Source organism: Haliotis rubra, unplaced genomic scaffold (assembly GCF_003918875.1).
Source record: "Haliotis rubra isolate DU_JTF1 unplaced genomic scaffold, ASM391887v1 Scf2051, whole genome shotgun sequence".
Lineage (NCBI taxonomy): Eukaryota > Metazoa > Mollusca > Gastropoda > Lepetellida > Haliotidae > Haliotis > Haliotis rubra.
The window spans coordinates 2,427-71,052 of NW_025766061.1; the positions used below are offsets into that span (position 1 = coordinate 2,427).

A 68,626-nucleotide genomic window follows, 5' to 3' on the forward strand; every position below is an offset into this window, starting at 1 on the left:
ATTTCAGTCATAGCAATATCGAGCAAATTTAATACGACGCGCGTTATTAACGCCCCGTGAACGCCTGAATCCATGACCGTTACCATCCCTTCAACTTTCAGTTAGTGATTCGTTTTCAATGCAAGGTGTTTATATAAATATTAAAGAAATTTGAATGCAAATTGACACCAGCATAAAGTAGAAAAATTCGCCCAGCTTTATAAACATTCGCTGATATACGTTAAACCAGTTCGAACCGTCCAACATAACCAACATCTCCGACGAGCAAACGCGCCTTCATTTATCGTTCACGACCGCCGAAATCATCCATTTCATTTCACCACAATCACCGCACAGCGACGAACAACGCCGAAACCGGAACGCCAAAACCCTTGTTATCCAACCAAAACATTCGTACCGCCGCCAATAAAGTCAATTGCGCCTCTTTTATTCGACAGTCAACGAGTTCTGTTCAATCACGTTATGATGGCGATAAGCAGACACCGCGCCAGTTCTGTGCGCGTTTCAAAATTGGGGTCAGTCACTGGATAATGGAATATTGTTAAAATGGAAAGTAAAATCATATCATTTCCGCTTCTGAACACGCACGAAATCACTTCAATCAGGAACAAAGTCATTTAACGTGCGCATCATTCAACACACCAAGTTCACGTAATTGCTAACTGCGTAATCACTAATACAACGACCGGCCACTCAACCGATACCACGAAATCCGCGAACCGCGCAACTGATCAAATCATTCCGTCATTAACGAGTAATTAACCGCGTAACACGCACGAAATGTAAAATCACTTCAACATCAATTCGTACCACGCAATTACACCGCGTACCGACAACGAAAATGTAAAATCATCAATCACGACGGTACTGCGTACGAATGTAAAATCATTTCCAATACTCAATTCATACTCATCGCACCAACTGCGCAATATCTATTACCGACGTTCAACCAATTCAGTATCGCACCACACCGCAATCATTCAACCGATAACTACCACGTAACCGATGATCAGGCACCACGCACTGGTTAACTGCGCGACGAAATGTTCACTGTGCGTCAACATGTCATTTCGCACCTTTTGCTTAAATTCAAAATGTAGAGTTATTTGGTGATGGTGTCATTTTTTCATCATCAGCAGCTTCTGAATCCTCAAGATGCGGAAACGAATGGCCGTCGCATCATTGTCAAGCGTGATTATTAACAGGAAATTGTTATCGATATGGAGAACACGTTATTGCCGTTTGTGTTGGTAACATGGGTATTTTGCCTGCCAGTACCGTTCACAAAATAGCATTGCTGCAAGCTGGCTTCACGTGGTGCATTCGGTAGACTCCGCTCCATGTGGCGTTGCTACTGGCCAGAAGAATGAAAATAGTCAGACGGCAGCGATAGCCGTACCAGCCGACGCATGCGGCTCAGCCATGAAAGTTCAATAAAGAGCACGCCACGCGAAAGTTCTTCAAGCGTCATAGCCGACGCGCTCGTTAAGAATCAGCTTAGCGAACATTTCGAAAATCTCAACCTGTTTCTCCTCCCAGCCATTTCATGCTGTCATCACGCAAAGCAGCATTACATGGGCGTGCCGTAACAGACACGGCTGTACCTTAAAAATTTGCAGGTCGTCAGTATTGTTTGTTGCCAGCAGGCCGTAATTCAGTAAAGCGTTATACGGCTGAGCCAGGGCAAGGTATGTGGCGTGTAATCGTTATCGGTCATATCCTGAGGTGGCGATACTGGTGTTCGGATGTCGCTTGCGCCCAGACCGTGGGTAGTGTTGAAGTACGACAACCATGACAATAATACCACCTGGCTTTTGGGGAAACATTTAGCGGTATTACATAACATAGCTCCTATTAATCACGACAATTCGTCACCGCATTAAATGGCATCTGTTTGTTAGCTTAACGCCGGTACTCGCAATATTCACAGGCGTCGTGATCCGGTTTAGCCATTCATACTGATGATGACGCGTCGCGATAGTTAGTCGCCTCTGTAGTAGTTGATGTTCTCGATGACCGTTTCATCGACCAGATCACATCCGCTTTGCCGTTTCGACAAGTTATTATTCGGTTACCTTACGCCGCTCGACGGTCCAAAGTCACGTTGGCCAGCACAATCATCTGTTGTTAATGTTAACACGACATACCGTACGCGATACGTTCACGCCGTCGTTCAGCTGATACAGCAAGACGTGCCACTTCATGCAATACTGCTGATCATCCTATTTGAAACAATTACGACGCATTGAATATCAACATAGTCCATAATAGCAACATCACAGATGCCAGTATGCACTTCGTTCGGTATCAACGACATTCTTTTGTTGGGGACACACGTGATAATTCCGTTCATAACAGCGCTTGTTATAAATATCGAGCTGCTGGTTGACAGCGATGTTCTGATACAGCGATCAGAATACAGCTACTGTAATAGACTCCGCAAGATGAGTACCAACGGTTTTACGAGCCATCAAAACAAGAATTAACCGATAAAACATATAATGAAAGCAGTCGAAGCTTCATCGTCATAGCCATTGAGCTCATTAATCACTGTGTTACCGTCAGGTTGCAGATCATTGTTCGATTCCGATATTGCTGAACATCGCTGTCACGGAATTAACCACCATTCATAATCATCATGTCTGACCGGCACAAAGTTCTTTCGCGTCATCTTCATGACGCAGCGGGGTATTATGAAGTATGGTTCAATAATCGATGCCGGATCTACTCCGTGTTCATCGTCGATGCGTCGGTCCATTTCGTGATTTTCGGTGGCATGTTCAATAATATCAACCATCAATTTTGGAATATCCAATATTATTATATATCATCACATCACCAAAAGTTGTGACGTTGATGCCGAAATAACATCCACACGCATCACGACAGTCACTTCACGATATATCCTGGCAATTACAAACTCATTCGTTTTCGATGTTATCAAATCATCGCCGATATATTTCAATAATAGCAGCAGAATGAAAACATGGTGATTATATACGAGGGCAATACAGTTTTATTGAACATGTAATCTACGTTCATAAAACATGATGCCGACCGAATGTCAAACCATAGATGCTACGAAACGGGTCAATATTCTTAACAGCCTGATGCGACATTGCCGATAATAGTTTTTCTTCAGTGCGTAAATAAAATGACAGTTACGGAGAAGATGGTTATTGCGCGAATCCTGGTTATTCGCCGATGGTATCGTCCTCTTAAATCGTCAGAGTCATCGTCCAGACTTGGGGATCGCAACTGTTGCCGGGCCTTCAATAGGTTACCATTTAAGCGATTATCCGCGCCATGACTACCTGCTTAGAATCCTTGTGCTAATCACTATAGCAAAGTCATATAGTTATGTGTATATACGGTTACATCGAAGAATTTTCCACTAATCAAGGGAACCATTCGCAAACCCTACGAGAGTCACATCAATTCTCTTAAAGAATGCAAATATATTGTAGTGTTTTCGTTCGACATTGTAAGAATTCGCTATTTCATGACGCGTTATTATCACAATTAAGAATGTTTTTACACATCAGTTCATTTAGAAATTCTGGTTTTACAATCGTTGAGCGAGGCGGCCGATTTACATCAGCGAGCCCAAACTCTGGATGGGTAGTGAGTGATGCAGACTATTCGAAGATTTATTCCCCGATCTCCGTAATCGATGAATTGACAGATCACGCTTCCGGTATCACCTTTCAGAAGCGCCTTCATCTCCACGTTATTGTCATGTTCTGACGAGCCTTCCTTCGGGGAATCACGACGCCGCCGCACGCATGGTGACGCGCTCGCTTCGTACTTTCCGCAATAGAGTCATTCCGAAGCGTCGATTATTTGATATTGTTGAAGTCAGCGGATGCGATACGCAATGTTGAAGGTATCCCTTTGCCGAAATCTTTGCGATGATCCGCATATAAAACGAGGAAAGTTCATCAGTCATCTTCCGTTCGTCTTCCGCTGGTAAATCGTGAATGTGATTGGCTAGGTTGAACAAAGACACGATATATCGGTGCTTCAGTTGTTCTTCTTCGCCGTCACTACCTGTTGCCTGAAGCGAAATACCATGCAAACGAAATAGATCCGCATGATCGACCAGCCGGTACCATCGCGCTAGTTCAATCTTACTTTTGAAAAATTGATTGACGGATCTAATGATACATGCCGTTACGTAAACATAACGTAAATTCACGATCCGATATATCAATAAAAAGCAGAGGATTAAATCAACTACGTTGAACTCAACATGCTGAATGTTTCCATCTATTTGCAAAAGAACGTCAAAACGCAACGTTATTACTAATGCCCGCGAACGTTGTAAAACGCACTTCATAGAATGCGACGCATTCGTATAAAACCGACATCAATGGTACCACGAGCGGTTGCTTTGAAGCCACTGTAGACGACGAGAATGACAGACGAGCGAGATTTCAACGAATAGCGTCATCGTCGTTCATAGGATACATTTACGGTAGCAGACTTCAAAGCACCAGCATCATCATCTCAGTTCCAGTGATCGACATCAATACGAGTGTTAATCGAGCGTCATCGCAGTTCGACGTTAACGAAGATACCGTTCAACATAACCATTAAACCAAATGGATTCTGCGTACGCTAATAATATGGAAGCCAGAAATATTCAGTTCGTCAACCGATTTGAAGATGACACAAATGCCGCACGTGCGATTGTACCCAGCAAAAACATCGTTCAGGTACGATCACCGGATTACCGATTCGTGGATACTTGATCGACGCCAGCCAGCGTATCCGCCAGATCATCAATATCATCAGCAAAGAGTATCAAAACATTTCAAGACAGTAACCGGCATTACCGCCGTCAGCTGTGCCACACGATGCCATGGTACCGAGCAATGAATATCGATCGAGCGACTTTAACAGTTCCGTGGTTTTACCGTATTCTCGACAGTTCGGTACGGGAAGCTCCAGTATCGTAATTGAAATAAGCTGAACGTCAGTAACACCGAAGAAGCACGTCGTTTTAAGAGTACATAATACCGTTCGTCCAAATATCGCACAACCGACGAGCGTTCAATTTGATTAAAGAATAAGACGCTTTCTGTCTCTTTACATTTCACTTTTGCAGCAATTGGTGAGTGCAGCAATATCAGAATGGCTATCGCACGATATACCAACTTCACCGAAATCTTTCTCAAATCAGTAATGAAAGCAGCAGCTTCGGGGACTAATTGCGGTGGGCATGTCGAGGGTTACGCAAATACGGGTCGCACTTCATTTACGAAAGCGCCGTTTCTCCGCTCGGTTGTTTAGGCAGTCATCATCAAAGTTTGTTTGCCAGAAGTCATAGCATCACCATTGTCGAACGTTCGTTCAGCCCAAATGCAATCTCTGGTCATACAAACCATAAAAAGCTCAAAGAATTCAGTACCGACCAGATTCGAACTGTCGTTGCCGGCTGGTAAGCTCGGTTGCGGGAGACGAGCTCTCCGATGATCGTCATTCCCGGAATAGCCATGACAATATATTCGAAATTCATGCAGATGACACTGCTACGAGGGCGCGCTGAGCTATTAACATTCTCTCCAGAGCGAAAATATGTTATACAATACCGTATTTCGATCCGATGTATCAACACCGCGAATATGAAAAATGCACCTGAACCGTAGTTAATATCATTTGGAACCGCCATTCGATCAAACTTCGTATTGATCATTTCAACAGACAATGGAAAGTCAATAATGCAACATTAAGTATTTCAGCAGTCCGAAGACACAGTATATTTGTGCCAAACTTAATAAGCAACAATGTCAAACATCTTCAAGATACATCCGGTTTGAAATCAATGTCAAACAGTGTCCAGCCATTGGCTCATTTCGTAAAGCCAAATTGCTACCGCGTCATCAACAAAATTTCTGCCCATGCCAGATAACGCATTATATGACCACGAATAATAAAACGTCGTCACCCGGTATTATTGGGTTTTCGGTTTCCATTTAAAATAAGACAAGGGTCAAATATAACAGGTCGAATGCTGATAACGTTATTGTCGAAGGTTCTGTGGTCACAAAACAACACGAGATCGCGTTCAAATGGCAGTAAATAATACTTGTTGCCAACAAAGCATAAAGCCCCGATGCCTTTATTCATCACAAATTCCATCAGGTTTTTGCTTCACCTCGAAACGTTGCTCAACGTCAACACCTGCGTTCGAGTAGCCTTTCAAACAAAGCGTTTTTTAGGCCGACGGGATATCCTGAGCCGACAACTTTCTGAACATGCCACAGTCCGAAGGTGGTTTTAACCAAATAGTTTTTACGAATTCTGAATATGTCATTCTGATGATTGAAAGGGTAATGTTATCGCTCGTGTTCGATCTCGAATAGGCGCAATGGTGAAGGCCATTGCGCCCCCGACTGCCCTCCCGCACATTGCTGGAAGGGGAATCACTCCATGATTCTGCCAGAAAGCGGTCTCAGGTTCTCAAAAGTAAAAGATCCAGTAAAACAAATTTTGCCGCAATTTTCAGCAAAGCCTTCAATACATGCAATGTCAGTGTTAAAGGACGACACATACAAAGTCTTCTAACAGATTCTTACTTCTTCGACTCGACTGCTCTCAGGTCGCCGACAACATGTCAAGCCGCCGGTATCAGCGGCGCTGGCCATCTTCAAATCGGCGGTAACGAGAATGAAAATTCATTCACGTCGGAAGATTATAACGAAGACGAAGAAATAATAGGCAGTCAGCAGTGACAGCAAAGCCGAATGGTACGATTACCACGCTATCGTAGCGATTAAAACAAGACCGGACAGTTTGAACAGTCATGCTTCAAAACAAACAGAAGAACGAGCCGTCACGCGGGACCTCCGGAAGTTCGATCAACATCGGTCGGGCACAATGCGCGAAGCCTGGTTTCGGCGCACCGCCCGACATTGCAGGAATATTAAAGCGTCCCTAATCATCATCTAACATAACAGATCGTAAGCAGTGTCAATAAAAGACGAATCGACATTATTTCGCGTCATTGTAGAACATTAAACATGACTATCACGGTGATTTATGACGACTGAATGACTTTGAATAATTCGCATCAGTTATGCTTCAGATGATTCTTTTCAGCAAGAAGTATTAACTGTGGTCGGAAACAGGCCGATTTTGGTTGATCAATATTACGGAATTCAGCAGACGACGCGACATCGCCGGATTACTTGAACAGACCGAATTAGGTACGACAGTCGATGTTGAAAGCGCCTACATGTAATTAAACTCATCATCATCATCGCTTTAAGATGTAGTCGACCGTGGCAAGACTACGAGTTTCAGAATCAACACACCGACAATCACCGAAATCGTTTTAGCTCAACAGCAGAAATCGGCCCTTTGGCTCGGTCATTATCATAATTTTCATTACTTCACTCCAGCATCTGCTTCACCGCATCAGAATTGCTGCGGATAACCCGGTAATTGCTGCCGAAGACCGGGTTCAAATCAAGTACAACAAGTTGAAGTCCATTTTCAACATTGCCGAAATGCAAGGTGTCAAACTCGAACTTTAAAACGCATTCGAGTGTTTGTATCACCGGTATCGCAAAATCCATTCTGTCCTTCAACAACGAATACTTTCGAAGCAATCAACAGTATAAAAACATGTCACCACTGCTTTGAGTAAAATGAACATCATAGTGTAACAAATGCCACGACAACTATTGTGCATCATGCGACCAATTCATCATTATGTTTAGGTCAGAAATAACACGACAACAATATCATCAATATTCTTCAGCGTTGTTATCTTCATAACGTATCGAAGCGTTTTTCAAACTATCCATTAAGCATAGAAAGATCAATAGTTGATCAGAGCCAATCGAAAGCCATCAATATCAATTCACGGCGGTTGAGTAGCTCAATCGTTGTCGCTTTCGCCGAAGAACGGTTTACCATGCCAAATGGTATTTTCGCAGCTTCGTATCACGCGTTCCAGAAGGGTTAAGACGTGGAAGTTCTTCAAAATCAATAGAAGACCATTCTTGCTTCATCCTCTTCGATGAACCATCAACCAAATTTAACCGGTTGTATTATTGTAATAAACACTGCAACTTCATTGTTTACACGTAGCTCGTTCGTTTATCGTCATTCATTGCCATAATATTCAAGCAGCCAATTATCATTAATACCAATATATATGAACAAGTGATTTCGCAGTATCAGCAATAAATATATGTAGTCATGAGTCCAGTGATATTTTTCTGCCAAATCTTTACATCTCGCATCTTTGTTAATCTTCCCATATATATATAGCGCCCCGGCCATCTGGATTGCTGTTTCGACAACGACACAGTCGAAACGTCGCATCTGGCCTAGTAGTTTATCCATGGGGGCATATCGTACCTGTCAACAACATATGTCCGATTAAAACGATGGTTCCGTTATCACGAATATATACAAAATATCATCGCAGTCCAGTTAGAAAATCGATGACGAATAATGAAAATGGTAGAAATGCCATACCGATCTCGACATTTCCGTCTGTTTCAAACCATTGCGCCGATGAAAGCTCGCCGAAGCGTTTGTCGAACAAGTCCAACAGCCCATATCAAACCGCGATGTAATCAATACCTATTTAAATCGGGTAATATTAACAAGCGTTAAAAATATACAAAGTTTTTGTGAAAAATACAGCAAAATCATGTTAATACACGTTCATAGCAATAACACTCGATCATTGCGACGATCGGTTTTACGCACGCCGCTGCTAATATTCCGTAATATCGCAGTATCACAGCAATGTAAGCCACCGACAATACGGCATGCAACAATGCCGCAGCATGCTCGCATCTTACCCATATCAATCGTTTCAGCACATCACCGCAGTCTTTTATTAACAATTCGCGATTACGCGTAGAGGCAGTTTAGTGGCGTCATAACGTTCATCAACATCATCGCTACCAGTTTCGCCGTTTTCACCGAACAATACTACTCGGTCGAACCGTGGGTTGCGCAGTTAATTTCACATTTCGAGTGCGGGGCCGTTACTACCATATTAACGTAAAGTGTCTCGTCAATAGTGCTCACCGTGCCGATTAATAGTTCAGCATAACAGAAATACCGGTATATCGGTTATAACATATTTTCCATTAATTCAGTTGACCGATTTCCACCAACGGCGAAGGTGACGAACAGTTACAATCAAAGATTGAGTCCATTCTTTCGGTTAACATGTTGTATCATCAATAAAGAAATACCTAGGTTTGTACCAGATTGAATAGTTACATCGCTGCTAAATATATGATCATCATCAAACAACAAAGTCGGGTCAATAGCGTCGCAAACTCATTCGTAGTAGTGGAATAGCATCGACATTTGACACACGCAATCAATCGGTATTGAATAACGGAGTCAATTCAACCTTCGACGACCGTTCGCCATTCGCCAATGAATGTCAAACCTTCATTTTCGCAACGCATTGTCTCTTCAGTTCATTACCGTTCGGTTCATGGGTACACGACAGCCGACCGGCGAGGGCGCGAATCTTCCAGTTTAATCGCCCACAAATCTTCCAGGAACTGCCAAAACAGAAATTAGTTCCACGCAGACCGCCGCGACGGTTTGCCGATATCGTTGCGCCGTTCTACCAGCGTGAATATGACGCCAATAGAGATCAGGCCGCATCCACCCGAAAGTTGTTTCGAATAGCATCGACACAGCTGCATGCCGTTCACGTAAACATGGCTTGCGCATATTTTCTTCTTTATCGAAATAACATAAAATAAAAAACGTTCATTTATGAGTTATTACCAGCGACCCATATCGGTGTCGCGTAAACATCTCAAACACCGAAAGGTTTTCACCAAACCTCACACCCGAAGTTATCAACGTAAATGCCGAGCGAGCGAAAGCCGCGCTCAAATATTCCAGTTATAAGAGGCGGTCTGTAACAGGTTCGACAAAGACAATCCAGCGATCGTTACATATCGACTACGCAATGAGAGGTCAATGATTTATCATCACCACTAAAGTTAAAGCCTGACATACCAGAACCTGTTATCGCAGCTACTATCGTGCTGATGGGTTGCCGAAATCAACTCTTACACCGGACCACGGGTGCCAATGTAAATAGTCGTTGTTGTATTGTTCATTGTTACCCAATCCTACTGCCGTTCTGCGAACCGTATGTCATATCGTAACGCATGCAATTGGCGGTTTTTCAGATGCTTGTTATCGGCGCTGTCTCGAAGAAAGATGTCTTCCATGCTAAATAGCAGTCGTCGCATGCCTTTACGTACAGCGGGTACAGCACCTTGAAGCCAGCGAGCGAAGCGGTTAATCGCTTCGTAAAGCACATTCGTTAAATATCATTTGTCAATATCGTGTTAAAGAATGAAATTCGATTCGATGAACGCTCATCACCACCGCGCCTTTACCCTTTGTAGTGCAACATCACGCATTGCACCGAAGCGTCATTGCTGCTCAGTTTCAATGAATGAGTAGCACGACAGTTCGATGTTACGTTTATATCGTTCGTCAGTCGACGATACGCAATTCGGGTCAGCATGCGTAGAAATTCAGCAACAATACTGGCGTATTGGTGTCATTTTCAGACAGTGAACCGATAATGGTTCGGCAATCGCTAAATTGGTTGTACTTCATGCAATATCGTGCACGACAACAGCGAACAATGGCAGCGACGCTAATAACGGTTTGATAATACTACATATTTGGTAATCGAAGCATACCGTTCGCAATATATGTTTGCGTTCCGTGAGCGATTGCATAAACATTTCGTTGCAGACGTTTAACGCATATATCTCGATCGCAACAAAACCGAAATCACAAAATACTTCATGACAATGTTCAGAAAACTGTTGATATCGGCCTCGAAATCAATCATCAATAATAAGCACAACCGCCATCCGCGTACTTTGTAATCGGGCAAAGTAAGCCGATCAGCAGTAACTTCACGAGAGCGTTGTTAAGAAACTTGCTCACATACCACAAATCATCGTCCTCCAAAATTTCAGTAAAAGTTGGTTGCACTAAAAGCGTTAACGTTGCTTGAGTCACAGTTTCGCTCAGTTGCTAAAAGACCGCAAAATCGACAGACAGATAAAAGCGTGAAGCGAGAGTTCATGCTCATTATCACAAAGAACATTCCGTTTCGTGAGCCGTCAGAGCACGGCGCATCGATGATTATCGACCATTATCTGCTTCGACTCCGAATCGTTAATAGCATTCGACTCGAATCATACTACTGACCCGAATCATCATAATGAGTTTCAACAGTGTCTCGTCTTCATATTTCGAATTCCTTTAGAAAGTTGATTAACATAATAAGAGCATACTTTATCTAAATACTGTGAAAAATATTCCTTTCGATTGGTCATTTTCGAATTACTTAAACAGATAAACCACACGAAAGCCTACCGTAACTCTTTTGCTACCGTAGTACTCTGCTCAACCGTAATTCCTCATTCAGCGCCGCTTACAGCTTTGGCGTTGCGTTAAAGACATACCATATCAATATGGCGAACAGCAGTCATGATTCAGACGGTTGAGCAATACGTACCGTCGCTCATTATGCAACAGAGCTCGCGATATATATGAATTTACGCATGCCTTATGGTCAAACTTTTCGTAAGTGACAGTTTCAGAAGTCTGATCAATCCGCCCGACGACGTTATCGCAGGCGCGTTAACGTTTGACGAACAATATCATCGTTAGCGCATGCCCGGGCATTAAGTGCAGAGTTACTTGCCGCTGGGGAATAAAGGATATCTGTTAATTAATTTGGCGGTGGACAAATATCGAGAGATGGCCCATGTGGGGAATTGTTCATGCAAATGAGACACTTCGACACAACTTCACCGCCCAACATTTTTAGTTCTCAGATCAACCAAAGAAATCGAAGTGTTGTACATCCGCAAAATACGTTAATTATTTCGTATTATTACTTCCTCGCTAATAGGTTCCAGTTGGTGGCAAAGCTCGCGAATTCGATGTTCAGCAGGATGTCGGGGTAGATGCGTAACAATCAAAACCAATTATTTTCCGCGGCGAATTGGCGATGGCGAATGTCACTGCATCTTACCCTGAACCGGCCACGGTATATCCATATATTGTCGCGGACTACATTATTATCAGTCGGGATTCGCTTAACATCCGCACGTAAAATCGACGCAAGCGGCCAAAAATACTTAAATGGGTGTCGTTTTCATTTAAATGCGTCTGTTGATGAAAGCTCTTATGTTGTTGTTGATCGAGTAATCTCTTTGCGCCGAAACACTTTAATAAATGTAGATGAAGAAAGATAACCATCACCTCGATGTGCCAGTATTGACATTCAATACGACATTTTCGCGGAAAAGTATTATCGACCACGTTAGCCGATCGGCTTCAGTATTGCGTTGCCGCTCTAGTGAAAGAGTTTATCGGGCCCATAATATTCCAGCTATATGGCGGTCGTCGGTTCGACCGCGATCGTAGCATCCGGCACGATGACAACAACGTCAGCAGCTGATCACGCCAGTCGCCCATGAGTTGGCCTGAAAGCCAGCGAAGATCGGTCGATTTCGGTCCCGACTCACGGGTTCGTTCGCATAATAAAGTTTATTAAGACTTCAATACGGTTATATGTGTTGAAGTCAGTTGTCAGACCACAGAACGGCAGTTCAACAACAGCAATACAGCCGAAGCTGACTGGCATTACGTAATAATATACGCCACATAACTGGTGTTTCGCCGTGTCATATATGGATCGAACCATACTGCGCTATTTGATTCCGTTTATTCTTCGTTGATTCTATTTCAGAAATGCCGTCGCGCCAGATCGTTAGTCCCCGAATATACAGTCATTTTCGACGCACCAATACATGCGCCGAAAATGAGCCCCAGTGAATGTGATTGAGCAGGGTTCAAATCTAGACTTACCTAGGTTTTAACATCGCAAGGAGTAGAAAATATTGCACCAGGACGGCGAGACAGATCACTTCGAAGCGTATTCCAGCTGATTGTCGTCACCATGATCACCGGTAGTCAGAAATGCCAGCGGAATAATAAACATTCGACTATTCGGTAGCAGTCAGCCGGGGGCCATGAAGTTGTCAGGTTCTCTTCCGTAAGCCTTTCATCATTAACACGCCGTCATCGAATAAGCCCAGCGCCGAGTTTCATTATTGTTATTGAAGCCGTATTTTTACCGGTCTCAACTTCAGCCCGAGTTAAAGAATATTCCTTCCTCAGAACGGAACTGTACTGAAGTCCGAAACAGTCCTAAGTCTTTCAGTTTCTCGACCCTTGCCAGAGTTTGACCAAATTTCGAGAAAATGATTTCCTTCAAAATGAACTAAAATCGATATCGATAGTAGTATCGACGAGTTTGCGGATAGATTAAGTTAGTTTAGTTTCTTTACGCAGTTGAAAGTTGTAACAAATCCTTCGAAATTCCGAGCAAAACCGCCTGTTCTCGAGAAATCGCCTGATCTGATATAAATAGTGGGCCTTCATTAAGCAATTGCGCACCAGTACCACCGGTTGAAACACATTGAAGGTCGCTCAGACGCGAACCAAAGTCGATAGGAACATTTCGTCACCGTCAGCCGCCGTCAATCACCGGTTGCCGCAACGTTTCGCCAACACGCAATCGGATTTCGCACCAGCACTGACAGCATCAAATATAAATAGGCGAACAGAGCCCAGGGTAATTCGAACAGCCAGACAAGGGAACACGACGGAAGATCATCAGCACGATATCGATCGCCTAATAGCGGGGAACCTTCCACGCATCTTCACTTCGTTATGCGAACGTTCGGTTTGCGCCATCAACCGGCGATAATGGAGTAATCGTTTGCTCCTCACGATGAGAAAGCGGTACCGCGCATCACCGCAGATGGCAGAACAAGAATGGCACGACGTGTCAGCGTTACCAGACTGGCGTGTTATGAAAGATATTCCATGTAGCATCGCGTTGCGTGAACAGCCAAAACCGCAGTTCCTGTTCAGAACCTGTTCGATATCGATCAACAGACCGGTCGTCACAACATTGTCGGAACGTTATTGTTATTTGTCACCCAAGCTTCATACCGCCGAAGGACTTCCTTACAGAAATAACGGCGTCAATACGCAGCGGCCGTTTCAGTCCGACTCACTGATCATCTTTGAGATGAACAGAGGAGATCAACGACGAATCTTCGTGAGTGAATTCATAATTATCAACGATAAGCGCACAGATGCTGGCATAGCTACGTCGCCGCGCGGTTCACACCAGATACGAAGTCGAGCTCGAAGTACTGCAAACGTTCACGTAATGTCTGAAATTTTCGATGTCAACATATTGCACACAAAAACAGCGGGCTGATCCGTGCTTGATAGCGTCTACAGTGCTCATTCACTCTGACTGTACGATGTTGCTCGTTGTTTGCCGCCGGGTATCAATTGTGAACACCAGCGGTAGAGCCTTCAATTACTAGCATATATTGGTCGCGTCGGTTCGATGTCCATTATCATCTTTTCAAAAGCCACGACAAACAATACTTCGAAGTCATGACGCAGCCATTACCGAACATGAATCTAAGATTCGTTTAGAGTTGAGCGCATCGCAGGCAGACTTGTTATTTACGCAACACACGTGTATTATCACCGTTTAGCGTAAGAGTTCAAACAGTAAACAGCGTAGGCAATCACCTGGCAACAAAGCTTCAAAGATACAAGTTCTTTAAAAACATTACGTTCCGTCGCTTCGACCGTATGTCGTCAGTTGGCAATGAAGTTGAATTCCGACTCAATGTTTGGCCGCGTTTCTCGATGAATGATCACCATCCCAAATATTAAAGCCCATTGAGTAGTAGTAAAGAAACAGCGACTCGCACACCATCTGTTAGCCGAGCGACAGCGTGCGTTAAGATTTTTGATGCGATGCTAACATGGTGTTATGTTTGGGGATTACACTTTCAGTAAAGTTAGTTGCATTCTAGATCTCGAATTATTCTCGTCAAAGGTTTGTCGCCAGCCGCCTGTGTCCGACCTGCGCCGGCGACAGCGCCCGACCTGGCGGGCATGGGTTCGAATCCCGATTTGGGATCAACCCAAACGTTCTAACCGCAATTTCAATAAGCGCAATCCCAAAATATAACATATGCATTGAGTTGGGATCACTTTCGTCGGAATTGCAGTATTTTACATTATTCGTCCAGATTTGTCATCGATCGCCACCACCGCCATTAAGCACAAATAATTGTTACGCCGGCAAGTCACCAGTGGGCTTTGATATCAGAATGACTGAATCGAATTGAAGTTAACTTCCATAAAAATGTTCATTAAACGACCGTGAACGAGCATAAAACAAAACCCACATAGCACCGCGCCGAATGGGTTAATACGGTTAAACCGATGGCGACGAAACGCGTTCGGCCGGTCGCAATAACGAATAGCCAGTTAAAGAACTAAAGAATACGACAAAAGTCATTGGCTCGAGAGTTTATTTCATTCGTTAGTCGAATAATTGCACCATTCGGGAAGCTGGCTGGTTCGGTTCGAAGAGCTGTTCAATGTTTTACATCCGGAGTGGGGTATGAAAGTACCCGGGCGTGGCGAGATAAGATGCATTTATCATTTATCGCTGAATCAGTAACTCAGTGAAAGCCAGCCGAGGCCATATCATACGGTAAGCAGCGGCATCATAGCGGGTATCGATAGCGGGTAGAGTCATAGCGGGTATCATTGTGTGGTACAGCGTTGGCTCGTCGACATTCGGCGCACAGTATTTTTACCCGCAGCAAGCGGCGTAAAATCATATCAATACCGGTTCAAAACGTGCCATGGCGATGAGCGAGCGAGCGAAAGCGAGCTTCAGTTTTACTGCCCAAATCAGCAATATTCCAGCTATTTCGAAAATGGGTCGCCTGCATAATATATCAGATTCAGCAATTGTAGACCACTTATTAGTCGCCTCACGACAAAGTTGGCTGGGTTTCCCGACGGTATCGTCCACATCTAAAACCATGTTTCCAGTGATTTCAACATGAAAAAATACGAAATATAAAATTAAAGCCAGTGCGTTAACTAGTAAGCCAGGCGTCGAAAGAAGTTTTTCTCGACCAGTATGTAAGAAAGATAAGAACGGGTCGTTAAAGTCTTTAACGAAAGCACAACGCAGCTCGCGCGGCATGTTGCAGTCATTGCATACCGAGGCCAGCGACCGTTACGACAGTTTGTCAGCTGCAAGGCCTGGAGAGCCCGCCAGATTCATTTGCGCAGACGCAGAAAAGTATTGTCGAGGCAGCAGTTAAAGTTCTGCCGAAAGGCGGCATTTCGGTTTCGCGATCAGTGCTCGACAGTCTTACGTAAGGCGACATACCAGCCGTCAAGCCTGTATGATGTACGCTTAGTCAATGGTATTATCGCCATTTACGCGAGGATGGTATCAACACAGGATGCACCCTCGCCACGTGCATCCCTGTGTTACCTACCATCCTCGCGTAGAGTGGCGTGTATGCCATCGTGACTAGAAACGTACATCGTACAGGTAGATGACAGCAATAATAAGTGAAATCGCCCATTCCATAAGACTGTCAGAACTTGGTCTCACGAAACCAGAGTTGTTTTCATCTGTCGCCATTACCGCCTTCAGCTTTAAGGGCTTAGCTTCTAGACACCTCAACACTCATCCCGACAAAGGGATGTCCTTTTCACTGCGTCTGTAAATGGGAATCAAGTTCTCTTTCCGACGGAGCTCCACAGGTACAATAATACATGTGTCGTTGTTTCTTGGAGACGAATGACGCATATCATGTGAGATCCGGCTAACCTCACCTGTGCATGGTTGCCAAGCAATGCCTGCACTACTCTGTATACAGGCTGCGTTGTGCTCATTCGATGTGGAACGCAACATGATCAGACCTGTTCTTGTCTTCTTACATACCAGTCCAGGAAAAACATGACATAAGTGAAACACTCTTGCGGGATGATAGGTAAACACCGCCTGAAGGAAAACGCCCCCTTGGACACATTGATGATTGCTGCACACAACGAATTAATTTTATATTTATATTTTTCATGTTAAATCACACACATTTCGCCAAACATAGTTTTCTATATGATATGGACAATCAGTTGTCTGTACATCGGGACCCATTGCCATAACTTCTTGAATATTGATCGTCAGGAACCCATGCTTGTCGTAAGAGACGACTAACGGGATCGGGTGGTCAGGCTCGCTGACTTGGATTTGACATACGTCATCGGTTCCCAATTGCGCAGATCGATGCTCATGCTGTTGATCTCTGGATTGTCTTGTACAGACTCGATTATTATTTACAGACCGCCGAAATATAGCTGGAATATTGCTGATTGCGACGTAAAACTAAACTCACTCACTCACTCACTCACTCATCGCCATAACTGTATACGTTTTAGTTAGTGAGTGAGTATGGTTTTACGCCGCTTTTAGCAGTATTCCAGTAATTTCACGGAGACACCAAAAGGGCTTCACACATTGCACCCGGGTCTTCGACGAGCCAACGCTTTAACCACTATGATACCCCACTATGATATCCCACTATGATACCCCACTATGATACCCCACTATGATACCCCACTGCCCCCGTATACGTTTCAGACTCAGATATAAGCCTCAACTGGCTCATTATAGGTTACTGATTCTTGATAAATGTCATCTCGCCCACCCCATCACCATCTTATGTATCTCTCACACCCAGGTACACTTTCATACCCCCACTCCGGATGCTAAGGGGCTGTGGGGTAGCCTAGTGGTTGAAGCGTTCGCTGGTCACACCGAAGACCCGGATTAGATTCCCAAATGGGTACAATTTGTGAAGTCCATTTCTTGTGTCCCCCGTCGTGATATTGCTGGAATATTGCGGCGGAAACTAAACTCCACTCCGGGTGTAAGGAGCCAAAAATGACTTTAATACATGTCTTTAGTTCTTTTAACACAACAAAGACAGCTAATTCATTTAACTAACACGACCAGCCGGCTTTCCTTACGGGCAACGTTTCGGTCCATACACCCCATCTGATTCACAACCATGGCTTGCTCAACCCGACAGAGCTCGGCGCTACTTTCAGCACGGATTGCTCATGAATATGTAAAAGGTTTTGTTTATATAGATACAGTGTTTAATAGACATTTTATGGAAGTTAACAATTCAATTCAATTCATTCTATTCTCAAAAAGAACCACCCACAGTGGTACCGGAGAAAGGTTTTCGAAAAATAACAATTATTTGTACTTAACATGATGGCGGTTATATTGTACAGATAATTGGCGACATTAAGATATTGTGACTGAAAACAATTATGAATATATAAATCTAGACAGATAAATATAAAATACACAATTCCATTTAGAAAGTGGTTCATCGTTCACATATGTTATATTTGGGATTACACTTTCTTAGTAAAGTACAGATTCTAGTACTTTTGTTGGGTTGAGTCCCATCCGGGATTCGAACCGATACCCTCAGAGTCAGGCACCTAATCGTTAGCACACAAAGTCAGACGCCTAGACCGCTGACTTTGTGTGCTGGCGATTAGGTGCCTGACTCTGAGGGTGTGGGTTCGAATCCTCGATCCCTAGAATCTGTACTTTACTAAGAAAGTGTAATCCCAAATATAAACATATGTTAGATAAATATAACATCCGCATCAGAAAATCTGTACACATGTGTACAATCCCACTCGAAAGGTACTTATCTATTATACAGATGAATTGTGCAAGGTCCTTGATTTCTTTACATTTCTACTCCAATTTTTGTACTTTATTATATTAGGGAACTGTATGTATTTATTTGGGATAAATTTGAATCTGCATTCATAAAAACCTTCACATTTAAACAGTAAGTGGAATTCTTCAGCTATAGCTGACGACATACAGTCAAAGCGACACAGATAATGGACAACAATATTTTTAAAGAACGAAATATATTTGAGAAGCTTTTATTTGCCAAATGCATTGAAGCTTGAGTTGCCTCGCCTACATGACACTGCAGGTGTTTGTTTCCTTACATAAACATGTCAGCTGGTGTGAGGTAATACACATTAATGTATTCACATTAAATGCTCGGAATTGTTTACCTACACGATTGCATATCTAAACAGATCTTAGATTCATGTTTCAGTAAACAAGCACCTGCGTGTTGACTCGAAGTGGTGTGTTTGTCGTGTGAACTTTTGAAAAGATGTCATGGACATGAACCTACGTGGCACGTTAATGTATACTAGTAATTGAGAACCTACCATACAGGTATTCCTGAGGTGAAATATACCCAGCAGCAAAAAACCAAAAAAACAAACAACGTCAGTACGAATCCAAAATTAGATAGGCACTGTAATCAAATCATTACATAAATGGACATAATAAGCGGATCAATTACATATTTTGTGTACAATATCTTGACACATCAATGAATAACTCAGCACAATTTCAAGACATTACGTGAACGTTTGCAGTCCACTCAGACTCTTGACTTCAGTATCTAGTGTGACTAACACGAGCGGCAATAACTGCATCACAGCGTCTATGCATGAAGTGCACTTATCGATTGATGAAGGCAATTGGCACCTGGAACCACACTCTGAGAAAAGGCCTGTTCGGCTGTGTTCGGCCTTGGTATGATGACATTTATTCAGTCTCCTCTGAATTTCATCTCAAAGATGTTCAATTGGGTTTAAATCAGGACTAAGGGCTGGCCACTGCATAATGTTGACACCGTTCTTCTGTAGGAAGTCCCGTGTAACTCTGGCAGTATGGGCCCCCGGACGTTATCATGCTGTAAAATGTTGTTCCGGTGACGTCCGAAATGTGGTATGACGTGGGGTCTGAGAGCTTGGTCGATGCCGCCTCCTCGCCCTGGACCAAGGTTCTGGAACAACACAGGACCCACTCTCTGGTTTAGGCCTATTCCACACCATACCATGATGCTTGCACTTCCCCGTGAGTCTCTTTCCATAACACATTGGTCTGAGTAACGCTGGCCACGTCATTGCCATATTCTTGTTCTGCCATCTGCAGTTGATACGCAGTACCGACTCTCATCTGTGAACAGAACAGTTCTCCATTGCCTGTATCGCCAGTTTTGGTGATGAAGGGCAAACTGTAGACGTTCACGCCGATGACGAGGGGTGAGGAAAGGTCCACGGTAAGGTCTACGTGATTGGAGGTTCCCGCTGTTAAGACGTCGGCATACTGTATCAGTACTGATTGGTCTTCCGTGTGTTCCCACTGTCTGGCGTGCTGTTTCGGATACCTGCATGAATGGATTCTGTTCATGCTGTCGCACAACATGGTGGTCTTGTCGTCTTTTGGTCACCCTTGGTCTGCAAGTACGGGGGCGATCATTTGCGGTGTTGGTGGCCCAGAAACGTTACTGCAGCTTGTAGATGGTCCGAACGTTGACCTGGAAGTGATTGGCAACGGCTTGTGCAGTGTGGCCAGCTTCAAGTCTTCCTATCGGCTGGTTCCTCTGAGCTGTCGTGAGTCGCGGCATACAGCTGACGTTGTAATGTGAATGTTTCAACCAGGTTTGGGGGGGGGGTGCATTTTATAGGGCTGGTTCTTGTGAACTGCACGTGCAGCACGAGTTGCTTGAAAAACATGAAGAACCCTGTACTATCTCCAAGATCAGGCCCCGATTTCTCGAAACAAACTTAAGTTTTTACTCAAATTTCAAACTGAGTTGGACAATTTGAAACAGCTGAATTTTTTAACTCAACTGCATTTTTTAAATAAAAAAGCCCAAACAACTTAAGTAATCTATCCACCAAACTCAAATCGTCTACTATGTTTGAGTTTAGTATCGATTTTAGTTCATTTTGGGAAATGCATTTTCTCAAATTTGAGTCAAAACTCTAACTTAAGTCGAAACTAAGACTTAAGTTTGTTTCGAGAAATCGGGGCCAGGAGACCATTTCCTGGGTTCCGTTCTGAGTTTTGGAAGGAATGTCTTTGCTCAGGTAAAGTTGGAGATGTTGGAGATCAAAAATACATAAACTCGCTTCAATAACAAATAATGAAAACTCTCAATAACGCTGGGCTTATTCAATGACAATGCGTGTTGAAATGATAAAACACAGAGAGGAGCCTGTGCTCACTTGATGACCCCAGCAACATTGCTACAAGGCTGTCGTCAGATGACATTATTCCCGCTGGCGTTTCCTGTTCACCAATTGGGTCATAGGGTGTTGTTACGTAAATGTAAACTTCGTGCCCCAGGGTAGTCTGTCTCATAGTCCCTGAACCACAATATTTTCCCTACTCCTTGCAATGTTAAAACCCTAAATGAAGCAAGTCTAGATTTCCCAAGATTTCCCCCAATAATCCCACAATTCACTGGGGCTCATTTTCAATTTACATGAGTGTATTGGTTACATTCAAAATGATATATATTCAGGGACTAAGCGTTAGTCTTGGCGCAGTGCGGCGTTTCACAAATCGGGCGCAGCGCAGTGAGAGTCGTAGGTCAAATGTAGTATGAGAGTTCCGATCACCGTATTGCTAAGCAGCTTTGTGAGATAGAAACCTGGATTGTAAATGTACACGGCGTATGGTATTACATTAATGCGAATCAACTTCTGTATATATTGCTATTCTGTTGAACTGCCGTTCTGTGAATCTGGTAACTGACTGTACATATGAAAACCGTACTAACAGTAAGTCATAGATAAACTATTATACGAACGAACCCGTGGAGGTCCGGGTTAGAATATTGATCTTCACTAACTCGTGCTTGTCATAAGAGGCGACTAACGGGATCGGGTGGTCAGGCTCGCTGACTTGGTTGATACATGTCATCGGTTCCCGATTGCTCATGCTGTTGATCACTGGATTGTCTGGTCCAGACTCGATTATTTACAGACCGCCGCCATATAGCTGGAATATTGCTGATTGCGGCGTAAAACTAAACTCACTCACTATTATACGAACGGCAACGTAATACCGATTTCTGAAGCCAGTCAATAGTTGCCCCGCCCGCCCTGCATTTTCATTCCAACGTGAAATAATAAAAGTGTCCTTATCCCACTTTTCCCCGCCAGTGTGGAAATGTAAATGTCATGTGAGATGTCAAAATACCTTTATCGGGTGATGTGGATCTTTCTTCATCTACATTTATTAAAAAAGTGTTTCGGAAGCAAAGTTACTCGATCAACAACAACATAAGAGCTTTCATAACAAGGTACATTTTAAATGAAAAACATTTTATTTAAAATATTTTTAGCCCTTGCGTGTTTGCACGTTAAACATACGGATGTCCAAGCAGGGAACAAATCCATTTGTGTAAGTAACAGTCCGAGCCGGCGGCAATAGCCAACGCCTTAAGAAACAGGATATACCCGGTGTATTGAGTTCAGGTTAAGTCCTGGTAGACGTCCGCCCATGCACATCACTAGTGCCAGTGAATGTAGATCCCGAGTACTGCTTGAGGATATCGGGTAAGAACCGAACCCCCAGCAAGCCATGTGCCTTTGGTGTAGGAATAATTAGTTTTGATTGTTACGTTTTGGGATTGCACTCTCCTACCCCGACGTAATGAGACGATGTTCTTGTTATCCACCACTGGTTTTATCAGGAACAAAACTATGTACAGGCTGCCACCTTATAACTGGAATATTGCTGAGAGTAATGTACAAAATAGTAACACTAAAATGTGGCCTACACGGGATGCTGACCTACTGAGAACCCTCAGTTTCTTTGGACGAATCTACGAAGTCACTAAAAATATTGGGGCGGTGGGGTAGCCTTGTGGTCAAAGTGTTCTCTCGACACGCCGAAGACCCGGGTTCGATTCCCCACATGGGTATAATATATGAAGCCTATTTCTGGTGTCCACCGCCGTGAAATTGCTGGAATAATGCTATTTCGAGCGGCTCAAAATCCAACTCACACACTAACAATACTGACATACACTCTTGATGTCGTATTGTTGATGTAACGTTAGCACGCTAGCTGATTATACCACGATAGCGTCGTTATATTGTTGGATTGATAAGACTACAAACACAATCACTTACAGAAAGTTTTATTATAAAACATGCATAAAACCATATAAACATCACGAACTTATGTTACATATCGTGTTACCATGGGCAGTGTGCTACATGTGTATTGCTATAACCATCTAGATCATGACTTCAACTGCCTGTTCATATGTGTCTATGGAACATGGTAATAGCAGCACAACATAAAATATATAAGCAGCACTGAATAGAGGGGAATTATACATTTGAGCAAATTTTCTGGTATAAAAAGAATGATTAAAACTCGTGTAGTTTATCCTATTTAAATAATTCGAAAATGAGTATCAAGGAATATTTTCCTGAAATTATTATTTAAGATAAAGTATGCCTCTGTACATGTTATCAAACTTTCCTAAAGATTCAAATACCAAGGGACAGGGGTTATGATTCAAAGTCAATTATGAGTATGATTCAAGGTCAAGTAAGATTATGATTCAAGGTCAAATATAATTATGATTCAAGGTCAAGTAAGATAATGAGTCAATGTCAATGGTCATACGGTGCTCTGACGTACAAATTTGGAATGATTTCTTGTGATAATGAACATGGATTTCTCGCTTCACATATTTTATCTGTCTGAAGTGATTTTGCAGTCTTGCTTTCTTTGAGCAGAAACAAGTTATTCAAACAACGTTAACGCTTTAATTTACATTCAACCAACTTTACTTTTCAAAGAGTGATTTTGGAGAGGTTTGATGGTTGTGAATATGTAAAAAAGAAAACCTGCAGTTTCATTTAAACCTCTTAAACAGCACTCCTCAATGACAAGTTACTGCCCCAGTCAACCACTGCCCAATTGTTCTAAAGTACGCGGATGGCAGTTGTTGCTTGTAGTTGTGGTGGTTGGTTTTCAAGTTGATATGTAAGTTTCTAAACAATATCATAAATATTTGTAATTTCAGAAGTTATATTACGGTCCAGGATATCCTCTCTCACGATTAAGTAGGTTTCGTAACTGACGTCGGCACTCTGTCGTCCATATTTCATCTAACAAATATTTATACAATCACTCCTATTTTGGAAAACACTAAACATATGAGCGAACCACATTGTACTGATTATCCAATGCGTCATGTATAGAATATTATAAACCGGTATTATGCATCCTTCCTGCCATTGTTCATATTTGTCGAGTACGATGGTGCATAGAGTATGCAGATCTCAAAGGTTGCTTGGTTGCCGAACCCACTAGTATATGGTTCCTCACTGGTGGCTCAGAATTCTCGGAAAAACAAACCTGAAAAGAGAATATATTAGATGAAATATCACATACATACCTTAATTATTGTATTGCTTCGATTTTCTACACGTATTACTATTGTAGATTGCGTATCGATATTGTGACAATAGAAGTGGCAGCGGTCGGCATATGTACAATCAAGCCGAGGATCAATCATTGAATTACGCTCAAGGCTGTCAGTGCCTATAACAGGGACATTCATTGAAACTGAGAGCTTAGCAAATGATATTTGAAACACTTCAGTGCAAAATGCGATGATGTTTACTTTTCTAAAATTAAAAAGGGGCGGTGAGGTGGATAAAACGTTCGCTCGTCACCTCCCAGATCAGGGTTCGATTCCCCATATGGGTACAATGTGTGAAGCCCATTTCTGGTGTCCCCCGCCGTGATATTGCTGGAATATTGCTACAAGCGGTGTAAAACCATACTCACTCACTAACTAAAATATTTTCTTACCCGCTATACATGCTGTCAAAAAGCATGCGACATTTCCTGCTATCATTGCCCTGAGGACTATGGAGGCAAGGTCTTTCTTCCGAGACGGAGCAAGCGCCGATAATGCACCTAGAAGGATGCCCATCGACCCGACGTTGGAAAACCCACATAATGCATACGTTGATATGACCTCTGAGCGTTCCTGGAACGTATGAAACAAAACGTAGGATTAGATAACATGCATGAACCGACAGCTGTACAACAACAACTATTTACATTGTACCCGTGAAGATCCGGGTAAGAGTTGATCTTCAGTAACCCATGCTTGTCGTAAGAGGCGACTAACGGGATCTGGTGGTCAGGCTTGCTGAATTGGTTGACACATGTCATCGTATCTCAGTTGCGTAGGTCGATGCTCATGCTGTTGGTCACTGGATTGTCTCGTCCAGACCTGAGTATTTACAGACCGCCGCCATATTTGGAATATTGCTGTTGTAAAACTCACTCACTCAATATTTACGTTGTCTCAGGTGTGGGTTTGGTAGAAAACCTTTCAGTGGTTTCAGATGTTTACACATTTTCCAAATATAGGTCCACTGGACATGCTCATAAACGACATTTTATTTTATATTATTTCGAATAAGAAGAAAATATACGCAAACCATGTTCCACGTGAACGACGTACAACAATGTGTCTTGCTCAAGTAACTTCAGATGGAATAATGCAGCAAACACGAACCTCCATGAATCCTCTCTTAAGCGTCATATTCCACTGAGTAAGAACAACAGCTTGGTCATCCCAGTACCACTCGTCCTTGTAGCCGTAGGTCTCTGTGTAGTTCAGGAACGTCTGTCTGTTTTGCAACAGTTCCTGGAGAGATTTGTAGGCGATAAACTCGTTCGTGAAGGTCTTCACGCCCACCAGCTCCGCCACACGACGACAGTCAGCTGGTTGTGTACCCATGAACCAGGCAACTGGGTACAGCAGGTAGGAACAAATGAACTGAAAGGAGAAGACAATACATTGCAAGCTTCCAAATGAAGGTTTGACATTCAGTACACAGGGAATAGCTGTGGCCGAACCAGGGCCTGGTCATCGAGGGTTTGAATCCCAATTGACTCTGATTGTCTTCTCGATTGATTACCAAATATGAGCGTGTGTCAAAATGTGTGATGCTATTCCATACTACGACCTTAAGATGGGTTTGCGACACTTTCCAACTGTCTGGCACTATTTAATTATTATTTGTTGTTTGACACTGATAGATACAGATACTGATGTATATTTTAGCCTTTTGATCTTAACTATTGAAATCTATTTCTGAGGCTAGACAAACCTAGGTATTCTTTTGTATTGAATACAACATAACATTTCAACCAAGGCTTCGTTTGCTTTTCCTCCATCTTTGGATTGTATTCTGTTCGTCCCTTTTATTCGCCATTGAACAAAATCAGTGGAATTAACAAGATTAATGGAAAATATGATACGTATAACCAGTCTCTACAGTATTTCTGGTTCTACTGAACTTGAATCCAATGAGTATTAACACGAGTAAAACACGTAACGAAACACTACATTAATATGTAAGTAAACATTAACAAGCTACCTCAAATGTAAATTCTTCTACACCAACCCGGTTTCCAAACCAGGTAAGTGTGGCATTGACGAAGGCGAGGAGAGCGAGAAAGGCTATGACGTTGACGATGATGTTGGCGATGAGACCGATGGACGTTGTGGCACCCTCGGAAGCTGCCTCTATAAGGTTTCGCTGCTGCCTGTGAAATACGAATTGTTGGCAATAAAGACTACGAGTGATGTACTGAAACGATTGATATAGATTTCGGTAAGATATCTGAAGCATACTCAACATTGTTATGTTATACCATGTGTGTGTGTCCAGTGTGAAGCCCATTACTGGTGTCCCCCGCCGTGATATTGCTGGAATATTGCTAAAAGCGGCGTAAAACCAAAACTCAGTCAGTCAGTCAGTCCGTGTGTGTCAAGTGTTATGGATTGTACCTAATAAGGGGCAGTGATGTGCTATATTAAGAACTGCACAATATTTTTCTAAAGAGCTGTATATTTTGTACTGTCATAGTGATACTTATGTACTGATTTAAATAAATTGTAAATTACATCACAGTTTTTATTGTTTGTTGGACTGATTCCCGGTAAACATTTACTTTCAGCTTGGACTTCATCATGTACAATGAGAAGTTTTGGAAACTAGACAGATGTTAAGAAGGTATCAGGATCGGAAGTATGGCATTTCTACCCATTTTCGTATTCATCATCGATTTTCTAACTTCGTTTCGTGATAACAGTATATATTTCATGATAGCAGTTATGTTTTAATGGTTTTATATGTTGTTGACTTAAATTTTGATATACACACAAACTTTATGGATAAACTACTTTTTTATTCGGTAGATGCGACGTTTCGATACAGTATCGTTGTCAAGCAAGTATGAGTAAGGTAGAAAACAGGGGACTATATATATATATAGGAGATATAAAGTGCAGATGTAAAAGAGATTTGGCAAGAAGAAATATCTGGACTCATATTTTATATATTTATTGCTGATACACCTGCAGAAATCACTTGTTTATATATATTAATTATTAATAAATAATTAACAAAAACATCAAGGACGTGAATTGGGATGTACAGTAACAATGTGATGACAAGGGAGTACAGGTAGAAGCCAGTGACAAGGGATACATGTAGAAGCTAATGGGGTTACGGGTGTTTGTACAATAATACAACCAGTTAAGTTTTGTTGATGAGTTCATCGTTACGCAGAGGGGATGAAGTAAAGTGGGTTTCTATTGATCAGTTTTAAGGCTTCAATACTGTCTGTAGCTTCTTTTAAAGGACACGTGGCCACAAGCTGCATAAAGAAAAAAACAAACCATTTTCAGCATGAAGATTAAATGCATTCTATCACTAAACAAGTAATGACAACAGACAAGGGAGGCTACTCCAACCGCCGTGATTGATGTGTGGTCTCAAGCTCGATTGAAGTACACAGTCAACTATTGATCACTTTCTATGCTTTAATGGGATATTGAAAGTTTGAAGAAACATACATTGATTATGAAGGTATTTCAACACTTGAAAAGTGTGTGGGTGTGCTATTACTTCTGGCCACCGAACTAAACATAATATATTATCTCCATTGATTGTGAATTGAATGCGAGACTGTCCCTTTAATAGTTGTCATGAAGGCATTTGACACACTAAGACCTGATGTTCTCCAACCGTCATTTTATACAGCGGGGTGGTGGGGGTGATCTTTGACATTTTAAAGTATTAAGAGGACAGATGTGAGTGAGTGAGCTTAGTTTTACGCCGCCATTTTAGAAACATTTCAGCAATATCACGACGGGGGACACTAGAAATGGACTTCAAACATTGTACCCATGTGTAGATTTGAACCCGAGTCTTCGGCGTGACGAGCGAACGTATCCCACCGCCCAGTTCAGATACAGTCATTCTAATATTGCAGTGGAAACTGGTGGCTATACTGGAATTGAAAGTAATGAAAAATTATGTCTTAATTGTAAACCAAAGGGCCATTCCTATATTTAAGGTTAAAACTGGGTTTGTATGTCTGTATGATTTCAATTGTTGCCAATTCGTGTTGATTTCACAAAACTCTATTAGTCTTACCCACAGTCATTTGCATCTTAAAGCAGTGAGTGAGTGGGTTTAATTCTATGCCGTACTCAGCAATATTCGAGCTACATGGCGTCGGCCTTTAAATAATTCGGTCTGGACCAAACAATCCAGTGATCACCACCATGAGCATCGATCTACGCACCTGAGATACGATGACATGTGTCAGCCAAATCAACGAGTCTGACTTCCAGATCCAGGTAGCCGCCTCTTACGACAAGCATGGGTTGCTGAAGATTATTAATTACGGTTCTCATCACAAAACATAACTGATGCAGGTTATTCAAAAGTCATTCCAGGCGTCACAATACACCGTATTAGTGTCATGACATGTCTACAAGTGACACGGAGTCATGTCGATTCGTCTTTTATTGACACTGCTACAGTCTGTTATGATTAGGTGAGTGAGTTAGGGAGGTTTTATGCCGTTTGCAGCAATATTCCTGCAATATCAAGGCAGGGTGCACCAGGAATAGGCTTCACACATTGTACCCATGTCGGCAATCGAACCCGGGTTTTCCGCGTGGCGAGCGAACGCTTTAACCACCAGGCTACCCCATCGTCTCTGTTTTGATTTTGAAGAAATACACTATTTAACAAGCTAACAAGTCTGTGTTTTGAAATCACTTCTGATCCAGGATCCACGATAAGGATTAATGATACCAGCAATTCGACTGCTGTCACTGCAACTGCTGTGGCACAAACTTACCCTTTCTTCATCTTGTTATAGTCTTCCGACGTGGATGCCGTCCTTTCCGTCTCCGGACACATTAGTTTAGAGATGGCCAAAGCCGCTGGTGCCGACATCACTGACGCTGACAGTAAATGGTTGGGGGGAACCTGAAGGATGAGTCAGGTCCGAAGTAAGAATCCCTTCATACATTGCACCCATATTCGGGAATCGAACCTGAGCGAATGCTTTAACCACAAGGCAACCCTACCACCCCTTTCAATCATAGACATGACATTTTCAAATTCGTAAGAGCTATTTGGTTAAAGCCCATTGTACTATTCGGACTGTATCATGAGCAAGAAGTTTGAAATCACATTGCGTCAAATCTGGAGATGTTCTCCATCAGCCTAAGAAAACGCTGTTTGAAGGCTTTACTCGAACCTGGAGTGTTAACCTCGATTAAACAACGTTTGAGCAAGAGTTGTATGAGGCTCGTTGAAATTTCTCAAAAACCTACATGGTCGGTTGTAATGAAATAAAGACATCAAGGTTTTATGCTGTTGAAATATTGCTCCAATCAGGGGGGATGTTGATTATTAACGTAATTATTTTCACCATTTAGTGCAGATATGTTATTGGTTTGTGAATTTCAAGGATGTATTAATGCGTTATCTTAGCATTCGGCCCGCAATTAGAGATATTTTATTTATTATTTGCCAATACTTAGTTTAACTACAAATAAAACCAAAGCCAATATGTGAATAGATGGACCTTTCAATACCAGATATTTTATTGTTTTGTGAATTTCATGGATGTATTAATGCGTTATCTTAGCATTAGGCCCACAATTAGAGATATTTTATTTATTATTTGCCAATACTTAGTCAATAAAGAGTTTGATCAAGTGCTGGTTCAAAATGAAAATAATATACAGTTAGACATTTTCATAATTCACTTGAACTGCTAAGTACATGGATCAAAATACGAAGTATGTATAACATATTTCACTCTGGAGATTACATGGTGTCTTACCCCAAAGCCTATGTAAGCTCCAAGCACACTGCCCGCAATTGTAGCGAATCCTCCTGTCATCACTGCATGGAGCTCAGATATTGTCATAGTATCCAGGAATGGCTTGATCATCAGAGGAGCTTCCGTCTGAAACACAACCAGGCATTTACTGTAGCTGCTCATAACGGCAGGTTCATGTTCTCCAGATCTGGGTGATATTATAATTCTTTGGAAACTTATGGTTTATATGTAATAAGTTACATTTGGTAAAAAAGACATTGAACAGACAGGCGTTATTAATGGTGAGAGTATCCTGTCCCACGTGTGGCTTCTGTGACAAACAAGCTAGTGAATTGTTTACCTAAACAACCAGGAAACAGATAGTACTCGTAATGGGGAAACTGTATTTGACCCGTAACTGCATGTATCCTCAACATGCCCGCCGCAAAACGTTTTGAAATCGCCTGATGAAACATGGGTTGCATCTTCGTTAAAGGAGCACAAACATTGTGAAACCTAGATCCCAGAAGCTAGAACTGCTCGACCTACTGTTTGAAGATGACTGTTGGAAGTTGGAAGTCATATATCGTGTCACACATTACAGGGTATGCCATTCTGAATAAATATTACCACTCTGAATATATACAAAGAATACAAATATAAAAAAAGAGATAAGAAAGCGTCACTGGTCTCTTTCATTTCCTGTTCACCCTTGTAAATTGGGCACTCGGCAATTTGATGATATCATATTGTGAAAATTGTATATATACTCTTAAAACTTGACATTGCTCTTTTGGAGTTAATTTACTGAGTGCATATAACTGATTCAAACATGACATCGTTGCTCAATTACAGTAAAAGCATCACTTTACAAATTTCCAAAACATGGTTATCCAGAAAGTGTTTGGTAAAACCACAGAGGGCTATTAAATTCACTCGGTCATAGTGTATTGTCAGTATATGGTGTGACCACCATGAGCACCGATAACAGCTTGGCAGCGGTGAAGAAAGAAAGATGCGAATTTTGTCTTGAGGAATGTTTTGATACTCTTGCTGAAGTGATGTGTGCAGTTCTTGAAGTGTCTGAGGTGGCGGATTACGCTAGCGCAAGCGTCGATCAAGAGTATCCCACAGATGTTCAATGGGGGACAAATCCGGTGATCGAGAAGGTCAAGGTAACACCTGAACATTGTTTTGCTGGAGGAAGCCCTGTCAAACACGTGCAACGTGAGGTCGAACATTGTCATGCTCCAAAGATCAACAGTTGACGTTGATGAAGGAAACGACTTGACGTTGAACTGGTCTTCTGGCAATAAGTCTAGATTCCCATAGCCAATTGCGCAGTGTCTGGTCGGAGATTCGACGCAGTCCAGGGATTTGGATTTTTGTGGATGATGCGGCCATGGTGTTTGAACGAAGATGTCTCAACCGGATGTAGCGATCCAGGGCGGCGGTGGTAACTCTAGGTCATTAACACTCCCAGTATTGTTGTGTCGGGTCCATAGGTTTGAGATGGTCTGTCTGGACACGCTGAAGTGCCTTACCACATCATGCTGCGATGCCCATCCCTGTAAACGGCCGATGGCGTTGTGTCGTTGAGCTTCTGTCAGTCTATTCATTCTCTCGTCGTCTACAGTGGCTTAAAGCAATGCATGTGGAGTACCATTGATGTGGTTTTTTAAAGTCTACAGACATAGACTTCCGCTCAGGGTGATACACAATTTCATGATGCACGTGCATTTCCTATAGGGTGCGTTTTAGCGATTCACTACAGGCGTAAGTGTAACGTTACGTTTTGTTCAACGTTTCTTTTTGCAAACATTTTGTCGTCGGCAACCATTCCCCAACATGTTGGGATTCAGCATGGATTGGTTTGTGTCTAATATTTTCCTAAAATTCAAATTGTTCTATGTCAAGTTTTTTTTTGTGAAGAGTATATATGGATCAATGAATTTACGTTATGACACCACGTTAAGCAGCATGCTTTATCATTAGAATCCGTAAATCAATTTTTTCAAAAAGTAAAGATTAAGACAAGAAGCATCCATCCCGATGGGTACCAGCTGAGGTCCAATCCTTGCGGATCTGTTTCGTTTTGCATATTGATTTCCGCTTGGGTTGGCAAAATCAAAACAAAGTGACTTGGCGAAGAAGACTAACTTAAGCCTCGGGTATATCGATAACTTAATGCTGTTCAATTACTTTCAAATAGCCAATCCCATTCCCCTGATTTACCAACCAGGACTTGAAATGGAGATGGCAAGTGAGACTTCCTCATGTGTTTCATATACAGATCCATGCAAAAAGATTCAGCAAAGGGTTCTGTCGCTTCCAATTGCTGCCTGACATCGCACATCATGACTTCAGCAAATATAAAACGTAATCCCAGACACTTTGGAAATGGCTTTCTGAACACGGAAAAAATATACAAACGAAGCACGTACCATGCCGACAAAAATATTTCCAGCAGCATTCAGTGACTCCGCTGGTGTGGTTCCCAGACAGAAGGAGAGAAACCGTCCAAAGACCTTGACAATAGCTTGCATGACGCCCAGGTAGTATGTGATGGAGATGAAGGCGCTGAAGAAGGTGACCACAGGCATGATCTGAAAGCAAATAATTCATATTTGGAATCAAGTCATCTTGAATGAAGTCGTACATATATACTACCCATCCAAAGTTTAGACTCACTAGTGTAAATGTAGCCACTTACTTCACTCAACTGTTGTAAACTAGAATTTCCTAAATGAACTGATGTATTGTAAAACGCATTCGTAACGTTGAAAAGATTATTGTCATGCTTTCAAAAATCATGAAACTCAGTGGAAATTGGCGAATTCTTAACAATTCGCCAATTTACACCAAAACGCAGCTGTCTACATGCACGATGTTTGCACATTCTTTAAGAAAATTGATGCATGATCCTCATGCAATTCATCTGCATGAGGTTTGCAGATGGTTCCCTTTAGTTAGTGGAGAAATTCATCTTCGATGTAACCGTATATACATATATATATATATATATATATATATATATATACATAACATATAGTGAGTGCTTTAAGGGAGTCTAAACTTTTGATGGGTAGTATATTTTCTTATTGCATTTACGAATTATATATGAAATGTCTTTAAATGAGAAAATGGCCTTCTTTAAGAGGTAACCTTTCCAGGTTGCGATCCCAAAGTGGAATCCCTGGACGATTACTCTATTGCATTTAAAAGAGAAACTGGGTTGTTGTACATCAGCGAGAGGGTAACCAAGTTCACTGTGAAGCATCTTCTCCATGGCTGATCGTTTTAATGTAATTTACACTGAAGAAAAGCTATTATCAACAATGTGTACTTGGTCGCATGAAATATTAAAATTAAAATATTGTTGTTTCGTATATCAAGTAAAGGAACAATTATTGAACACATTCCGGTCAACATCATGTTTTATAGACCATGGAAGAAAAATGACATTCGTCCCATGGTTCAATAAAACTGTATTGCCCTCATTAATGGTCGATAACTCATAGAAATACCATATATGTTTTCATTCTCTTGCTTTTCGTGTATTGGAAATATATCAACATTGATTTGATGCTGCCTATCAGAAAAACAGTGGAACTGTAGCATGAAAGTACCAGAAGTTATATATTATCAGTAAAAAGTGACTGTCCGCTTTGGTCGGTACACCTGTGGTGTTGAATTATGAGTACCTATCTATCAGCATAATAATGTCTAACTTTTTTTAATTTGATGTATCCAGAATGCAGTGGATGATATATGTAATAATAATATTACTAGGATATTCCAAAATTGCAATGATAGTTGTTGAAGTATTGTGAACATACTCACAGAAAATGCAAAGAAATGGACTGACGTATTGTCAAAGACGAACTTAGATCCAGCATCGGTGTGGGCCAGGAATTCTGTGATTCGATCGCCAAGCCACTTGAACCCATTATACCCCCACTGCGTCCGCAAGATGATGGCCGCGAAGAAGAACTGCAGTGCCAGTCCCCAGAACACCGGGTGCCAGTCAACCTGAAAATATAATTATAGACATGATGATTATGAATGAGTGAGTTTAATTTCATCCCGTATTTAGCGATATTCCAGCAATATCGAGAATCGAACAATGGTCTACAGCCTGACGAGCGTGATTAAAGCCTAGTGATTGTAGGCATCAATACGAGGCTACCCCCACCGTCCCCATAATGATCATGATGAAATGACACTGCATTATATATTTTATCAAGTTGAAATTCTTGTTTTAATTGCTAGCAGAAGCTCAGATTCGAGTGTGAAATCTCAAAACCGATAGTTGGAAACACTCATGTACCGAGTCCTATACAGTATATATTCTGACAAAAAGCTGATCACTGCTCATCTTTCCAAGAACATGTAATATTATATGTCTTTATAACAAGCACTATTTATGGAGGCAGTGCCAAGATTTATCACGATGTGTGGTCCCAACCAAAAGAATGTCATTTCGACATTGCCAGTACATGGCATAGCGAAAATATGACAAGTTTGACAGAATACACCAATAGCAATGATTCTCCACATCTGTGATGTGTTTGCTTGTATAAAGATGGACTAATGTTTGTGTTTGATGTGATAACACGATCATTCAATGCGTCATGAATTGTTTCGTCATTCTGGAAGTTGGAAAGTCAATAACACTTCCTGTGTATTGCATAGAGTGTACAGTCTTGCACCCTTATCAAGCTAAAGGTGACTACAACCGATAGATGAGACGTATATATACGTACAGTATGTCGTGATTAACATTAACAACAGATGATTGTTAACAAGTAGCAATGACTGGATAAGGTCAGGCGAAGAGTAAGAACAACCCGCCATGAACCCAATGTGCAGGAACGGTAAAGAGTCTTATTGGATGCTGGTCCCTGAAGATCCGATAAAGAATTGGTCATCAGGAACCCATGCTTCTCCTAAGAGGCGACTAACATCGCGACACGTCATCGTATCCAGATTGCTCAAGATGTTAATCACCGGATTGTCTGGTCCAGACTATGATTTACAGACCACGGCCTTATAGCTGGAATATTGCAGAGTACGGCGTTAAACAACAAACAAACAAATTGGATGCTAGTTAAATACTTGATTGACAGATTCTGTCGCTTGATTAATGTTTCGGAGGCTAATGATATGTAATACCCTTCATCATGTTTCTACAAAGCAGCAAGACATGGGGTGTGGTATTTAATCATGGTTGTCAGTACTTCCAGCAATTTGAGTGTACTACCTACCCTTCCAGGGTCTCTGGAGGAGATGAAGCACAAGAAGATGAAGGCAGCCAGACCTGCGAGGGATATCAGGTTCTTGGGAGTTGGTATCGCCACCTCAATCACCAGGATTATGATGATGGCAATTACACACACCACATACAGCACCCTGAAATAAATCAACTGCATGTAATAACTACTACCTATTAAATTACAACTATAGCACAACAGCAAACAATGCGAGCAGTGAATATCAAAACCTACAAATTTTTAAAATTATAGCCATTGATATAATTACAACATATGTAATGCGCTGCTTTTTAGCATGATGTGATAGCATGTAAGATGGCTGGGAGAGTAGGTTGAGTTTTCGAATGTTCGCTTTAATGGATTCTTAATGTTTTGAGCACGTCAACATGGCCTTGAAGGAAAGGCCTCGCATGCTCAAAAAGCCTCGCGTGCTCTTTGATGAAACTCGTAAACACAGGCCATAGATCCCAGCCACTTGTGCATCAGTAATTGCAATATCACTCACCATCTGACTATTTTCATTCTTCTGGCATTGTCTGCTAACGCCTTTCCACATGCTTCAAACGGGGCCTTGATGGAGTCCCACACCAGATTCACCACGATGAGTAACACAGCAAGTACTGTCCCAACCAGAAGTCTGATAGAACCTTCATCTCCAAATTGACAGTACATAGCATAGGCAAAATACCCCATGTATAGCACAAACACAACAATAGCAATGATTCTCCATATCAGTGCTGGGTTTTCCTGGTAAATAGTAATCACCGCTGTTTGTGCTGATGTGATGGCACTTTGACAGCCATTCATTTCATAATCCTGGTTTTCGGGATCATATTCAGGGCTGTTATTTCGATGCCTCGTTTCACTCTCTTTTGGTGTCTGAATAATGAAAAATATATTTAATCACAAAATAATAACTCTACATTTTGAATTTAAACAAAGGTGCATGAGAAGAACAAAGTGAGCATAAAATGTTGTGACATTGTGCACACGAGTGAAAGACACATTTCGTGGCTAGATGGTTACGCAGTTAGTAGTTACGTGGGTACCTAGTCAGTGGTTACGTGGGTACCTAGTTAGTGGTTAGATGGTTACGCAGTTAGTAGTTACGTGGGTACCTAGTTAGTGGTTACACAGGTGGTTGGTTACGCAGTAGTTATTACCTAGTTAGTGGTGGTTACACATTTCGTGGTTAGATGGTTACGCAGTTAGTAGTTACGTGGGTACCTAGTTAGTGGTTAAGGTGGTTACACATTTCGTGGTTAGATGGTTACGCAGTTAGTAGTTACGTGGGTACCTAGTCAGTGGTTAGGTGGTTACACATTTCGTGGTTAGATGGTTACGCAGTTAGTAGTTACGTGGGTACCTAGTTAGTGGTTAGGTGGTTACACAGTTCGTGGTTAGATGGTTACGCAGTTAGTAGTTACGTGGGTACCTAGTTAGTGGTAAGGTGGTTACACATTTCGTGGTTAGATGGTTACGCAGTTCGTAGTTTCGTGGGTACCTAGTTAGTGGTTGGGTGGTTACACAGTTCGTGCACGTGGTTAGGTGGTCACGCAGTTAGTAGTTACGTGGACACCTAGTTAGTGGTTAGGTGGTCACACAGTTCGTGGCTGCGTGATTACACAGTTAGTGGTTACGTGCGTGTTAAATCAGAAATGTTAGGGTGAGTGAGTATGGTTTTACTCCGATTTTGGCAATATTCCAATATCAAGTATTTGACTAATTGTGAAAACGCACTTTTCATATAGAACAACGCGAGTAGTGTCTGCTATACTTATCCTCTGTAGTGTGTGTATTGAATTCCACCAGGGTGTTGGTATCAAATAAAGAATGCGGTGTGCTTTGTGTATAACACACGCGATATTGTCAACCCGAGCGTTGCGCTAACCACATTCCCAATACGAGCCTGTTCCATAGTCGTATAAAGTTTCATTAGCGATTCTGAATTTTTTAAAGCTGTTGTTTCAACAATCTCTAATGCAGTTATTCAACCAGGTGAAATAAACAGGAAATGTGGACGTGGAATTTCAACAAGTCGTTCAAGCTGCATCGGGGTTTGGTGTCAATAGAGAAGCATAATGCACTTTGCATGATTGTACTCACTTAACGTGTTGGAATATAGGATTATAATGTCAACCATAGGATATACAAGGAGGCGATATTGCGAGCCAGTTCAGACAACAAATCCCGAAACTTGTTCATGCAAGCATGTGTGTCAACAAGTATTGTGAAACGTTTTTTGCTTTATAAGCTGAACACTTGATTTTTCTACTTTGTACTGGATCGATTTACGTCAGACCTGCCGCGCTTAACTGTTCATATATAACTACACCATTGCGTTGAAAGGCTTATGAATGCTGACACTATTTAGAATTGTTTGATTTGAACGTTACAGGGTTGAGGTGTATACGTGATACTGCATGGCAGCGAACGAAGACGTTTAGTCATGTCAGTCGAGCAGTCTACGGGGCGTATGTCACTCTTTACCCTACGTCGTATCCAAAATACATAGTATTACGTATGGGCTTTGAAATGTATCATGCTTTCTAGAAGCTTCGGTCAAACAGAGGGTAGTTCTGAACACCTTGCTGTCCCTTTCTCTGCACTCCTCCCTCGTAATAAATATTGAACTGTGTCAATATTTTAATGATAGATTGTTAAACAACTTTTTATATTTTATATAGGACCACACGCCACCACCAGAATCTCCTGCCATTCCAGAATCCTATAAATTAAACTGTTACAAGCGGCGTTTAACCCAACTCACTTTGTCAATTGGAGTGTGAAGAATGACCTTCACATTCGGAATGTACCCCATTTCTCCGGTCATTAACCTGTGATCACGACAACTGACTGTTTGACTGAAGCTTCTGCAGCTTCTCCAGCCTAATGTTGGAGGACGGTTCTTCATTCAGGCTGTATTACTTCACTGAAACTGAAGCGCAGGGGTGTAGTGCTGACAGAACTAGGAACTTAATCGAACCAACAATAGCAGCAATAATAGGATTCTGGAATGGCAAAGGGTTCTGGTTGTGGGTGTGGTCCTATGTACAGAGCTCAGGGCTCAGGTCACCAATCAGTTGAAGTTAAGCAACGTTGAGCGCGGAGTGTCTTTGATGAGTGACCGTGTTTGGCAGCTTGACTCCTGAGAGTGTCTAGGGCATGTAATGCATGTGGTCTCACCATAGGCAAGTGAGTTTGTTCAAAATTGACTCTGTTCACCCAGCAGGAAAATGGGTACCCTGTGGAAAAAAGTTATGCCACTATAACCTTCTACTGACTGACTGACTGAGTTTAGTTTTACTCCGCTTTTAGCAATATTCCAGAAATATCACGGCGGGGGACACCAGAAATGGGCTCAACACATTGTGCCCATGTGGCAAATCGAACCGGATCCTCGGCGTGACGAGCCAAGGCTTTAACCACTAGGCTACCCCACCGCCCCTATTACCTTCTAACGCAGCTTGGGTTATCCGGGGTAATAGTGTGCTGTGCTATTGATTGTTAGCGCTATGAGCACACACAAGTTTGGAGTTTGGCGCTATATAAATGGTCACATCATTGTTAAAGGGAAGCAACCCTGTGCGCCGAATTGGCCTCCCAACACGACGAGGTCTTCTGTGCCCAAGATCCTACTCCAAATGAAATAAACTTTATTATTAGATTTGGGTTGTTTTTCCTATTCTATTCTTATTAGTGAGTTAGGATTAATGACAATCTGAACAGCAGTTTAGTAATATTATTTGTCTGCATGGTGCAGAGGGAAAGCCAGTGAAAGAAGGGGATGCAAGTCTTAGACGATTACCATGAGCAGGGTCAGGGCAAAGAGAAATTCTTTCTCTCAATTATAGATCTCGTTGATCCGCTGAGCAAAACGTGGAATAGTGCCTCCCATAAGAAACACCTTTCACTTAGGTAATTTCAAATATTTTTTGAATGATTGTTATTCATTTGTGTTGTCAACTTACATTTTGGAGATTGTCAATACTTGTGTTAAGATAAGCCGGGTTGTCTTGGCCTTTCTCCGCCCCGTCTGGAAGGCGAGGTGTGACCTGAGTCAGTTCAACACTCATTCTTGGAAATGTAAATCTCCGTCACCGCGTCTGAAAAACAAATACAGTTTGTATGAGTGAGTGAGTGAGTGAGTTTACTTTTACACCATTTGTAGCAATATTCAAACAATATCAAAGCAGGGGACACCAGAAATCGGCTTCACGTATTATACTCATGTGGGGAATCGAACCAGGGCCCTCGGCGTGACGAGCGATCGCTTTAACCACTAGCCTACCCCACCGCCCCTGGTTGTATGAATATGCTCGTCAAGTCAGTGGAACTATCCTACAAGATCTTAATATGTTCATTTCAAGATCAACCCCTTTTCCGACTACCTGACAGACACTTTGACGATTCATTCGTACAAAATATCCTTTCGACATTAATCTCCATGGTACTATACCATGAACATAAACGGGCAAGACGCAACTTTAATGCCGTGATTCTTCATCACTTAATCTGAATTATCTTCACAATTTCGAAACACTTGCGGACTGAGGTATTCGCAGTCCTTTGTAGCTGAGGATAGTGGGATAGTTAAGACGGGTACTCTTTGCACTTTTCTTAGGATATGTGTAGATGCAATTCCGCTGATCATATCTATCTGGTATCGGTAACATTGAGCCCTTCGCAGCTCAACTGATATCAAGGCCTACTGCATCAGTAGCACCGTCAGATCATCCGACCCCCATTGTGCCACCAACGTCGGAGGTGCTAGACACCGTCACCACAGATATTATCGAAGTGGCATTAATGTGAGTACTATTGCTATTAAACAATTTATGGTACGTGAATCCGTTTTGTAGAAAGTAGAAAGAAAAGGACAGGTCCTGCTTCAGACATGGTTGAACTCGCCACACCCCATATTTGATTCCAGGTTAAAGATGTGAGGGCTAAACTCGCTGCTCAAGATGTCCCTAATCAAACACGACATTAACACCGTGTTCGTCATGTGCGATGGCGATCAGACACATTCAATTTACTATCATACAAAATCTGGCATCTCTTTTAACAAAATGTTTCTAATCGACTCGTTTGTAAGAGTGGGTCAGAATGTGGCAATATATAACCTATACTGGGCTGAATAACATGTGACGGAATCATATGAATGTTTATGAATGGAAAGAACGGTTTTGTTTGTTTACTGTTTTCAAGGAATGGCGTAAGGATGTGTATAGACACTGAAGTATTGAGTAAGTCCAGATATCTGCGCTGTACTATACATTCATTAGACTGCACGCTATTTCAGCACAGTCTGCACCTGTCGACCACTTCGACAAGCGTGACGTCACAAACTCCGCCTTCACGGTACGGTGATTCAACATTATCCAGGCTACACATTGTACCCATGTTTGTTGGTTCTTACACATTATTAGACATGAACATTTTTTAAAATAATATGTACAGATTCCACCGGGCATACAAAGCGAAATAACTGTGAACCGCGTGTGATGAACCCAGGTGTAAGCGTGCCCTGCCACTATTCAAATTTCCATATCCCGATGTCATGAAGGTCCTTATCCGTATTTCGTACTTTTACATCAGACTGTAATGAGTGAACGAGCGAGTTTAGTTTTACGCCGCGCTCAGCAATTTTTCAGCTATAAGGCGGCGGTCTGTAAATAATCGAGTCAGGACAAGACAGTCCAGTGATCAACAACATGAGCATTGATCTGCGCAACTGGGAACCGATGACATGTGTCAATCAAGTCAGAGAGCCTGACCACCCGATCCAGTTAGTCGCCTCTAACGATAAGCATGGGTACTGAAGATTAATTCTAACCGGGACCTTCACGGGTCCCAGACTGTAATGCAACATATAGGATATATATTAATAACAGACCAAATTTCCTTTGGGGCAAGTATATAGATGAATATAAACGCTGTTATCAACCAAAACTGTGTTCCACGGGAGATATTGCTTGTGTGAGATAAAAGGATATCTCCTGGGAGATATCGTTTTGACAGTAGATTTTGTACAATTCTCTGACGTCATCAATTAACTGCCTCGCAATGCTATCACGTCAAAATCCTGATGACGTCACAATGTTATGACATCGCTGCACTGCAAGTCTTATAGCAGTACCGTGTTCAGAGATGTACATTTTCAATTGAAAACTAATGAAGAGTGATTTTTATGATAAATAGATATCTCACCCTCGTGTCTTCTGTAATCAAATATATCACTGACTGACTGAGTTTTGGTTTACGCCGGTTTTAGCAATATTCCAGCAATATCACGGCGGGGACACCAGAAATGGGCTTCACTCATTGTATCCATGTGGGGATTACAATAAGGTCTTCGGCGTGACGAGCCAACGCTTTAACCACTAGACTACCCCACCGTCCCCATCAAATATATCAACACTCATTGATAAAAGTGAAAACATCCTCAGCAAGCCTCGGATATTTCAAACTTAATGAACTCGTGGTGATATATTTGATACCAAAAGACACTCGGGTGAGATTCTGTATTTATATCCCACATTATACCCATGTGGGGAATCGAACCTGGGTCTTCGGCGTGACAGGCGAACGCCTGCCTCTGTGTGAATGAGAGTGAGTTGGGAAAGAGATGTTTTAAAACATACTTTAATTATTTCAAATCGTTTAATGAAACTTGTCGATTTGAATGAAACGCGGGCCCGGTTCGGACCAAATATATCGAATCTCCCCACAATCGTTAGATCCAGTAACGACTGGCACACAATTCATGCAAAAAGGGTGCATCACAGAGCTGCATGTGCCAGTGACCTTCACCCGTAATTGCTAAGGTCATATTGCCCTACCATTCAGCAATGCCAGACACATGAAGTTAGGAACATTCATAATGTTCCCAAGTAAAACAAACATACGAGGGGGTCGAATCGATAGTGAATGAAGACGGTTTACTTAGTCAACCAACGCCCAATCGTGCTCACGACTTGACTCTGTAGTGGGGTCAACCTCGGGAAATATACAGTGAAAACAACCTTATACTGTGTAAATATATCTGCCAAGTGGTACGTACCACGGCACTATTATCACCACAGGTCGCTATTGAGGGGTGACGGCGTTCAGTCGGGGGATGATGACCACGAGATGGTATTAACATGGCAGTGTCAGCATAGCGCTGGTACTTTAATAGAATGATGTTGATATGTCACATTCTCTGTTTACTGCAGGAATGGATGAAAGACGGAAGCTGCTTCAGTGACAGTAGCGGCTCGTGTTTAACTGTAGATTAAGAGAAGAGTCATAACATAACCAGTATGTGTAAGCATCATATATGATAAAAAAGGATGTACGTGACAAATAAAATAATGTCACATATAACGCCTGTGTTATCTGAGGACAGATCTGAGCACTCATCAGTACCTTGTACTTCAGGTTTGACAAAATATGTTATTATATATATTGTAACACATGTTATATTTGAGATTACACTTTCTCAATAAAGTATAGATTCTAGTACTTTTATCGGGTTGAATCCCATCCAGGATTCGAATCCACACTCTCGGAGTCAGGCACCTAATCGCCAGCACACAAAGTCAACGATCCATATAGCCACAACGGCTTCCATAAAAATGGAAGTCGGACAACTGGTAGTCCAGATCACGTCCTTACAAGCGTAAATTGGCACGGCTTTCCACGACCGAAAGTTGTGAATACACAAAGCCATTTAGAAAGTGGTCAAATGTAACAGGCACCCGTGAAGAGCCACCTCCTCGTGGTGGGTGCTGGGTAACGCTAAGCGCTCTTCAACCCCCCATTGTGGACCCGGGGGTATATTTGGTCCACCAACCCGTTTGCCGTGGGTTGCGCCCCTGTGTCGGTGGAGGATGGGAGTCTGGAGGTTGAGGGCACTGGTTCCAGGAACAGCGTTCCTTTGCCCAACACACCACTTCGCCCATTACTTCACCTAGACGGGTGCTAGAACTGGCCCGGTTCTATCAATCCGTTGGTCACGCCAAGCCCTGTGCATGGTATAGTATGACCAGAAATTATTGAGAATTTTAGGAATATGTTTAATTGGATTTTTAGTATAAACAACCTTGACCAGCTGTCAAGTGCTTGGTTTCATTCAAGATAGACAACTCCGTTAATCCTTTTTCTTTAATTTGTGAAGAGTTATCCCCCTTAGTTTACTTGCTAGCAGGCGACATTTTCAGTGATCCTCAGTATGGATAATTTAGAGAAGAGGAAGTTGATTTTAGAGTATTATAACAAGGACATCAGATCAGGTGAAGTGATTGCAAGTAGAACAGGCATCCCTTTGCCCACTGTTTATCGTGTTTTGAAAAATATTGCAAATGGATATGGCATTGAGCACCAGGGAGGCGCAGGTAGGCCCAGAAAAATTACTGTCGGTGGCAGGAGGCGGTTTGGTATTCTTGTTTCTGGAAACAAACGAAGGAGTTTAGAAAACTTAAGGCTGGATACTGGAACTGGCTGTCTGTAAGGAGACAATTAGAACTGAGCTGCATGCAATGGGTTGGCAAAAATGTCGAGGAATTCCATCACCGATCATGAAACATGAACAAAAGGAGCGAAGGTTGAAATGGTGCTTACAGCATAAAGATTTTAACTGGGACAATGTGATTTTCTCAGATGAAAGTTCTGTGTGGCTGTTTCCTAATACACTGAAATTCTGGACCAAACAAACTGAAAAACCTTTGTATCAGCGCCCAAAGTACAGTCCGAAATTTAACGTGTGGGGTGGCATATCTGTGTTAGGGTCAACGCCCCTGTGTGTATTTGAAGGAAAATGAACAGTGAGCGGTACACAGATATTCTCGAGGGACATTTACTTCCATCTGCTCACGTGTTCTATGGAAATCTTTGGATTTTCCAGCTGGACAACGACCCAAAACATCGTTCAAAGCATTCACAGGCCTGGTTTCGGACCCAAAATATGACATTATTAGATTGGCCAAGCTATAGCCCTGAACTAAATCCAATAGAAAATGTTTCGGGACTTATGAAGGAAAGTGTCAATAAGAAAAATCTGACAAATATTGCTGAAATGAAAAAAGAGGTGGTCCGATATTGGGACAGCATGGACCACGACTTTCTCACTTCTTTGATCAGTAGAATGCCCCGCCGCATTGAAGCCTGCACTGCTGCCCATGGTGTCTTGACTAACTGTACTAACTGTTCAACTGAATCTGGAGTTATGTTCTGCTCATATTCACATTTAATACGTGAGTAATGAGTGAATTTTTTAAAGCAAAATTACAATCTTAAATTCTCAATAATTTCTGGTTTGTACTGTAAGTATTTTGCACAAATTTTATTTTTCTGATATGTATCGATATTCGTCTTGGTTATTAATGATTGTTGACAACACAAAATTACTCATTTGTTAACTTGCCTAGAGTCCTATGCAAGATTTTCCTACTTGAGTATACCCTCCTGGTATCCTGGTGTCGTCTGTTGGAGACCCACAGACATAAGACACCGTCCTTGTTGACACTCCATGGTGGATGGGGAGCTAGGAGGGTGAACTACATATATTTCAACCACATGGCACCCCCACTAAAAAAACGCTCACACGAATCTGACGATTCGTTGTCTTCAGAGGATGAAGCTCAAACAACTATCACCAACACTGGAAATTGGCCTCGTTTTGTCGTTATGTGTGCCCCTGATGGTGGTTTTATTAAAGTTGAATCCCTTTGCCGTTGCAAAGGGCATTGAAGGTTTAGGCGGAGAGGTGAAGGAAATCAAAAAGTTACGATCTGGTTCGTTTCTTAACAGGAAACAAGTCCAATCAAACATTCTGTTAAAAACCATATCGTTAGCTAATGTTCATGTGGAGGTGTCCCATCACAGGACATTGCATAGCAGCAAAGGCATCGTCCGTGACACTGGACGTTGCCTTTCAGACATGTACGAAATTGATATCGTGACTGAGTTGCACTCTCAAGGAGTAACTCAAGTCAAACGATTCACGGCTAAAAAGAATAATGAAACCTTCAAAACGAAAACCTATCTCTTCACTTTTTGTCTGCCAGTTCACCCACAATCACTGAAAGCAGGATATCGTAACCTAAGGGTGGATACTTAAATCCCCAATCCCTTAAGGTGTTATACCTGCCAGAAGTATGGCCATGGGTCCAAATCATGCCACAATCCAGCTGCATGTCAACGATGTGCTGGAACATGCGAGGACAGCAATGTTTGTGATAAAACTCCTGTCTGCGTCAGCTGCTCTGGCTGCCATCCCTCATCTTCCAAGGAATGTTCTTCCTGGAAGCTGCAGTCAAAGATCTCGCGAGTAAAGCATGAGTGAAACATATCATTTTCAGAAGCAAAACAGATCAAGCACAAGAACAATCAAGCCCGACATATGCTAAAACTGTTTCTGCTTCTATTCAGGCCTCGAAATCAACACATGTTTCATGTGCTTCAGTAGGTTGTCAAACCGATTATACATGGGCTAGGACTTCTGCTCCTACTTTGATATCTGCTGAAATTCAAGCGAGACCGCCAAAGGTAACTTCCAGTGCTCAAACCACATGTTCACAAATCATTCAGTCAAAGGCATCTTCTGCGAAAAATACATCTGCATCTCAGAAGCAACCATCAGACACAAATGTGAACTTAACTGTGAAAACTAAATCCAAACAAAACAATGAAAACAAAAAGAATCAAGATAACAGAGCCCAAAAGGGGTCGAATAACCAGGTCCGACTTTTTAACAAGTTTGGATCTCTTGAGGACATGGATGTGTCCGACCATAGTCATGGTAGGACACATAGCTTGTCACCCTCAAGGAAGGTAAGGGGTAGATCTCCTGTTCATCTGCCGAAGAAGCAATGTCTTCACCTATAATCCAATGGAATTGTAGAGGACTCCCGGAATAATTTAAACGATTTACAGTTATTAAATCAAGATTTTAAACCGTCAGCGTTCTGCATCCAAGAAACTTATCTGAAACAGACAGATAACTTTGACTTCCGTCAGTTCAGTGCATATCACTGTTTTTCGCCTCCGGGTGATAGAGCTTCTGGTGGATCATCAACCCTGGTAAGGAGCAATGTTATCCATAGCAGTGTTCCACTTAAAACAAATCTTCAAGTCGTTGCAGTTCGACTTACATTACAGGTTGCTTTTACTTTATGCTCTTTATATATTCCGCCTTCATCGGCTGTCCAACTTACCAATCAGCAAGCTCTTTATGATCAACTACCTAAACCTGTTTAATCATGAGTTATTTAAATGGCCATAACCCGCTTTGGGGTGGCACTAATACAAACACCAAAGGTAAATTACTGGAGGATTTTATTTCAAACAACGATTTATGCATTTATAATGACGGTTCAAATACGTATCTTCATCCTGGCACAGGAATATACTCAGCTCTTGATTTGTCTATTACTGACTCCAACCTATTGAGTGAATTTGAATGGTTAGTCCACGACGACCTCTGTGGAAGTGACCATTTCCAAACATTACTAACACCTGTGAATCAATCTGATGTTCCACTATCATCAAGATGGAATTTTAATAAGGCTAACTGGGCTTTATATGAAACTCTCTGTCGTGCCAAACTAAAACCTGAACTTTTCAATGATATTCCTGATGCCATAAAATGTTTTTCAGATGAACTAAATAACATAGCTGACGAGTGTATCCCAAAGTCCTCTGCAATTCCTCATGTAAGGAAACCCTGGTTTAACAATGAATGCAAACAGGCAAGGAAGGCACGGAAGAAAGCCGAGCATTATTTCCGTCGCCATCCTATGGTCCACAATTTAGACAAATTTAAAATTTTAAATGTTAAAGCACGACGTACTTTCAAGCAAAGTGAACGCCAATCTTGGCGAAACTATGTATCAAAAATAAATTCGAGCACGCCGACATCAAAGGTATGGAATATGATCCAGAAAATCAAGCCTAAGGGCTCTAAGTCTAGTATTCACCATCTGAAAGATGGGAACCAATTATTGACTAATAAATCAGATATTGCAAATAAACTTGGTGAGACGTTGGCCAAACATTCTTCCTCATCTAATTATGAACCTGAATTCCAAATATAAAAAAAAACAGCAAGAAAAGAAATCTATGAATTTTAATTCAGAAAATGGGGAAGATTACAACGAAACATTTTCGATACATGAGCTTCATACTGCTCTTGACCAAGCTCACGATACTGCTTCAGGAGCTGATAACATACATTATCAACTCCTTAAGCACTTACCGGAATCATGTTTAGAGACGCTCTTGCATATTTGTGATGCCATCTGGACAACTGGAAACTTTCCTTCCTCATGGCGTGATGCTATAATTGTTTCCATCCCTAACCTGGACGTGATCATACTGATTCTTCCAATTATAGGCCCATTTCACTAACTAGCTGCGTTTGCAAGACCATGGAACGCATGATAAATAATCGACTTGTTTGGTACCTGGAAACCAATAACTTAATAACAGATATACAATGTGGTTTCCGCAAAAAACAGAAGTACTATTGATCATTTAGTGCGTTTAGAATCTTTTGTTAAGAATGACATAATTAATAAACAACATGCAGTGTCGATCTTTTTCGATTTAGAAAAAGCATACGATACGACATGGAAACGTGGGATTTTAAAAGATTTACATGCCTTTGGATTACGGGGCCGTTTGCCTCAATTTATATCCAACTTTTTCAATGACAGGCAATTTCAAGTCCGAGTGGCTTCAACCCTGTCTGACCATTACAATCAGGATCAGGGTGTCCCGCAAGGCAGTATTTTGTCAGTCACATTGTTTAGTATCAAGATCAATAGTTTATCAAAGGTTTTAAATGATTCAATCGACGGATCAGTTTTTGTGGATGATTTAAATATTTCTTGTCGTGGTACAAATATGCATACTAATGAACGGCAATTGCAGTTGTGTTTAAATAAAATAAATAAATGGTGTCTTGAAAACGGCTTTAAAGTTTCCAAGTCCAAAACTAATTGTCTACACTTTTGTAGAAAATATAAGCCGCATAAAGATCCAGAACTATCTTTAACTGGCACTCCCATCAAAGTTGAGAAGGAGGCCAAGTTCTTGGGTCTAATTTTCGACTCCCATTTTTGCCGCATATTAAATCCCTTAAATCAAAATGCCTGAAGGCCCTTGATTTGTTGAAAGTTGTATCCAACTCAAAGTGGGGAGGGGATCAAGCTACCCTCCTCCACCTATATCGATCATTAGTCCACTCGAAACTTGATTATGGCTCCATCGTATATGGTGAAGCCTGCAAAAACAACCTAAAACTACTTGGTTCTGTCCACCACCAAGGCTTAAGACTTTGTCTTGGGTCCTTTAGAACCTCTCCTATTGATAGTCTCTATGTTGAGGCTGATGAGCCATCCCTTAACCAACGTCGTATTAAATTATCCTTACAGTATATAACAAAACTCTATTCTAACGAGTCTTATCCTGCATTTAACTGTGTTTTCAATCCTCATTTATGAGGATTTATACAACAAAACATCTTCTCTTGTTCCACCTCTTGGACACAGAATTAAGCCATTAATTTCTGCTGCCGGCATTGAGCTGGAAATATATCTCCTTCGATTCCTGTCTTCTTTTTTCTCCTCCTTGGCAACTGGTGAGGCCTGAATTTGACCTAACTCTGACAAAGTTTAAGAAATCCAGAAACCAATGAATTACAATATAAACAAGAATATAATCAATTAAAAAATAAATATAATACATACAAATCCTTATTTACAGATGGGTCCAAGGATGGTGGCGCGGTGGCATGTGCCACTGTCATTGGATCCCCGAACAATATCTTCTATTTTCTATTTTCACAGCAGAAGCAAACGCCATATTAACAGCTCTTAAATATATTAATAAACACCGTAAATATAAACAATACATCATCTTTTCTGATTCTCTTTCGTGTCTTCAGGCTATTAATATCTTTCTTGTAAACATCCACTTTTATTAGAAATTATTGAATTGCTTAATGAGCATGCTACTGGCCAATGCGACATCGTTTTTTTTTGTTGGTTACCTAGCCACGTTGGCATATCTGGGAACACAATGGCCGATCTTGCTGCTAAGGCAGCACTCCACAAATCTGTGACACCACTTCTGATCCCATACTCTGATTACAAAGCTAGCATTAGAACCTACATCCGGGATATGATGCAGAAGAAGTGGGACACCCAAGTAGGTATAAATAAATTACATGAAATAAAACCCTATATCGGTAACACCTACTTGGGTTGTCAGTCCAGATTTGAAGGAGGTCATCATGCGACGATGTCGCATTGGCCACACAAGATATACTCATGCATACCTATTGAAAGGTGAGGATCCTCCGTTTTGTATCCCTTCAGATGAAAGACTCACGGTCAAGCATATCCTGCTTGACTGAGTTGAATATTCCATCACAAGGGATATCAATTTCAAATCACGAACTATGAAGGATCTTTTTAATAATATAAGTTCTCATTTAATCATTGCATTTTTAAAAGAATTGGATTTGTTAAATGATTTGTAAATAGATACATATGTTATAGTATATTAGTGACTGAGATTGTTAGTGGCTGTACCCTCAAAGGGGGTTGAAGTAGCGTAAAATTATTGTCCTCCTGAGAGGGTACGTAAGTCCCAAAAGCTGTTTTCAATGTAGTATTTTTGTTATTTTAAATTTCGGCTAAATCTTCCTACCATCGCCAGCGGCTGACGGGATGATAGTGATCCAGCTAGGGTCCATGCAGGTAGCAAAAGTAATGTAAGTCCCCATGGTCCCTAGTTTGGTTATCTACCTCCAGTTGTTGGCGATCTATAGCCAGTTTTTATATTGCATTGTCCAAATAGTGCTATTAGTGTTAACTTTCCACACTAGTTTTAGTTGTAATTGTGATATTCTAGTTGTTTTACTGTCCTTTGAAGACAGTTTTTTCTAATATACACATATTACATTTCAATGACAAATATGTACTAACCACGATATGGCTGAAATATTGCCGACGTGACTCACTCACTCACTCAAATGTAACATATGGAATTACACTGTCTCAGTAAAGTAAAGATTCTAGTACTTATGTTAGGTAGTCCATATCGCGTACTTTGTGTACCCCTCTGACAAGTGTAAATTAGCAAGACTTCCACTTCAACCTAACAAAGGTCCAAGAATCTATACTTTCACCATGCTGGTTTTGCAAATATATTCTTTTATGATACGCCGCCACTCCGTACACAACACAGCGAGGAGTATTTACATATCTTACTAGTAAATCAGTAGGCAGTCAGTCGTACTACTCATGAAAGCGAGATCTTCTCAGTAGCACACAGATTGCAATACCCACTGGGTATGTCTGACCTCCATACGGACTAACAAAAGGCCAGCTGTTCAATGTGCCCATACAGGTTCATGCCATTTCATATAGAGTTACGAGATATTCAGTCTGACACCGGGTCTTATGACTGATATGAGGTGATCCACTGATTTCAGTATCACCGCTGTTGCCTTTATGGTGCTATCAGCCGTGTCCTCTCAGGTAACAGTAACACGAACTGTTCTACAGAAAACGTACACCAGTCATCAAACCTTCTTTACAACCCACTGCTCATAAACATGCGTTGAGTCGTTCATGCGGTTTACCATCGACTAGCTGTTATCAGCTGTGGTCTAGCTGACGTCATAATAGGTACTATCGTTATAAGATGTTTGTCATAGAGCAAATGAAATGGGTTTTTTCTATTGTCTATTCTATACCATGCATATCTCTGATTTCCTTAGATTATACAACATAACTGAGTCTGTATTTATAGATGTCTTAATTTCACGTTTGGCATGATGGTAATGCTGTCAATGTATAGTTATCACACTTTATCAAATCTAAGATAAAATGAGTGATTGCATTGTTTCTGCCTAACTGTGCGAGGTATTGGACAGATATGTCTTTACTCTCTTGACAATATGAAATTAGATGGAACATTCCTTCGTTTAAGCAACATTTTGGTTTACAATTAAAGTATACATTGGAAAACGGAATTAATAAGTCCTCAACTCAAAGTTATAACTGTACATTTCTTGGCTCGTACTCCCAACTGGGTCTATTTTGGCGGACAGTCCTACGTTAATTCATTGGCGTTTACGTTGTCTTTTACTATTTATCTACATCCGTTGACACATCGAACTACATCACTGCCATGTCTTAATCAATGAACTGTAAATGAATCTTTGGGTACCCATCTTTCCGGCATTCACGTGCAATCACATGAATTTATTCTTTTATATTCTTTTTCAGACACTCACGTTCAATCACATGGCTTTATTCTTGTATTCTCTCTTTCGGGAATTCACGTTCAATCACATAAATTATTTATTCTTTGATTCTCTCTTTCGGGCATTCACGTGCAATCACTTGAATTTATTTTTTTATAATTCTCATTCAGGCATTCACGTGCATTAACATGAATTTATTCTGTTATAATTCTCATTAAGACATTCACATGCAATGAAATGAGTGTTGAGTATGTCAATCAAACAGGAATGATAAGGGTATACAGAGAGTTATCTGACAGATACAAATATCTGCTGTGTTGTGTGAGGATTGTAGTGAGCCTCTATTGTCATTCACAAACAATGGTAGCCTTATGGAAGATCGTCGAATCCAACTGAAGCCGGCGCCCACCAAACGTTCTATTCATATGTAAGCAGACAAAGGTAACCGAACCGGTTCATAGTCGACGCTATAGTTAAACATACCGGCAATGATTAGCGTATGAAGCTCACACACATGTACTGCTCATTCCACCTGTAGTCGATTAACGGTATGCTGGTTTATACAGTTAACCATCCCCTTTATTAGCTTCAGTTGAGGAAGAGCGTATCATCATTTTCATGTACATAAGAAACTGTAAGATTACACAGGCAACAACAACGTTCTTGTTCAATCATTCCGTCCATCAGGGATACTCGACAAACCAACTCTGTTCGGCATGCCCAACAATATTTGTGACATCACACAAAGAGCACTATGTCCCGTAAACAGTGGCCATAGAGTAAGCCTCCAGTCACGGATTGGGTAATTTATATAAATAAATACAATCTTCAGCATGATAGTTGGCTGGTTGTTCTTCAACGCCGTACTCAGCAATATACCAGCTATATGGCGGCTGTTTGTAAATAGTCGAGTCTGGACCAGACAATCCAGTGATCAACAACCTGAGCATCAATCTAAGTCAGGGAACCTGATCCGATCCCGTTAGCCGCCTCTTACGACAAGCATGGGTTACTGAAGACCAATTCTTACTTACAGACTGACGTCATATAGCTGGAATATTGCTGAGTGCGGCATTAAACAACCCGCTTAAGATCGATCATACCCTTAAGATCGATCATCATAATAATGAGATATTTCTCTAACATACGTAATTCAAGGTCTATAAGAGGATCAACGTGGTAAAACATAACATAGAAACATCAAAAAGTAGTGATGATTCAGAAACTACAAACACCATATCACATGGTTTAATGTATGTCTTACTATTTTGTACTGAAGTACACCTATACAATATTATGAATTCAACTTTTAGACTAGTATGAGAATCCGTTTGTTGTATAACGCCTCAGCAATATGATATAGAATATAAAATGCGACTGGGCCAGAGGAATGTGGCTTCCGCCAACATTAGCTCATACACCCTGACAATATAAGTGTAATATTCTTGAACATTATACTTCTTCATAAAACGCTTCAGCGCCTTTCGTTAAACCTCTGCGGTTGAGTGCCAGATTCCTACCGTCCTGCAAAAAATGACATTGCTACCTTTCAGCAGCTTGACAGGACGACCTACGCGCAGGATGATATGTGTAGGGGAGGATAGACATGTGTACTATATGTAAAGCAATGTCCTGACAATGGTGTCACTTGACAGAAACAGTGCATTCTGGAGTTAGCGCACATGTAGTCTCAGTGGTCGTCAGTGGTTAGTGAGTTTGGTTTCACCCTGCTTTTAGCAATATTCCAACAATATCACAGCAGGGGACACCAGAAATTGGCTTCACACGTTGTGCCCATGTGTGGAATCGAACTCGGGTCTTCGGTGTGACGAGCGAACGCTTTAACCACTAGGCTACCACACCACCCCAATTAACTTAATGGGCAGCGTTCCCACCTTAAGATCAGGAAAGCAGAGGTTTAAGGTGGACAGGACCTCTGGGTAGAAGAATTGAGGAATCCACAACTGTTCCACATTTCCACAGACTAAATATCCATGGACGATACAGAAGCAATCTGCTCGTGATTAGGAATAACGTATTATTTGTCATTCGGCAACCGACTTTAACATGGTTTGGAGTTTAATTCATTGGAGGCAAAAAGTCAATTATTCTGTGAAGCCTTGTGTTGTAGCATTGTGGCTTAAACTGCGAGCATTTGCAAACAAAAAGAAGCCAAAGACTTAGTCATCGAATACAGCATGAATGCCGGAATATGTTTAATCATCACTCGCGTAATATATATTGGATAATTATCTGCATCGGTAAACATCCGCGTCTGGGTCAAAGGGTTATAACGTATAGAGATGGATTGCATTCTCCAGGAGACATGTCTCTGTCGAGGGCCAGGTCAGCCTGGCCAGCAGCTTCTACATGGGTCAACTCTGGACTAACTTTGATGTATTCTGTTTCAAAAGTCAAGTCAGGGGCACCTTTGTGTCCATGTCACGTGATATTCGAAACTGCGAAACTGAATACAGTGATCTGGCGTTGATGGCTTTGTGTTGAAGTAGTTTCATATCAAACCTGTATTTGATTTGAGAAACATTTTGCGTGGCGAGATGTCTAAAATATCGCTGTAGCAGTTACTTTACACTTTACCCACCAGCTACGATCTCGTAGACGTACAGTCGAACACCGTTGTGTCGAACATAGGGTTGTGTCGAAGTAAAAGTTTGGTCCCCTGTATATTTCGTATGAAGTCATTTTGCAGTTTGACGAAAATCAGATAACTCGAACTAATTTCATCAGATTCGACACAACGTTGAGGCATGCTCTCAACCGCTGATTGCCAGGAGTATTTACTTAAGCCATTCAACCAGAAGCAAGATTAATACTTAAGTATTGGTGCCAGTGTTTTGGTATTGGCAGTGTGTCATCTTCAATGCTCCACTGTTTCGAGTTTTCTACATGTGTACAATCCACAGAATTGTACGACAGATACCAGTAATTAAAGGTCACAGACAATATGCTATCAGACGTGCGGATTGACTAAGTTAGATGTTTCGCCGATCTTATAAAAATTCAGCAAAATTAAGACACCAGTGAGGGATTTCATATATATTAAAAATGTTGAGTTTCGAACCCGAAACATCGACTTTAACCATATGACACACAATTGGTGTTATAGAAAGTGGAATTTAATTTCAGCACATGTTCTTTTAAAGCAGGGCTGTAATTAATATTTCGGGCAACCAGTGGTTGAGTTACCCGAGTTCGTTAAACAATATTACATCTTTTGAGTGAAAGCGACTATCTTCGTGGAAATTACACGTCATCTGTCTCGAATATATTTTTATTTGAATTTTGTTTGAAGAGAAATGTCGGTGTCCCATCCATATATGCAAAGTTGAGCTATTTTCTGATGACCCTAAAGGTATCCCCTTTGTTAATAGAGGTGAGAGGCTTTGGTCAAAATCTATTGTGCGTGTCTCAAAAGGCCGTTTCATAACCCCCTGAAAGTAACAAGCCCGAGGCGATACCTTCTTAACCCACTTAACAACCCAACCCCAACCACCACCCCCACCCCACCCCACCCCCACCCACCCCGATTGTTTTCACACGGGTCTCTATTCAGTGAACTTCTTAAATATCCACTTTAATGTAATGTAACTGCTTTGTCGTACATGGTAAAGATTGTCCTTACTAAGTCATGCATGACCACCGCCAGCTGAGACAAACAATGGTGATTGATGAGGGTGAGAGTGACAAAGTCAAGTGACCTCGCTGTCTGTAAACAAAACACCTGGATACCGCCCTGTCGTTGCATGAGATTTGTAGCCGGAATAACTCCCTGGCATTGTCTGAAGTTTGTTACCTGTATACCTCTCTGTCATTATCTGAAGTTTGTTACCTGAATACCTCCCTGTCATTGCCTGAAGTCTGTTACCTGAATACCGCCCTGTCATTGTCTGAAGTCTGTTACCTGAATACCTCCCTGTCATTGTCTGAAGTTTGTTACCTGAACATCTCCCTGTCATTGTCTGAAGTTTGTTACCTGAATACCTCCCTGTCATTGTCTGAAGTTTGTTACCTGAATACCTCCCTGTCATTGTCTGAAGTTTGTTACCTGAATACCTCCCTGTCATTGTCTGAAGTTGGTTACCTGTATACCTCCCTGTCATTGTCTGAAGTTTGTTACCTGAATACCTCCCTGTCATTGCCTGAAGTTTGTTACCTGAATACCTTCCTGTCATTGTCTGAGGTTTGTTACCTGTATACCTCCCTCTCATTGTCTGAGGTTTGTTACCTGAATACCTCCCTGTCATTGTCTGAAGTTTGTTACCTGAATACCTTCCTGTCATTGTCTGAGGTTTGTTACCTGTATACCTCCCTGTCATTCTCTGAAGTTTGTTACATGAATACCTCCCTGTCATTGTCTGAAGTTTGTTACCTGAATACCTCCCTGTCATTGTCTGAAGTTTGTTACCTGTATACCTCTCTGTCATTGTCTGAAGTTTGTTACCTGAATACCACCCTGTCATAGGCTGAAGTTTGTTACTCGTATACCACCCTGTTACCTGAATACCACCCTGTCATTGTCTGAAGTTTGTTACCTGAATACCACCCTGTCATTGTCTGAAGTTTGTTACCTGTATACCTCCCTGTCATTGTCTGAAGTTTATTACCTGAATACCTCCCTGTCATTGTCTGAAGTTTGTTACCTGTATACCAACCTGTCATTATCTAAAGTTTGTTACCTGTATACCACCCTGTTACCTGAATACCAACCTATCATTGTCTGAAGTTTGTTACCTGTATACCACCCTGTTACCTGAATACCAACCTGTCATTGTCTGAGGTTTGTTACCTGTATACCTCCATGTCATTGTCTGAAGTTTGTTACCTGTATACCTCCCTGTCATTGTCTAAAGTTTGTTACCTGAATACCACCCTGTCATTGTCTGAAGTTTCTTACCTGAATACCACCCTGTCATAGGCTGAAGTTTGTTACCTGTATACCACCCTGTTACCTGAATACCACCCTGTCATTGTCTGAAGTTTGTTACCTGTATACCAACCTGTCATTATCTGAAGTTTGTTACCTGTATACCAACCTGTCATTATCTGAAGTTTGTTACTTGTATACCAACCTGTCATTATCTGAAGTGTGTTACCTGTATACCAACCTGTCATTATCTGAAGTTTGTTACCTGTATACCAACCTGTCATTATCTGAAGTTTGTTACCTGTATACCACCCTGTTACCTGAAATTTGTGACACCATACCACTGCGCATACAACCGACAAAAGGCCCAGAGCTAAACATGATATTCTGAGCTAGACTGTCGGAAAGCCTCTGGAAATATTTAATTTGATGGGAACAAACGACTGTAAATTATATTGAAAAGGAACTGCGAGTGAGATAGGAGAATTTTTTCCATTGTTCACCAGTGAGACGAACTCTTGGTCACTTAAATTATATGCATTGATGGACAGAATCAGTTCCTTAAATTGAAAGGAAGCCCAAGTGAGATTCCCGAGTTTGCAGAAATTCTAGACTTGCTTCATTATGGGCTACAACAGCGATAGCTGGACTCTGGACATTATTTTGCAGTATGGGACAGATTATTCTAAAGGTAGAATTGTCAGGTCAGCGGCTGGTCATTTATTGCAGAGAGGGCCTAGTATATGTATGCATAAGCAGGAGCCAGAATCAGTCTCCTTCTAATGTGACCCGAGGTTCGGCTAACAATTATGGGAATGTGACTCTTAATGTCTGTTTGTTTGTCTGTTTGTCTTGACGTAGACATACATAAGTCTGACTGAGTGAGTTTAGTTTTACGCCGCTTTTAGCAATATTCCAGTAATATCACGGCGGGGGACACCAGAAATGAGCGTCACACATTGTGCCCATGTGGGGAATCGAACCCGGGTCTTCGGCGTGACGAGCCAGCGCTTTAACCACGAGGCTACCCCACCGCCCCTCCATACATAAGTGAAAGGCTGCCTTTCTACTACATACTCGGGATAGGTACTGCTACATATTGAGAGTGATACCGGCGATACCCTCGCTCTTTTACAGACACCTGGTGTCATCCGTATATGATAGCAAGTCCGATTCACATACTGATGATGATCGGAATTGTTCCCACATCTCTGCTCCTGGTGAAGACTTCCCAAGAATATGGAAAAGGATTTAACGATTTGTGGTCATTTTCGAGCTGATGTTCTTGGGCAGTGACACTGACAATAAAACTGAGGATACAGGTGTCGTAGTGTTTTAAGACACAACAGCTTGCTCTGTAGCGTTGTATCCCTCGGACACGACATGAACCTATCTTCACGTTTCCAATTCAAAATTGACGAACATATTCAACAGCAGACATCTCAACATCCACTATTGTAAGGTGTTCCAAAAGAACAGGGTAATTATAGTGTCGTGCTGGGCCAAAATGAAATATCAAATCGAAAACTTTCATTTTTTCTGTTGTTGTTTAACGCCGCATTTAGCAATATTCCGGCTATGGCGGCGGTCTGTAAATAACCGGGTCCGCACCAGGCAATCCAGTGAGCAACATCATGAGCATCGATGTACGCAATTGGGATACGATGACATGTGTCAACCAAGTCAGCGAGCCTGACCACCTGATCCCGTTAGTCGCCTCTTAAGACAAGAATTCAAAAGCCGGATCTTCACGGTTTCTGAACCTTCAAGAAAATTTATATGCATAATATTGGAAAGAAAGGTGTCTGAGATTTTCAAGCGGATGATTACTGGCTTTCTTTTTTCTTAGTTTTCTGATCTAAGTATAATAATTAAAACATACAAAACGTATTTAGGCAGAGAAAAGTTCGCTTTCATAAATCATAACCATAACCCATAACATGACATAACAAATTATTAGAAATGCATTAAGTGTCTTTAACAAAAATAATTAGATTAAAACAGAAATGCATAAAGTGCCTCAAACACTAATAATTTGTTGACAACAGAAAAGCATAAAGTGTCTTTAACAATAATAATTAGTTGAAAACAGAAAACGTAATGAACTTTTAGCAACTATCGTTATAACGCCAATAATCAGAAATGCTACTTTTCACCGAACATGAAAAGAAAACAATCACAGATCAAATGTTTATGCTTGACATGGATTTTCGGAATTAATGTAACGTATGAGACAGTGATCCGTATAAGATTACCGGTAGTATCCCATTTTTGACAGCGTCTTTGTCACTGATTAGTTAAGGCGTGATGTTTCCTGTCAAAACTGGGACTAACTGGGACTAACAGAATGACCACTGACTAAACTGGGATAACTAGCTTGTTTTAGTCGTAGTGTTTAGTCGTATCCGAAGCTGCTGTTACAGTAGCTCCCACAATCACTGGTTAATCAGGGATTAATTAACATGTGTGAGCCGAGGACTGTCAAAGTTGGGACGACCGGTAAGCTCATTGTCAAAATTGGGACAACTGGCTAGAGCAATTATAGAAGTGTGAAATTTCATTGTCAAACTTGGGACTGTCAAAATCGGTACTAAGCCTGATTACCTAATCTAGGTATAGAAAGAGCTGGGTCGTCCTCAAGGCGGCGTACTCCTACAGCTGTTGTTCACAACTGTAGCTGCATAACGCACCACCGCCTTGACATGCTTCGATAAAAATAGACCATTTCAACTGAATACACAAGTGTTGTCAGTTTGTGTCATAAAGGCTGTCGTACAAAAACGCGTTGGACGTGACGGAATGGAAATATGTAAATGAGGTCCATATAGAGCAAAGTACAGCCGACCCTCTCCAGTCATTCATGGGTTCGCCTATTGTATATGTGTTGGATCAAATCCCATTCGATATAGACAGTGACCTCAGACTTAAACGCTTCTCTGGTCCCATCCCCAAGGACACCACCTAACACTTATACTTCTGCTAGCCCTCATCGAAACATTTGACCTACACCTATACAACACCTCCTCTGCAAGTCTGTAAGATCTCCCAACACGACTCGCCCCGAGGAGAAATTTAATTTAGGAGAATACCTAAGCATTTCAAGCCTATAAATTCTTTTTGTAGACATCCGATAAATGCATTCATTGCCCATTCGTACCTTTCTGTCTCCGTGTATATCAGACTGTTTCTCGAAACTGTTAAATCCATGAAACAATTACGACCAAGTGGAAAACGCCCATTAACACACCAAATTTAGATGAATACATCAAGTACCTGTCAAACGTTAGTGCTCTCTCTGTTGTTGACTCAAACAGGTCATGTCATTCAATTAAACCTATTTTAACACGAATACATGTTACAGCCTTGTAGAACTTAGAACTGGATAGTTGAAATATCACGGTGTGTTAGAAATAAAATGAATAGTGCGGTTAGCCTGAATGCCTCCCAAAACTGTTTACTAAGCCGAGACCAGCAAACAACCTCCCGACATTACTCCGGGCATAAAAGACGCAGTAGGTCAGGTGAAAACACAGGTGAAAACACATGAAATCTTTACAAATTTTGTTTTACTTACCAATGTTAGTTGCGTTTTAAGTGCCCGTGCTCGATGTGTTTATAGACAATAATCCCTGTAGTTCCGTGCTCACGTATCCAGAATTGTAGGGCCGATCTTATCCTGGTTTGTTTATGTGAATGTTCCGTTTCGACGCCATTGATCGGAAGTGAGTAATCTCAGTGCGCCTTTCTCGCTCAGCACACCTATGCCTGATGTTTAGAGGAGTGACTGTGAATTCTCACGGCTTTTGCGTATTTATAACATTATGAACGTGTTATTCAAGTTTCTGCCACTGACTATAACAGCGTAATTAGCTTAATTAGAGAACAAAGGCTGGTAAATGAGGTAAGTTACCTTTAATATAGTGCGTTTTAGTAGACGTTTCATTTCATTGAATCCTTAAAGGGACAGTGATCTAGAACAATTCCCGGGACTCGTTGATGCTTTTGTTATTGTTTTTTTCCAGCAACTACCCGGATGATACCCCAGAGATCTTGACTGGGTTGCGCCACCCGCAAGGTTACTTGGTAGTACAAGGGCGTATAATTACAAAGATAAAATACAGTTTCGTTTTGGAATTAAATGGAAAATGTAGTCATCTCTTTTACTCATTGATATTTTCATCTTCGTTATTAACTTATTATGATAACAAATGAAAACATTTTGAAGTTTAACTATATCTGCCAGTGTTAAAAGGTGTTATAAAAAAGGACGAAAACAACGAAGTCAATGTCCTCTTTATATTTTTGTCTTGTGATCCTAGCATAATTTATTCATTATCATATTTTTATGCACTTTGGAACTTTATCAAATATGCACGATCTGGTTTTAGTGAATTTATAAAATGAATGTAATTTCTAGACATTTTTTACTCAGACTCTCTCTCTCTCTCTTTCTTTCCAACAATATCTACATACGAGTGTTAGGGTTAGTCATCTGCAGCTGACAAAGAAAAGTGTTCTCTGTCATGTGTCGTTTAACAGTCTAATATGGAAAATGTATGTAACGTTATAACTTGTGATAGGTTCTCAACTGGTCACGTGACTGATTCAAGCTATTCACATTGGTGTATAGCTCCATTGGTCACCCAATGGCACACCACACCTGACAACATGTGCATGATCTTACGGAAGTGTAGTAGGGCCACAGTGAAATGTTTTTTGGTATTACTATCTCCTACGTAGTACTTACTGTCTCCTACGTAGGACTTAGTATCTCCTACGTCGCACTTAATATCTCCTACGTAGGACTTAATATCTCCTACGTAGGACTTAATATCTCCTAAGTGGGACTTAATATCTCCTACGTAGGACTTAGTATCTCCTACGTAGGAGTTAGTATCTCCTACGTAGGACTTAATATCTCCTACGTAGGACTTAGTATATCCTACGTAGGACTAAATATCTCCTACGTTGGACTTAGTATCTCCTACGTGGGACTTAATATTTCCTGTAGGAGATGATCGATATACATTTATATAGATTAATCTGAAACGGTCGACTTAAATCCCCAGACACGCACAGAATCTCCTGTTTCACTGTTTTAGTCACTGTGAGAGTCTACAGTCATTCGTTTCATTCACTATTATAGTCTACAGTTATGTGTTTCATTTACTGTTAGAGTCTACTATCATGTGTTTCATTTACTATTAGAGTCTACTGTTTTCTTCACTATTAGAGTCATGTGTTCAACTAATTGTTGTACATTACTGTGTTGGACCGACTGTTATACTTTACTGCCTTGCGTTCAGTTTGCTCTACTATTACGCGTTGCAGTTAGTTCACTGTTATATGTTGCACTTTGTTACGATTTACTATTATGCGTTGGATATTTCAGAGGTCGTTGCAAATGAATCATAATCTGCGTGTACAGACGTGTCTTAGACTATAGGTGGCAATCTATGTGTACGTATCCCCTTATATTTATACAAATAACTATAATGACAATTCTTTGACTTTTTGAATTTCGTATTGTTTTACGCCGCACTCAACACTTGTCCAGCCCAGGCAAGTGAACCTGTAAACATTTACGAATAAAACCGCAAACGAGCGTTGCATCCGATCCAACCTACCCCCATCAAGACAAACAACAACTTGCGGAGGTCGTGTTATAACCCGAGTTTCATATCACAACCTCACCCGAACCACCTCTCTCTGTCTGTGTGTGTGTGTGTGTGAATAGATGTATGTATGATAGATTATACATAACCATACCCAAACCTCCATAACTGCAATTAGAACAGGGTCCACGTCACCCTAACGTAATACACACACAATAACACTGTACAGTAACACTGCGTTAGCGTCATGAATATTCACTAAATAACATTTCGACTATCTAACGTCCTGCATAGCCAAACATTTCTCATCTTAATAACCATCCTTAAAAAGGATATATAAAGTCCTACGTAGGAGATACTAAGTCCTACGTAGGAGATGTTAAGTCCTACGTAGGAGATAGTGACCCCCCAAAAAAAATTTCACCGTGGCCCTACTACGCTTCAGTACAAAAATATACAATTCTGCTTTTGATAACATTTACAAGAGGGAATCTACCAAACTCGCCATATAACATAAAGTTAGTTGTACTTTTCCTGAGCTATACTAAATATTTGAGAAAGTCTAGATGGACACTTTCAAAGCAAGAAGTATTTTCAAACCCCAGACCTCACATCCATATAGAAGAATCGGGGTGACCATACAATCAAACAATTTCAAATGACAATCAATAGAAAGTTTAAATTTTCTGCCTTGGCGTAATACAAAGAACATTGCTATTGTTGCCTTTTCCACCAGTATACGTTTGGTTTTAGTAAATTTACTATTCTTTTGTAGTGTAATGCCAAGATACGGATAATAATCTACATTTTCCAGGATAGTATCTCCAATATTGAAACTTCTTTTGGATGTGTTAATTTTAAGTTTCCATTTTTTACAATAATTATGAAAAGAATGTAATATATTTTGCAAATCTCAAGGATCAGAGGACATAATCTCTAGTTTACATAACACTGTTACACACTGCAGTAACAACAAAAGCCCACTCCAGACGGTCATGATCGATAGAACATTGGGACACGCTGCTATGGGTGTGCAACGGCCGAAAGATTTTATTTCCATGTCATCGGCATTCAAATTCAGTTTACACTGACAAATATTTCACCCAGACTAGGTACAATACATGTTAAACTTAGCAGTCCGTTGCTGAAGCCCGGTAACAACAAAACACACGTAAAACCAGAGATAAACCTTCATAGGAAGTTAAAAACTCTGGAACCGTGTTCCCTCAACGTATGCAACAGCAACCTGTACTGGAGGGTCTACAGCAGACTATGTTCACCTTAGATATAAGGTACCTTACATGTGTTGGAATAAACCTTACAAAACATTCATATTTTGATAATGTAAATAAACAGGGCAATGTGATAACATCACCATTACTTATAAATAGAGTCCGTGTTTAATAAATACTCCTCTCTGTTACAGCAGTATAATGACTCTTCAACCAACAGTAAAACACCAATCTTTAAAGTAACTGTATTATAATGGCTCTTCAGCCTCAAAGGGATATACAAATAGAGATGAATATATCGGTCATTATATCTGACGTCAGTTATTATAAAGGCTCTTCAGCCAGCAACATATATAAAACACCATACGCTTAGATGCATGAATAGAAGTATTATAACGGCTCTTCAGCCTAACAATATATACAAACATTGTATTTGCTTCATTTCAATATATGAATAGAAGTATTACGACGGCTCTTCAGCCTAACATATATACAAATATGAATTAGAAGTATTATAACGGCTCTTCAGCCTAACATATTCAAAATATTGTAATGTCATTTCAAATTATGAATAGAGGTATTATAACGGCTCCTCAGCCCAACAATTCTACACTACATCAATGTACAAATCAGTTCATTCCAATATACAAACTTGTGAGTATTATCATGGCTCTCCAGCCGGGATACAGCCATATAACATGCACACCTAATATGTCTCCTGACAGTAACCAACACCTGCAACATATGAACATAGTTTCATTATGAATACATAACTATTGGGAAATAAAAAAAAATAAATCTATATATATATCTTTACAGTAAGCTTTACGTTAGCGTCCATCATAAAGCGGCCGTGGTGTACTTTCAGCGAGAATGACCAATTCAAATTAAGTAACCCTTATATATCCTTAACAGCGCCACCCCACGGGCAAGTAACTCTCGTTACACACCGCTAGGAGAAAACAATTTCCTACTAATTCATCCTTCAAACGTAGGAAATATAATTTCTCCTACATAACACTGTTACACTCGGTAACAACAAAACACATTCATGATCAACATTGGGACACGCTGCTAGGTGTGCACGGCGAGATTACAAAGAAAATCAGAGACCGAGCGACAGAGACACCTTGATCCTGTTTTCCAGTTTATCTTTAACATAACCGTCCTTAGCCTTTTCACTGCGCCATCGACCATGGCGTTTGAACATACGATCTGGTATACCGTTATTAGCTGCAGCAGTAGCGCCTCCACTACGAAGACTGTGCAAACCATACCGTTTAATGTCACTAACAAACGGTGTCAAAGCCTCCAAAATATGTCTCGCAACCTAGTATAAGACATAGGTTTGTTGCTTCTCCTCAGCTCATACTGTCCCGCATACTTTGTAACATTTCTAAAGATGTACACATCTGACTGAGGATTAATTGAAGCAGCCTGTAAATACCTCTCCAAACATTCAACCGGACAAAGTTTTGTACCTGTTCTCCCAATCACAAGCCAAGCACCATCTCGGTAAACATCAGTTTTGGACTTTTCAATAAACAATAACATATGAGAATTGTAAAACACAATATCTGAACGTGTTATATTTAGTAGTTCCTCGGATCTCAGGAATCCTGCGTAAGCTAGTAAACACATACTTATTGTCCGTAAATTGTACAAAGATGGATCTACAATTTTTGAATCGAATAAAGAATTCAAAATTTCAACAGTTACCGGCTCTTTTTTCACAACTGACCTAGCTAACTTCCTCTTAGCTGCCTCCAAAACATTTTTCACTAGCATACTGTCTGTCGGACTTACCAGCCCAATAACCGTATGAGCATGCCTTAAGCTATAAAAAGCATTTACAACTGGCGAAATAGATTCACTTCGCTGCACAATCGACAACAGGTATATGGCACAATGCAACGGTGCAATAGGCAATACATCAGGCATGCTACTACTCTTCGCCCACCTTTTCCATGCAGCATAACCATAACGGTACTTGCTCACAGTTGACTGAGCTCTGGACTGACACAACAGGTCCGGTAACCCAGCAGCAAGTTCAGCCACCTCATCAGGCAAAGACGACAGATCACTCTGGTAAGCATCATGAAATGCATCTGCAAAACACAATTATACAGAATCAACGAAAATCAATCAACAGTGCAATCATATTAAAATGCAAATCTTGTTCACCAAATAATCCTCCCTTAATCCTGCTGGGTACATATGATTCTTTCAACGTAGGTAGATACACGTAAGACTTAACCTCAGGCATGAAGACAGCATTTTTCCAAAGTAAAGGCCAAAAACAAGCCGATTTCCACTCTGGAACGACTAAAGTTCCCACTGCATGACATTCCGCCATGTGTTTCAAAACTCGAGGTATAAGACAAATCGGGGGTACTATCCAACTCATGGTCTCTCTCCATGTGACTGTGAATGCATCTACAGCAGCACATCCTGGGTTACTGTAGCGGGAGTTAAACTGTTCCAGCTTAGCATTATAGTAAGATGCAAACCTATCCACATGATGTGGACCCCATAACTTGTCAATACTCCCGAACACAACGCTTGCAATACCCCAGTCATCATAGTCCACAAGTCGACTGAGGTAATCTGCCTGCAAATTACCATTACGAGGAAGCCACTGAATACTCAGATCTATATTATGCTTAAGACATACGTCAAAGATGTCCACAGCTATGGACTGCAAGTGAGATTTCATGCTGCCTTTGTCTACAATGCTGACGATATTTTGATTGTCTGTAAACCATTTAACCTTACGGCGATCGAGAGAAGAAACCAAACTCGCGAGCACCATATACACCGCCTTCAGTTCTCTCCAAGTAGAACTCTGTCTTGCTTCTTCCTGATTCCACTGCCCATGGGAAATTACACAATCAACGTCAACACTGAATCCACCAAAACCACTGTCACTGGCGTCTGAGTAAACAATCCTCTTAACCAAGCTCGTCTCAATAAGAGATCTAGACACATATATATCTATTTTGTTCAGCCAAAATTTCAGCTGGGCAACACTTCCAGGAGATAAAGAGATCTTATTCTCCCAAGACCACGTTTTGGCTACATCGATACTCAACAACCTAGTCATTAGCTGAGCTACTGGTCCGATAACTGGTTTCATAGATACTACCTGACCCACCACACTCGCAACAGATCTCACAGCAATACGTCTAGGATGCAGCCTTAATATATGCAAGATAGTATGTTTCAACTTATCTATCTTCCTCCGAGGAATGCTCATAGTTAAACACGTAGTGTCCAGTCCAAACCCTAACCATTCAATGGATTGAGATGGATGCCAGAGTGACTTCTCTACTTTGGGGACAAACCCTGAAGATACGAGATCGGTTTTAATGACTGCACCTTGTGATAAAGCTAAATCCTCTGAAGCACCGGACATAATTCCATCGTCCAAAAACGTAACAATTTTGTGTCCATCAGCACGCCACTTCTTCACTATCTGACGTGTAACCTTAGTGAATACGTAAGGAGCTGAAGTCGGACCAAACGGTAAAACTAAGAATTTGTAATAGCATATATCACCACCAGTATCACGCCATGTAAATCCAAGATAATCAGTATGAGGGTAGAATATATCGATGTGGTGGTATGCAGAATGTATGTCAAATTTGATTAACCAATCACCCTTGCTCACATATGTTAAGAATGTGGTCCAATCCTCGTACTTCACGCTAGACTTGTAAACAAACTTGTTAACCCGGGAGAGATCAAGGATCAATCGTTTCTTCCCTGAAGACTGTATGGACACAGACAGTGGACTGACTACTCTGGGGGCCGTAACACACTTGCTGATGAGATTTTTCTTGAGAAGCTCGTCAATAGCCTTTGTAACAAAAGTAGAATGCGTAAGGGCTGATTTATTGTTTTCCAAAAACATATGAGGCGGTTTGAATACAAATGGAATGTTATAACCATTTGATATAATGTCAAGAACAAATTCAGATGCACCAATATCTCTCCAAAACTGAATGTTCGTTTTGAGACGACCCCTAACTCTGATTTCAGAAGTACCTTGCTCATATTCAAAGTAATCGTCCGTTAAGTTAGAATCAACAGAATGACATAAATACTTAACTGCCAAGTCCTTGTCTACTGCTTTACTGGGTTGTGGTTGAACTCCCAACTCCACCTCCCGACGTGGCTCCAGTTCCGCTGGCGGTGTATGGACAGTCTCTTCTAAAGTGTGTAAATTCTCCACACGCAAAACATGCTCCGCTTCTCTGGCTTCTGCCACGAAAAAGATGTGAGGACGTGGACTGGACAGGATGCACAGAAGAAGCAGAATGAGCACTAGAAGCAGGCTGCACGGGCCGGAGAAACGTAGACGATCTTCGTAAGGACCTACTGGCCGAGTAAGGAGCTTGCCTAGCACGCTTTTGTCTGAGTTTCTTGACGGCTTTATTGTCTGCGCGCATGATTTTCTTATCATCGTCAGAATCGTCTGCCAACTCATTGCTGACGTACTGCCGGACGGTTTCCCAACCCCCGTCTGAAGAATCCGCTATCTTAATAAGTTTATTTCTTCTCGTCAACCTGTCGAGCTCTTCAGACAGTAACGTCTCAGCGTCTTCCAAACGTGAAGAACTCAACGCAGTGAGCACCTTTTTAAGAGATGTAATGGATTCTTCGTTGAAGTTATACTGAATTTTATTGCCCTCACGAGACCAGGCGTAGTCTTTTTCAGCTTTCAGCTTCTTAAGATCAAGTGTAGTTTGAACGAATTCATCTCTTAATGCGCCAATCTTACTATCAATGGAGGACTGTAGCGCTTCTTGTTGTTTCAAGATGGCGTCAAGTTTAGCATTAGCGTCCATCATAAAGCGGCCGTGGTGTACTTTCAGCGAGAATGACCAATTCAAATTAAGTAACCCTTATATATCCTTAACAGCGCCACCCCACGGGCAAGTAACTCTCGTTACACACCGCTAGGAGAAAACAATTTCCTACTAATTCATCCTTCAAACGTAGGAAATATAATTATAGTTTATCCTGGATGGATTTAGTATGTTTATTAGAAAACTATAGACATTTTTTTGTAATGTTTATTGGCATTTTGCAATCGAGATTTGTTCTGGGATGATTTACAATTTTGGTATATCCTTTTTGCTTCGAAGTATTTTCCCCGTGAAATTTTGCATTGTTTGCCAAACCAAGGTTGATTAGTGCGATTTTTTAAGGGATGTCGAAGCGATTGATTTTTGCATTTAAAGCCAAAAAGCTTACCTGCTGTAGAGACAAGCACATTGCTTATGGCATTATTAACAGGAGTGAT

The 68,626-nt window shown here is 41.3% G+C and overlaps 2 protein-coding genes across 2 annotated transcripts; both read right to left on the bottom strand.

Annotated features, from left to right (window-relative positions):
* Positions 1-22,996: 22,996 nt before the first annotated feature.
* Positions 22,997-60,229, bottom strand: LOC124276087 (solute carrier family 28 member 3-like). The gene is made up of 12 exons (XM_046711743.1): positions 60,046-60,229; positions 39,294-39,428; positions 35,828-36,201; positions 35,317-35,461; positions 33,893-34,081; positions 32,494-32,655; positions 30,071-30,196; positions 29,075-29,205; positions 26,293-26,461; positions 25,425-25,688; positions 24,707-24,887; positions 22,997-24,247 (listed from the first exon to the last, which is right to left on the bottom strand). The coding sequence occupies exons 2-12, from the start codon at positions 39,396-39,398 to the stop codon at positions 24,225-24,227; spliced, it is 1,869 nt and encodes a 622-aa protein (XP_046567699.1). The 5' UTR covers positions 39,399-39,428; positions 60,046-60,229; the 3' UTR covers positions 22,997-24,224.
* Positions 60,230-64,423: 4,194 nt separating this feature from the next.
* On the bottom strand, positions 64,424-68,321 carry LOC124276085. Its single transcript, XM_046711742.1, has 5 exons — positions 67,430-68,321; positions 66,989-67,177; positions 65,722-66,187; positions 65,279-65,426; positions 64,424-64,580 (listed from the first exon to the last, which is right to left on the bottom strand). The coding sequence occupies exons 1-5, from the start codon at positions 67,805-67,807 to the stop codon at positions 64,424-64,426; spliced, it is 1,338 nt and encodes a 445-aa protein (XP_046567698.1). The 5' UTR covers positions 67,808-68,321.
* Between the last annotated feature and the right edge of the window lie 305 nt (positions 68,322-68,626).

Bases quoted from the DNA above. Each gene is read 5' to 3' on its own strand.
- LOC124276087 (XM_046711743.1), bottom strand. From the start codon at position 39,398: ATGAGTGTTGAACTGACTCAGGTCACACCTCGCCTTCCAGACGGGGCG. The intron at 34,082-35,316 runs GTAGGTAGTACA...TTATATTTTCAG, and splicing joins CCTCCAGAGACCCTGGAAGG to GTTGACTGGCACCCGGTGTT. The intron at 32,656-33,892 runs GTGAGTATGTTC...ATTTGCTTTCAG, and splicing joins TCCATTTCTTTGCATTTTCT to ATCATGCCTGTGGTCACCTT.
- LOC124276085 (XM_046711742.1), bottom strand. From the start codon at position 67,807: ATGAGTTGGCAGACGATTCTGACGATGATAAGAAAATCATGCGCGCAG. The intron at 66,188-66,988 runs GTGAGCAAGGGT...TCCCATGGGCAG, and splicing joins GGACCACATTCTTAACATAT to TGGAATCAGGAAGAAGCAAG. The intron at 64,581-65,278 runs GTGGGCGAAGAG...TGGTTTGCACAG, and splicing joins GGTTATGCTGCATGGAAAAG to TCTTCGTAGTGGAGGCGCTA.